Source organism: Castanea sativa, chromosome 5 (genome assembly GCF_040712315.1).
Source record: "Castanea sativa cultivar Marrone di Chiusa Pesio chromosome 5, ASM4071231v1".
In the NCBI taxonomy this organism is placed as follows: Eukaryota; Viridiplantae; Streptophyta; class Magnoliopsida; order Fagales; family Fagaceae; genus Castanea; species Castanea sativa.
In genome coordinates this window covers 42,059,890-42,131,978 of record NC_134017.1, presented here as the reverse complement: position 1 = coordinate 42,131,978, position 72,089 = coordinate 42,059,890, and the positions used below count along the sequence as shown (strand labels likewise).

The 72,089-nt window shown below is 35.4% G+C and overlaps 3 protein-coding genes across 6 annotated transcripts; 1 reads left to right on the top strand and 2 right to left on the bottom strand.

The window, feature by feature from the left end:
- Positions 1–3,586: 3,586 nt before the first annotated feature.
- LOC142635214 (uncharacterized) lies at positions 3,587–4,354 on the bottom strand. Its single transcript, XM_075809413.1, has one exon. It carries the CDS (start codon positions 4,352–4,354, stop codon positions 3,587–3,589), a length of 768 nt encoding a protein of 255 aa, XP_075665528.1.
- A 28,671-nt stretch (positions 4,355–33,025) lies between these two features.
- Positions 33,026–47,425, top strand: LOC142635984 (uncharacterized). Its single transcript, XM_075810032.1, has 14 exons — positions 33,026–33,460; positions 35,517–35,678; positions 36,014–36,079; positions 36,275–36,418; positions 36,608–36,721; positions 38,171–38,272; positions 38,429–38,614; positions 40,626–40,715; positions 40,780–40,914; positions 43,461–43,583; positions 44,754–44,839; positions 44,949–45,561; positions 45,719–45,796; positions 45,954–47,425. The coding sequence occupies exons 1-14, from the start codon at positions 33,203–33,205 to the stop codon at positions 46,995–46,997; spliced, it is 3,201 nt and encodes a 1,066-aa protein (XP_075666147.1). The 5' UTR covers positions 33,026–33,202; the 3' UTR covers positions 46,998–47,425.
- A 4,784-nt stretch (positions 47,426–52,209) lies between these two features.
- On the bottom strand, positions 52,210–56,953 carry LOC142633415 (NAC domain-containing protein 73-like). Of its 4 annotated transcripts, none has more exons than XM_075807660.1 (4): positions 56,796–56,953; positions 56,356–56,597; positions 55,913–56,102; positions 52,210–53,299 (listed from the first exon to the last, which is right to left on the bottom strand). In XM_075807660.1, exons 2-4 carry the CDS (start codon positions 56,512–56,514, stop codon positions 52,719–52,721), a joined length of 930 nt encoding a protein of 309 aa, XP_075663775.1. In that variant the 5' UTR covers positions 56,515–56,597; positions 56,796–56,953; the 3' UTR covers positions 52,210–52,718. The 4 variants fall into 4 exon arrangements, with proteins under 4 accessions (XP_075663775.1, XP_075663773.1, XP_075663772.1 ...); XM_075807658.1 differs by having other exon boundaries at positions 56,356–56,601; positions 56,796–56,935; XM_075807657.1 differs by having other exon boundaries at positions 56,356–56,601; positions 56,726–56,907.
- Between the last annotated feature and the right edge of the window lie 15,136 nt (positions 56,954–72,089).

Here is a 72,089-nt window from a genome sequence, read left to right as displayed (position 1 = left end):
TGCCCTTGGTTTTTGGGCTTTTATAACATCGTATTTACTTACATATGTTGTACTTGTGTGTGTTTCAAGACCCATCAACCTTTTTGACCCTTTAGCAACTTGTATCCGTCAAGGTTGGATCTTATCTTTTGGCTCAGCCAGTAATGCACATCCGTCTAGGCGGAATCTTATTACTTAGGCTTTTTCTTTTCTTTTTCGCCTTTGTCAGTAATGCACATCCGTCTACGCGGAATCTTATTACTTAGGCTTTTTCTTTTCTTTTTCACCTTCGTCAATAATGCACATCCGTCTACACGGAATCTTATTACTTAGGCTTTTTCTTTTCTTTTTTGCCTTCGTCAGTAATGCACATCCGTCTACGCGGAATCTTAGTACTTAGGCTTTTTCTTTTCTTTTTCGCCTTTGTCAGTAATGCACATCCGTCTAGCGGAATCTTATTACATAGGCTTTTTCTTAGAGGTTTTCGAGACAATATCTTGGCTTCGTTGGCAATGTACATCCGTCTAGGCAGAATCTTATTGCTTAGCCATATTGGGTTTCCGGGATTTACTACTAACAAGACCTGTATGAAGACATTAGTTGAATCTTTATTTCATTAATTTTCAGGAATGACTACATTTCTGTGTTACATCTGTTGATGGTATTTCTTCAAGTGCTTAATGTTCCAAGGTCACGGGAGCCTCTGCCCGTCTAGGGTTTCCAAATGATAGCTGCCTTGCCGGGAGTAGTGGATGACTCTGTAAGGTCCTTCCCATGTAGGATCGAGCTTTCCTTGGGCGAAATTTTTGGTTGTCATGGTGACCTTGCGCAGGATGAGGTCACCTATTTCAAGTCGTCTGAGCTTGACCCTCTTGTTGTAGTACTCGGCCATCTTCCACTGGTACTTCACCGTCTTGCTGGAGGCCTTGTCTCTTATTTCGTCCAAACAGTCCAGATTGATTCACAGTTGGTCGTCGTTGTCTTTCTCGTGGAATACTTCTCGCCTGACGCTGGCCACTCCCACCTCGACTGGGATTACCGCCTCAGTGCCATAAGTGAGCCTGAAAGGCGTCTCTCCCGTTGGGGTTCTTGCCATTGTTTGGTAGGCCCACAAGACATTGGGCAATTCTTCCAGCCAAGCACCCTTCGCTTCGTCCAATCGAGCTTTGATAATTCTGAGCAGTGTTTTGTTAGTCACCTCTGCCTGTCCGTTCTCTTGTGGGTGTCCTGGGGATAAGAATTGGTTCCTAATGCCTAGTCCCAAGCAAAAGTCTTTGAATCCCTAGCTGTCGAACTGACGTCCATTATCTGATATAATCGTTCTTGGAATCCCGAACCTGTAAATTATATTCTTCCATACGAAGCTACGAATCCGTTCCTCTATGATAGTTCCTATTGCCTCTACTTCGACCCACTTTGTGAAGCAATCAATAGCAACAAGCAAGAACCTTACCTGTCCTTTTCCTAGGGGCAATGGACCGACGATATCAATCCCCCATTGTGCAAACAGCCACGGGGAGGTTATCGTCATCAGTTTCTCTGCCGGCAACCTCTGGACATTCTCGAACCTCTAGCACTTATCACACCTCTTGACGAGCTCCGCTGAGTCTACCTGCATGGTTGGCCAAAAATATCCTGTTTGAATGACTTTGCTTACCAGAGATCTAGGCCCAGCATGGTATCCACAAACTCTTTCGTGGACTTCTTGAAGGATGTACTTGGCTTCTTCTTCGTTGACACACTTCAAGTAGGGCATGGAGAAGCCCCTTTTGTATAAGGTGTCATTCAAAATTGTAAATCTAGCTGCTCTCGTTTTGATCCTTTTGGCCTCTAGGGCATCGTGAGGAAGGTGCCCATCTTAGAGAAACAACATGATCGGTGCCATCTAGCTATTTACGCTCTGGATGGAAAATATTAGGACTTCTTCGATGCTGGGGCGTTTCTGAATCTCCATGAGTAATTCCCCATTCGTCGATTTTTCTTCTAACAAGGCCATCTTCGCGATCTCATCTGCCACCATATTCAGGTCTCTTGGGATCCGAACGAAGTCCAACTTATCGAACTCCTGGGCTAGATGTTTCGTCAGCTTGAGGTACTTCTGCATTCTCTCCTCTTTTGCCTCATACTCTTCCTAATCTGCCCTATCGCCAATTTCGAGTCGCTCTAGATGAGCAGGTTTTTAGCCCTAAGTGCTTTCTTGAGTCTCAATCCCGTCAGATCCCTTCATACTCGGCCTCGTTGTTGGTTGCCGGGAATTTCAGTTGAACTCCATATCTGAGTTTTTCTCCATCAGGGGTGTTTATGATGACCCCTACTCCCCCCTCTTTTGGGCTAATGAGCCATCAGTCTGGATTGTCCACTGTTCTGCCTCATCACCGCAGTTGTCATCTTTTGGAAGGGTGAACTCGACAATGAAATCTGCTAGAGCTTGCGCCTTGATGGCTGTTCTGGGATGGTACTTGATGTCGAACTGGCTGAGTTCAATTGCCCACTGGACCATTCTCCCTGCTGCCTCAAGTTTGTTCATGGATTTCCTGGTTAGTTGGTCTGTCATTACCAGGATAGGATGTGATTCAAAGTACGGCCGCAGCTTCAGTGAAACCACTATTAAAGCAAATGCAATCTTCTCAATCCTGGGATACTTGGCTTCTGCTCCCTGGAGGGCTTGACTGATGTAGTAAACTGGAAGCTACTACTTATCTTCCTCTCAAATCAGGGCTGCACTGATAGCCGTGGCCGATGCCGCCAGGTATAGATAAAGGTTTTCTCCTTCCTTCGAAGGACTCAAAAGGGGAGGATTGCTCAGGTAACGTTTGAGCTCTTGGAACGCTGCTTCGCATTCGTTAGTCCAGGCGAAAGCTTGCTTTAATGTCTTGAAAAAGGGTAAGCATTTGTCCGTTGCTTTAGAGACGAACCTATTGAGTGCAGCAATCCTCCCTGTGAGCTTTTGGACTTCTTTAATGGTCTTCGGCAATGCCATGTTGAGTATTGCTTGTACCTTCTTTGGATTTGCTTCTATCCCTCTCTGGGACACCATGAATCTCAAGAATTTTCCTAAGGCTACCCCGAAAACACACTTACTAGGATTTAGCTTCATCTGATATTTTTTGAGGGTATCAAACGTCTCTTCCAGATCGTCCAGGTGCGTCAATTCCTTTTTGTTCTTGACGAGCATATCGTCCACATACACCTCCATGTTTCTGCCAATCTGCTTGCTGAACATCTTGTTTACTAATCTTTGGTATGTTGCCCATGCGTTCTTTAGTCCAAAGGGCATCACTTTATAGCAGTAGAGCCCTTGGCTTATGATGAAAGTGGTTTTTTCCTGATCTTCCTCAGCCATCTTTATCTGGTTGTATCCTGAAAAAGCATCCATAAACGTCAGTAGCTTATGCCCGACCATAGAATCCACCGGCTGGTCTATCCTAGGCAGGAGGAAACTGTCCTTTGGGCAAGCCTTGTTTAAGTCCGTGAAATCCACAAACATTCTCCATTTCCCATTCGCTTTTTTCACCATCATGACGTTGGCCAGCCACTCGGGATAATAAACCTCTCAAATGAAGCCTGCTTGCAACAGCTTGTTAACTTCATCGGTGATCGCTTGGCTTCATTCGGGGGCAAAGACTAGTCGTCTTTGTTGGATGGGCTTTCTCCCGGGATCCATGTTCAACTTGTGCTGGATGACCTGGCGTGATATACCGGGAATATCCTCGTGACTCCATGCAAAGACATCCAGGTTTTCCTTGAGGAATTGAAAAAGCTTCGTTCTCATCTCGAGGCTTAAGGTTGTTCCTATCCTTGTCACCTTGGCAGTCTCTCCCTTGACGAGTTCCACTGCTTCCAAAGCTTCTACTTTGTCTTCTTTTTTCTCCTTAATTGTCCACGTGTGGTTTTCCTTCACAGCCAGCACAGCTTGGTAGCATTCCCTAGCCAAGACCTGATCCCCTTTCACCTCGCCGACACCGTCCTCAATTGGGAATTTCACATTTAGGCAGTAGGTGGACGTAGCCGCCTTCCACCTATTAAGCGTGGATCTCCCATTGATTACATTATATGAGGAGGGACAATCTACCACCAGGAAGTCTAACTGACGAGTCAGTTGCTTCGGGTAGGTCCCTATTATGACTTTTAGCATCACTATGCCCTTAAGGTATACCCTGTCCCCGCTGAAGCTGATGAGGGGGGAATCAAATGGGCACAATCTCCTAGGATCTAGTTTCAACTGTTGGAAGGCTGGTAAGTACATGATGTCTACAGAGCTACCGTTGTCTACAAGGATCCTCTTGGTGTTAAACCCTTCGATTGTGAGCGTTATAACTAGGGGGTCATTATGTGGCTGCCTTGCTCCCCGAGCATCCTTTTCATTAAAAAACATGTCCTGGTTTGTCCGTCTCTGCTTGAATGGGGGTTCTATATGGACGCTATTTACTTGTCTCTAGCATGCTTTCTTAAGGGACTTGTATGATCCTCCCGTAAATGGCCCTCCTACAGTCGTACTTATCTCCCCGATCACATCCTGTGGTGGTTGGGATGAACAGATCTTGTTCTTAGACGAGGATTCACGCTGGCTCTTGTTGCTGTCTCTGAACCTGCTGGACTCTCCCTTCTTCACATACGTCTGCAGCTTTCCTTTCTGTATCAACTCCTTTATCTTTCCTTTCTGTATCAATTACTCTATCTTTCCTTTCTGTATCGACTCCTCTATCTGTCCTTTCAGGTCTCGGCAATCCTCTGTGTAATGGCCATGATCCTTGTGGAATCGGTAGTATTTGTTCTTGTCACGCACATTAGGGGACAAATGTAAAGGTCTCGGCCACTGAAGGTAGTGTTGATCTTGAATCTGTGTCAAAATTTTGTCAACAGGCATAATTAGAGGGGTGAATTTTATCTAAGTCATTTCCTCGATGGCCTGGGCGCTCCTTCTTTTGTCCCTACGTTCGTCCTCCTTCCTTCCCTCCTTTCTCGGCCTTTCCTCGTCAACTATGGCTGTCAGTGCGTCCTCGGCATTCATGTACTTTTAGGCCTTCAGGAGCATCTCTGCCATCGTCCGAGGCGGATTCTTTGCCAGCAAGATGAAGAATTCTCTGGACCTAAGCCCTGCTTTAAATGTCATCAACTGTACTTTTTCGTTTGTGTCGTCCACTTCTAGGGTCTCTCGAGTGAAGCGTTTTAAGTATGACCATAAGGTCTCCTACTCCCCTTACTTAATAGTAAGTAGGTGATCCACTGGTCTCTTAGGACGTTGCCCTCCGACGAAATGGCGCAGAAAGGCATTACTTAACTACTCGAAGCTGTCAATGGATGAAGTGGGCAGTCTCGTGAACCACTCTCTTCCAGCTCCTTTCAACGTAGTAGGGAAGGAACGACACATTATTTCATCAGGGGGCTGTTGAAGGCCCAATGTCGTCTTGAAGGTATTAAGGTGATCTTGGGGATCCTTAAGCCCATCAAAAGGCTTAAGTTGAGGCAACTGAAACTTTGTTGGTACCGGTCATTCTAAGACTGCCATCGTAAAGGGAGAATCCGTTGCCCTGACCATTCTATCTAGGCTCCGATCCGTCTTCTCCTTGATGGCATTTCTTAATTCATCCATCTTCTTTCTCATTTCCTGGAGGAGATCATAATGTTGTTCCTCTGGAGTAATGGTCCTTCGCCGGTCACTTCTCCCGTGGCTGTCCCCTTCATCCTCTTGGACAGCTCTTGATCGATTCTCCTCTTGCTGAAGCCTTTGTCTCATCTCCTGATTCTGTCTGGTGAGTTCTTTGATAGTGGCTCAAGAGCTTGAACTTGCTGAGCCAAGGCCGCAGAATCCTGGTTGGATTTCATCTGGATATCGAAGTTGGTAGGAACTGCATTTTCAAACCGTCGTATGAGAAGTTGTTCCCACAGACGGCGCCAAACTGATGAAGCAAAAGTTCGTCAATCGTTATAAGTTCGTCCAGATAGGGCTAGTCACACTCCTACGTCACGATGGAAGCAAGAGCTCGTTCAATTGGTCACCAGTGTGGTGCCTGCCACAACGCCTCCGATGCCAAAGTTAGTGCGGAAGAGGACTTATAACAATAAAAACAAAATAACTTAGTATACCTTGTGACTCTGTCTGTCCCTCGCATTGGCGTTGTGAGGGCTTTATATATCCCTCTAGATTCTAGCCGTTGTGGATGGTGCTGTGGTGTTAATGTCTTTCTTGATAACATCTTCAACTGAGTAATGGGATTCAATACGTTTCCAACGGTTCATCCAGCTGGTTTCATAACCGTCCGGGACATTATTGGCAGCATTGAATAGCCTTAACATCCTCATCAATGATGTGGATAATCGGTCAGGTTCGTCTATAGAGACGATCTCGTCCGTGTTTTACTTTGTCAGTCCCATCAGCTAGCATCATACAATAGGATTTAAGGGCATTAATCCTAACACTCACTACCATAAAGCTAATAGGAGTAATCAATCACCTCCAGCTTGAGGTTCCCCGCAAACCAAATAAGCTCCTGATGCTTGGCCTCCACAAGACGTACTTCGCATTCGTCATGGAGTGAGGGCTAAACATGAACACTAAAGGGTCCATCGAAATCTGGGGCGCATCTTCATCACCCAACTGGCAGCACATCCTCTCTGCCAAATAGATCACCCTCAACCCATTGTCCTTAAAAGACTAGGAGAGCCTAGAAGTAATAATAGCACCTGCCTCCAAGTTTGGATCTACTACAGGATCAACACTGGCCTAGGGACTCCACATAATCTGTGACAACACGTGAGGTTAGAAATAGAATCCTAAGAAGCATGCAAACAATATATTCCTAACTTACATCATTAGGAGAGAGCCTGTCTAGGGGTTGTTTTTTTAGGAGTTGTCACCTAGTTTTTGCAATGGTCTAGGAACCATATATATAGCATCCTCTCAAGGAATGACTTTTTTATTTTACTACCAGAGATATGAGTTTAGAATTAAGGTATAGTGTTGGGAAAGTGTTAGGCACCCAAAACTACCTAACCCTAAGGTTGGCTTCCCATCATTGTGTCTTATGTCTTAACCCTATTAAAGGCACACTCAATACTTATATTTAACTCACACACACACACACACACACACACACACACTAATATACATCTAGCAATCAACATGGCATCACACATCCCTAACCATACATCTATCGTGCTTATCAACCAAATTCTACCATACATTTAATCATGCATTAAAATAACCTATCATTTATCTAGCATGGCATTTCACTTCATCCTAGCATTCATCTAATCATGGCATAACATATCATTTCAAAGAAAGCAGCACATGTATCATCAAATCAAAGCAAGGATATAGCAAGCATATCACGTCATCATCCAAGGCATCAAGATTACAATCATAACCTTAAACCTAAGCAAGATCATATCACAAATGCATGTACATTAAAAATTCATGACTCACCTTCACCTACCTTGTAGCAACTCAGAACCTATGGCATCATAAGATAAACCCTAATTCTAACATGTGAAAGTAAACAAACAATTAAACATGTGAAATAGGAGCTTTAAAATCATTATAAAGAAAAAAAAGGCTATACAGAAGCATACATGTGAAAGCAGAAGCAAAAACAAATAAATAAAAATTAGAGTTTCTGGGCAAGTTCATGCACACGCATGAACTTTTTTGCTTGCGAATAATCAAGCCTACATGTGTAGGCAAGATTATGCGTATGCAAGTTCCTGCCTAGAAACCCTAGAAACACAACGAATACTTAAAGCACTAAATCTAATATCCTAACATGCATTTTAAACATACAAAAATGTAAACCTAGACCACATAAACATATTAAAACATATTATGACAAGAAAGTAAAACAAACAGAAAGATTAAAGCATAAAAAGGAAAAGAAAATGGAAAGAAAAATTTAGACTAATGCCTCAAAGCAAAGCTCTTCAAGATTGATTTTTAACCGTTCCCCTCATTCAAATATATTCACAATTCATTAAAAGAGTGATTAGTAATCTTAAACTCAAAGATCAAGGCTAGAAAAGGCCCTAATCAAAAGAAAATTGACTTGATAATCTTTTGTAAGAAACTCCCTCTTTGATTTTCTATTTCTAGTGAATCTTAATGTTTTCCTATTGGATATCTGTGTGTTTTGAAATATACCATGTAAGACTACTTACAGTATGAAAAAGGGGTTTGGAACGACTCCATACGATGTGGGATTCATTCCAAACCTCAACATTAATGCAAAAAACTTGGATTGAATAGTTTCTAGAATCCACTATGCGTGCATAAGATTAGGCATGTGTTTGCATGTAGAAGGCTACATGCGCAGGCTGATTCTTACGTACGCATAGCGAAGGTTTCTTTGGCCTTATTTTTCCAAAAATAAATTTATTTGCTCACCAAAAATTATATTTTTCATTTTAACATTTCTTAAGTCAATTTATCATCTGATTTGGCCCTAAACCAACCTTGGTTCTTAAAATTCAGCATCATTGGGGAACAAGAGCCCAATTTGTAAGGTGTACAAAGTGCAGTGTCTACAGATGCCCCTCTTTTGATTCGTGAACTTTGCTAACAAAATCAAAAGACTAAGAGACAAAATATTTTGTTTCATTGTACGCTTCGGGCCTAACCCATGCACTCAACACACATCATGTAGGGTGCAATTTCGAAGAGCTATGTGGGATTTGTATATCCGAATTCCCACCTTTGTTGCTCGAGAAACAAGCAACGACAAGTTCGCTATCCTAGAACCTGTTTTGCCAATTTCAAACAAAAGGCGAGTGACTCATTATCCTAGAGTCACTAAAAGAAAAACAAAGGTGCTCTTACGAGCTTAAATAAATAAAAAAAAAAAAAAGGTGCTTTTACGAGCTTAAACTGATATATATCTGCGATGTCCATCTAGGGCTCTTGCCTTAAACTTCTCTGGGTGATACTTATCTTCTATCTCTATCTCTACCTACTCGAGTGAGGCTCTTACCTCAAGGTGACCTTGGTCTCTATCTTTATCTCTACCTCTTTGACCACGCCTGCATGTTCAATTCCAGTAGGATATGTGTGCGAAATTTGTATAATGTGCCTACATGTTCAACTCCTGAAGGATATGTGCACAATTTCTAACTTATATAGGATCTATGTCTGCATATTCAATTCTTGTAGGATATGTGCATAAGTTTTATATTCTAACTTTTTGACTTGTATTGGATTTTGTGCCTACAAGTTCAATTCTCGTAGGATATGTGCACGAATTCTGTGTTATATGGGATCAGTGCCTGTATATTCAATTCCCAGAGGATATGTGCATCACTTTGATTTGTTTAAGATCTGTGTCTGCATATTCAATTCCCATAAGATATGTGCACAAGTTCTGTATTCTGACTTGCTTGACTATTTTTAGGTGAAAGATCCACTGGGATGCTAGAGGACTCACTAAGGAGTATAATTCTATTGAAAAGTGTTTTGGTGATGATTCTGACCTACCACAAAGTCTTGGTGGTGTATGGCCCACTGAGGAGGGAGTAGCTTACTAGGGATTTTCTAATGGTGTGTTGTTCACTAGGGAACTTCCTTCCACTAGGGAATGATTATCTTCTTCTTTCTCATGAGCTACAGATGATTGATGTTGACTCCACCCTTGAGGGGGTTTTACCAAACTGCACTGGGGGAATTTTGCTTTGCAACTCTCGAGGGAGCTACTTTTATACCTTGGACTCACAAGGGAGTCCGTCTATGACACTGGATTTACTTGGGATTTAGCTGATGATCTTAACTCACGGAGGAGTATTCATGATGATTTCTGGTCCACTGAGGGATGTTTGATGCTTTTGAACCACTTGGGATATTTTTGATGCTTTTGACCCACTAGGGATGGTTTTTATGCTTTTGATCCACTGGGGATTCTTTTGATCCATTAGGTTTGATCCGCTGGGGATTTTTTTGCTCTTTGGATGTATTTTTGAATTTTTCTTTGTACTTCTAGCCCCTTGGAAACTCCGTGTGGATTTTTGAAAAAAAAAATCTCTTTTTTTCTCTTTTTTTTTTTGTGCTAAACTACACATAGTTTAGTGGGGAGGCCTAAACTACGCGTAGTTTAGCTACCAGGTGTGTTACCACCTCTTCATCCTTTTTTTTCTCCAATGGTTACCAACCATTTCTTTTTTTCATTCTCTTCATCTTCCCTCATCTCTTCACATTCTCTAGCTCTCTCTATAAAAACCTATTACTCTCTCATTACCTCACAATCTGACCCTCATCTTCTTCTTCAATCTCAACTTCTCTCTCAAACTCTCTCATCTCCTTTAATAGCACCCAAGTCTAGGAAGAGTTCTTACGTCCTCTCCACCGATGCTTTCCACCTTACCCACTGGAATGGAGCAATAAGGCTAACAGCGGCTCCTCCCTTAACCTACAAATCACAACAACCCCTTTCAAAAGGTGCAAGGGCCATATCAATAAGTTTTTTAAACTTTTTTCATTTTTCAAGTTTTCCTTTGATCTTCCATTTCAATTTGTTTTTAGACCTATAAATACTTGGGTTTTACTTTGGTATGGGTTTAAATGAAAGCCTGACACTCTAGGAGGGGTGGGAACATGTTTAGGTTGAGTTTTGGTTAAGAAAAGTTGGAAAATATCAAAGAACAACCTTCTGTGTTTGTTCTTGTATGCGTAGCCTTGATTCATGCGTACGCAGGTCTATTCATGCGTGCGTGTATCTGTTCTTCAGTTTATGTGCAAGCAGGTTCCACCCTGCGTACGAATGCAGAACTCCGCATATGCAAGGTCTTTCCAGCGCATGCATGCCTCCAGCTAGAAACCCTAATATGGGCATTTTAGCTCATTTTTCACTCGTTTTTCATCTGTTTGCAATTTTAACATCATCCTTCACCATTTTTTAATTCAAATGTATGTCTCATGTCACATTTCATCCTATTATGCATCCAGTATCATGCTCTTGTCTAGAAACTAGAATCCATTTCCATCATCTCTAGCCCCTTTTAGAGATCTTCTCAAATCCCTCATGTTCCTTTCAAAATTGAATGATTTCAATTCTTCCCCCTCACCTCTAGATCAAAGGTTCGCACAAAGGAAAGGTTCTTTCAAGGTGTGGAAAGAAAAATGTTCAAAGTGATTCAGTCACTTTTTCTCTCTGTCTCTCTTTTTCTTGCATTACTTGTGTGTTTTGCTTTCTTGCTATAAGTCAATCTAGTTAATGCTTTGTTTGTTTAATATGTTTTTGTTTGTTTATTTTCAGTTTTACTTTATTTGGTTTTTCATAAAAAAAAATTGAAAAATCAAAAAAATATAAAACAGTGTGTGTTTGTGTATTTTGGTACTTGTGTACCTTGGGTGGCCATTAAAACAAAGTTTTTAAACTTTGTATCTCTTGTAGCTTAGATAAGCACTTTAATGCACAACTAAGCAAGTGAGCTTTGTGGCTCGTGTTTGTAATGAGTACGATTAAGTAAATGACCATCTCACCACTAAAACCCGCCAATTATTTTAACATTTGTGTGCTTTGGCATCGCAAAATTGTGATGTTTTGGCTTACATAATTAGGTATTTTCTTCTCTCTCACTCTCTCTCTCTCTATATGTCCATGCATGATATGTTCAGAAAGAAAATATGCAAAGAAAAATAAAAGCAAAAAGAATCAAAATCCTTTTAAATATTATTGCAACCGTGTTTCTAGGAGATGTGGGAGTTATTGGATGTACCTCAAAGGTGATAATCCCCATCAAGCAATTATGATTATGTGAAAGTATATTTGATTTTCTCATATTCCAAATTGTCATAATATAAGACACTTGTACACTCTTGCTATGTTTTCACACACAACACACAAATTCTTTGCTACTTTTGATACATGTGCAAGTACAATGTGATTTGGCCATCACAAGGTATACATGTGTTAATATATGCTCACTAAACTGTCTTAATTTGTTTTTAAAATATAAAATTGGTTAGATTTGTTTTATGTGTGTATGTGTGTTTTTGGATCTTTGAATGCTTTGCACATATGTTGAGAGATGTTTTGAGAGTTTAATATGTTGATTAGATTTATGTTTGAGTAGCTTGCTTGTTGCTTTCATCTCTTTGTGTCTTTCCCTCCTTAAAAAACTCTTTTTCTTCAATATCGACAGCTTATTGACAGATCCTCGACAGATTCTCTTCTATCAAGCCTCTCTTTCTTCTTGTCTGGACAAATCTTAACACAATCTCGATCCATCGAGTTTTCTAGGTTTCTTCTCGATAAATGCTCAACAACTTCTTCTATCCATTGAGTAACTTTTGATCTAGCCGATAGATTCTCGACAGCTTCTTAATCCATTAAGGTGTTTTTGTCGTCGACATTCACTTCTATCGAGATTTAGTGCTCGACAGATCTCAACAAATATCTCGGTCCATCGAGCTGTGGTTTCTATTTAAGGTCTAAGAGCGAATTAGATTCATTTCTCACTTCTCTCTGTCGACAAGAAACCTCTTTCTCTCCTTCCAAACACCTCTTTCTCTCCTTCCAAACACCTTTTTCTCACTCAAATCTCTCTACCCATTGCATTTTTGGCCTATATCAAGATCAAATCACTTGGTAAGCTTCCTAAAACCCTCATTTCTCATGCATTCATGCATTTTAGACCTAGGTTTTGGGGTTTTTGAAATTTTTTGGGGGGTTTTGAGTTTTTTTTTGTGTGAAATTTTTGGTTTAGGTGTTTCTTATTTGATATTATATGCTCATGCATTGCATTCTCATTGCATTTTAACAATGTTTTATGCATTTAGATGTGTGTTTGATTTTTGGAATGTGTACTAATAGGTTTAGATTGGGTTTTACCCAAATGCAATTTTAAATTTTGCACGTCACATATTCATGCATGTTTCATGCATACATATGCATGTTTCATGCATACATATCCTTTATTTTCCCTATTTCTAGTTTGTGATGTCTCTCTCTCTCTCTCTCTCTCTCTCTCTCTCTCTCTCAGATAGACTACGCATGGCACCCAAAGCGCATAAATCCATTCCTAGCCAGAATCCTCTTCAAGATTTTGGTTCTTCTTCTTCTAATTCCATTCTGCCTCCTCACGTTTGGTTCCGAGATGAGAAGGCCTGAAAGGACTTCTTGGAGAACTTTCAAAAATATGGTGTTCATCCAAAGCGCCATGTTATTCTGTCGGACTTTTTCGACACTCCTCTCCCTATTGTCATTCAGATTCGGGGCTAGGAATCTCTACTTGAAAGTCCCTTGAGGCGTCCCATCGTGTTTATACAGGAGTTTTATTCCAATATGCACGATATCGATACCTCTGTACCTCAGTTTACCATGACATTTCAAGGTACAAGTATTGTGGTTACCCCGAATCTTAAATTCGAGGTACTACATGTTCCGAGGGTAGCGCATCCTGACTACCCTAGCTATAAGTGTCTCCAGACCGTGTCCAGAGACGAGCTTATCTCTCAATTTTGTGAGACTCCTTCCACATAGGGTGGTAAACTAAACACCCCATGCTTGAACTTTGCCAAAGGCCCTAGGTTCATGCATACGTATCCTTGCTTTTCTCTATTTCTAGTTTGTGATGTGTTTCTCTCTCTCTCTCTCTCTCTCTCTCTCTCTCAGATAGACTGCGCATGGCACCCACAGCTCATAAATCCACTCCTGGCCAAAATCCTCTTCAAGGTTTCGATTCTTCTTCTTCTGATTCCGTTCCCCCTCCTCACGTTTGGTTCCGTGATGAAAAGGCCCGAAAGGACTTCTTGGAGAACTTTCAAAAACATGGTGTTTATACGTAACACCATGTTATTCTGTCGAACTTTTTCGACACTCCTCTCCCTGTCGTCATTCGAATTTAGGGTTGGGAATCTTTACTTAAGAGTCCCTTGAGGTGTCCCATCGTGTTTATATAGGAGTTTTACTCCAATATACACAATATCGATACCTCTGTACCTCGATTTGCCACGACATTTCAAGGTACACGTATCGTAGTTACCCTGGATCTTATATCCGAGGTACTACATGTTCTGAGGGTAACGCATCCTAACTACCCTGGCTGTGAGCGTCTCCGAAATGTGTCCAAAAATGAGCTTATCTCTCACTTTTGTGAGACTCCTTCCACATGGGGTGGTAAGCTAAACATCCCATGCTCAAGCTTTGCCAAAGGCCGGAGGTTCCTGAACATGGTGAATTTACTCTTACTCCATTGTCTCACTATAACTCCATCACTGAGCCTCGTGCTTGTTTTCTTCTTACCTTGATGGAGGATTTCTTGATAGACTTTCCCTCTCACTTTATCACTTCTATCCTTGATGTTTATCAGGATACTGCCACCCGTGATAAGCTCATCTTTCCTTCAGCTATCACGCGGATCCTTCAACACTTCTTCATTGATATTCCTTCCTTTCCTTACTTTACCACTATAGGTGCCATCGACGCCAGTTCTGTTCGATGGAGCGAGGCTCAACTTCGACCTAAGTGGCCACATGTGGAGTCTACCAGTCCATGGCGTAGCTTCAGCTCATGGATGCTTACCTTGACACTCTTTCTGATGAGTTATGTCAGGTGAACACCTGTGTCGGTCGTATAGCATGACGATAGGCTCGCCTTGGTGGCTTCACTGCTTTTCCATCTCCTTCTCCGGAGACTTCGACAGATAAGGATGGTGAGGATAGTGATGATGAGGATGCTAGCTCTTCCAGTGATAATGAGATGACGACCTCTCAGTGACTTGCCCTTTGTCATACATGACAAAAAGGGAAAGTAGTTTTGGGATGAAAGTAGTCTTGTACTTAAGGGGAGAGTTAGTATAAGGCATTTTTGTTAGGGAGAGTGTCTATACAATTTTGAGGGATGTAGTGAGGTTCTTATGTATTTCTTTTCTTTCTTTACTTTTACCTCATGTATATTGGTCTTGTGACCATTTATCTATTGACATACATTGTACTTATCTTTCAATATATATATATGATGTATGTTTTTTTTTCACCTATCTTTTCATGTTTTGTTTCTTTTCTCTTTTTATACACATGTGTCTTTATGTACGCAATTTTTATTTCTATTTCACATATGATTCCTTGATGACTTTTGTTTAAGTATTTCACAAAGATAAGTTGTTAAAGTTTACCATACCATGAAATCTCTTCTTGCAAAGTTTTTCAAGAGTTTGTGTTAGGGTTAGATTTGTTTTGCAATACAACAAGTGATTATAAGTTTAGAAATTTAAGACTTCTCTCATGATTCATTTGTTTGTTATGGTTTTGTCAAGGATTGCCAAATGGGGAGATTGTTGGGGAAATATTTGGTGTAATTGGCTAATCTTTTGACAAAACGCACTTTACTTGTAATTGGTTAGATCTAGGATGCGTTTAGTACTTCAAGAAACAAATATTTAAGTTTAGTATTGAAGCCATGCAAGTCTAACCAAAAAACAAGTGAAGAACTGTTGTTCATTAAATCTCGACAGATGTCTTGACAGAATAATTTCTATCGAGGATTAATGTTGAAGCTCGACATAAGTTGTATCTCTCAAGAATTACAAAATCAAACTTTTCAGATCTGATTACATGCATATCCTTAAGTATTGGTGTAGGGTTTTCTTTCTCACAACCCTAGACATATATAAGGATTATTTTAAAAGCCATCACAGGGGATGCAAAGGTATTGAAAACAAAATACACGCATATTGTGACCGGAGACAGAAATTACTTTAGTTCATCATTCTCTTTGTAGAAGCTACTGCATCTTTGCGCTAAGGGTTTTTTGACCAAGGAGCTTCTTAATCATCATGTTGATAAACTGAAGAACTTTGCAGCTAACATCTTCTTCAAGTTGGTGTGTTAGTCACATACTGGGATTTGTGCATTGAACGGAGATATTGCCGCTACAATATAAGTCCAATTGAGTATTGAGGTAAGGTTTCAACTGTAGGTTGGTGTTAGGTACTGGAATTCCTTTTACTTGTAACCGCTTGTTTTGATAATAGTGGATTCTCGAGAATGGTAACCTCAAATTCACCCGATGGGATTTTGCCACAGTGGTTTTCCCCATTCGTAAACAAATTACTTGTGTTAAATTTATTTTCCACTACATTTAACTTAGTTGGTGATTTGTTTGTGCTACCACGCTTATTGCATGTTAAATTGACTTAATTGATTAACTTGGATTATTATTTAATTAATTTGTCAAAGGGGTCAATACATTTTTGGCCTATCATTGACCTTTGAGTTCTAAAGCTTACTAACCTACTAGTTTTGTTGTTAATTATATTGACTAAGGGGAAAGGTCAAATCAAGCTCTAAAGAGTTCTTATGTTGAGGTAAATGTTCTAATTTTGGCTTTTCACTTTTCTTTGTTTTAATTTTTTGTTCATATGTTTTATTTGCTTCAGTATGTTTGTTTAGTTTAGGTTTACTTTGTGTTCATTTTAGAAGCATGATAGGTTATTAGTTTTCTTATTTTCTTTTGTTTTCTTTGCTAAGTTGCTAGGTTTAGGGTTCTATGCATGTATGTGTGTGCATGCTTGTACGCATACTCGTAGTATGCGTATGCATACAACAGGGATGCGCATGCATACCCTATGTATGTGCGCGCATGCATACCCTATGTATGTGCACGCATACTCATGCTCAAAACCCTAAATAACTTTTCCCCATTTTCTTTTGCCTTCCATTACATGTTTAGCCTTTATTTTAGTGTGTTTTTCATATTCTTGAGTCTCTATTTATCTGCTTTAACATGTTTTGCTTTGTCTTAGTGATTAGATCTTGATTAGGGTTCCTTGTTAGTTAAATAACATGAACATGCATTTGAACATGAACATACATTGATGCATAGGTGTTGTAATGCAGTGAAGTACGTGAGGCAAGTCATGCACAGATAATATGAACATGCATTTAAGTGTTTGAACATGAGTTGTTTAATATCTTTGATTGAATGCCTTAAATCTTGATTTTAATACTTAGATGATGTTTGTATGATATGGTTTGAATTGTTTACTGCCTTTGGTGATATGTATGATATGCCAAGATAGATAAATGCTAGGCTTGGGGATGATAAGCCATGATTGTTTGCTTTAGATGCATGTTAAAGTGTGTGAGATAGAATAACATGTTAAAAGACCCTTTAATGAGATTAAGATTTAGAACACAATGAATGGAGGCCGACCCACGAGTCGGGTGGAGTTGGATGCTTAACATCTTCCCATCCCCATATCTAAACTTCAGACACGTGCTTTGGTAAAGATAAGTCCTTCTACAAGGGCGTTATATTCATGGTTCCTAAACCTAATATAAGTGGCGACTCCATTCACACCCTCCACTATGGTCCACCCTAGGCCAATGCGTACTTTCAACGAGATCCCGAAACTCATCGCGGGGTGCTTGAGCCCACACTTCCCCAAACATAATTGAACTTTCAAGTCCAAAATCTTTGGTTCAAGACTTTTGGTTTACCTTAATTAATAAACCCTTAAAATTGGTTTAGTTAATTAGGTAATTCAAAAAAAAAAAAAAAGACAATAGGTGACTAATCACACCTGAAACAAAACCAATGGCTAGTGGCTGTTCCTAAAATAAAAATAAGAAAAGGACTCACACACGCAGACACACCTCACCTTAGAAACACATGCACATAAAGAGTCATGTCGCTAAGGATCCAATGTGTGATAAACTAAAAGAAAATAGGAAAATGGGCCCTAAACAAGCCTTTTTTCCCTTATGTTTGGGGCATCCACAACTAGGTTACAAGATGGAAGGTTTTAGGCACCCATCTTGCCCAGTGAAACTGGTATTCTAGACTTTGGCGGCCAATGATTATATCACATCATTCAATTAGTTTATATCACCTAGAAACATATGATTTCAAATTTTGAAATAAGCATTCAAAAGCATGATGAAACCTTATTCTAAGCATGCAAAGATAGATAAGAAGAATTGAAATTAAAAGATACGGTGAATATGTGTGTGACGTGTGATAAATCCTAATCTAAGAGCATATTTATTTGAATTGAAAAACCCTGAAACATGTAAAGGCTAGAAACATCCTAGATCTAACATGCTAACAATCAAGAACATAAGAAAAACTTGAAAAATAAAACATGCTTAAATCTAAAATAATTTGCCATAATAAAGAGAAAAGGTTTAGAAACCTAATTTGCATGCACCAGCACTTCTGAGAACTCCAAGCAAGAAAACTTCTCTAGAAGGGGATTTGTTAATAGGAAGTTGACAGCTTGAAACCAAGAGAACCAAGCTACCCTTTCTAGCGAGTTGAAATTTCAGGTTTTTTTTTTTTTTTGAAATTTTGGTTTTGGATTTAAAATCTAATGTGTTTTGAACTGATATTGGAGATGGGTATTTATATAGGATGTTAGGGGGTCAAGGATGAGTTTTCGGGCAATAGGGTCAAGGATGATGACAGGCCAAGAATGTATTGACCTTTTGTGATTAATTGATTGATTAATTACCCAAGTTTATTAATTAATTAAATTAACATGCAATGTATGTGGCAACTCAAACAAATCACCAACTAAAGTATAATCCAGAGAAAAATAAAATTGACACAGTGATTTGTTTACGAATGGGGAAAACTTTCGAGGCAAAAACCCCACCGAGTGATTTTAAGATCACCATTCTTAAGGATCCACTATTATCAAAACAAGCGGTTACAAGTAAAGGAATCTCAGTATTTTATACCAACCTACAATTAAACCCTTACCCCAATACCCAATTGGACTTATTCTATAGTGACAATCTCTCATTGTATTGCATGGCTCCTAGTACGTAACTAACCAATAGATGCGCGAATCCCAATACACAACTTGATCACCAACTTGAGAAGGATGTTAGCTGCAAAGTTCTTTAGTTCATCACAGATGAAGATCACGAAGTTGCTTGGTCATAAAACCCTACGATGTACAAACACAACAACTTCTTCAAGATGAATTAGGGCAAACTAGGTTTCCGGTCACACTTTACTTCACATTTGTGCAATTGTGCTCTTGTGCAACTTGTGACGGCCCTTACAATAATCCTTAAATATATTTGGGGTTATGAGAAAAGAAAGCCCAAACATACATTCACGGATTTGATGAAAATCAAAACTAAAAATCTGTTTTTCATAAACCTCAACAAGTACCCTATCTATCGAGTAGCTGTCGAGCTTTAATAAACAACACTTCTTCACTTGATTCTTGGATAGACTTGCATGGCTTTAACACTTGAACTTGAAACCTTGTTTCTTGAAACATTAAACACATCTTAGATCTACTCAAATATAAGTAAAGTGCGTTGTGTCAAAGGATTAGCCAATTACATAAAATGTTGACATATGTTCCTAACATGAATTACATATGTCCTAATAATCTCCCCTTTTGGCAATCCGTGACAAAACCACGACAAACAAATGAACATATGAGAGAAGTCATAAATCACTTAACTCATACTCACTTGTTAAATACAATAAAATCTATCCTATCACAAACTCTTGAAAAACTTTGCAAGAAAATAGTTCATGGCAAGGAAGACTTTGACAACTTGTATTTCTAAAACACTTTAAACAAAACTCATCAAGGCATCTTAGTATAAAACAGAAATAAAAGATTGCATACAAGATATAAGAAGCACGTGCATAAAGAGAGAAAAGAAACAACACATGAAGAGATTGGTGTAAGAACTATAATAACAATCTCAAATGTATATATATCATTAACAAATACAAGGTTTGCTATCATAAAGTGGTCACAAGACCTAAGGTACGTGAACAATGTATCTAAAAGAGTAAGAAAAGAAAAAGATACAAAAGTCCTCACTACATCCCTCAAAAATATAAACACTCCCCCTAACAAAAATCTCCTATACTAACGCTCCCCCTATGAGTATGACTACTTTTATATCCAAAACTACTCTCCCTTTTTGTCACGAGTGATAAAGGGTAAGTACATCAAATATACATCTCATCATCACTAGGCGAGCTAACACCATCGTCCTTATCAGCATCATCACTACCGGAGCCATCATCATGGAACAGAATATGGGAGGGGGTAGAATCAAAAAAGGAGGAAGCCCTGGAACAAAAAGGGTTTCGGGACAGAGTAAATTTTCGTTTAGGTGCCATAGAGCAACTAATCGAGAGAGAGAGAGACGCAGAAAAGATCCAACACAATCAATATCAATATAAAGATAAATGAAGGTACGTATGCATGAACATATGACATGCAAACTTAAAATACATTATGGGCTCAGCCTAATCCAAACCTACCAGCACACAACATTACAACAAAGTAAACACACATCTAAAATGTATGAAATATTATTATAATGAAAATGTGATGCAATGCATGATGATTTAAAACCACTTAAACAAGACCCATCCCAAAAATTTCACAAAAACTTTAATTTTGAAAAAAACCCAAAATTTTTCAAAAATCCCAAAAGTTAGGTCAAAATACATGAAATGCATGGTAGAATGAGTGAAAAAGATCGTAATAAATGAAAGAAGATGATTTTTAGGCTGAAAAACACTTGGGAAAGAAGTTTGGAGTGAGAGAGAGAGAGAGAGAGAGAGAGAGAGAGAGGTTTTGGGAGGTGAAGAGTCAACAGGAGTCGAGAGAGATTAAGAGAAAATGAGAAAGATTTCGCGCAAATCCTATTTATAGAACCTTATAATTCTCGACAAATCGAGAGGTGTCAAACTTTAAAGGCTTGAAGAGATACAGCTATCGAGCAACTATCTAGAGGTGTCCACGGCAAAAGGGGCTCAATGGATCGAGGAACTATCGAGGAGATAAAAACTTTCTCAATGGATCAAGGAGTTATTAAGGAGCTGTTGAGAAGCTATTGAGATTACGATAAAAATAAGTTGGAGAGCTCGATAGATAGCCTAGCTGTCGAAAGGTGTCAAGGAGTTGTCAAGATTGCTTAAAAACATTCAAAGAAGAAAAAAAACACAAACATGAATGCAATCAAATATGCAACTCAACCAAAGATCCAACCAACATTTTAAGCTCTCAAAATCATCTCTCAACAAAAAAATGTCATGCATTCCAAAACACACACACACACACACTAAACAAGTCTAACCAATTTTATATCTCAAAAATAAGTTAAGACAGTTTAGTGAGCATACATTAACACATGCAAACCTTATGATGGCCAAATCACATTGTACCTGCACATATATCAAAAGTAGCAAAGAATATTGCATGTAATGTGTGAAAAACATTGCAAAATTGCATGAGTGTCTACATGTTATGACGATTTAAGATATGAGTAAATCAATTTAACTCACACACGATTATAACTATTTGATGGAGACTATCACATTCGAGGAATATCCTATAACTCCCACATCTCCTAAAATACACGCTTGCAATCATATTTTAAAGAATTTTGTTTCTTTTGCTTTAATTTTTCTTTGCATATTTGTCTTTTGTTAAGCATATCATGCATGAGTATATAAGAGAAAGAAAAGAAATACATAATTAAGTTAAGCCTTTTGACATTGCACTTTTACTATACCGAAGCATATCGATGTCACTTCATGATTAGCGGGCAATAATGGTGAGATGGTTATTTATGTATTTCTCTTAGGATTTTTTAGTCATTCCTGTTAAAAATAGTGATACGAATGTTAAATGCAACAGATTACTTAATCTTACTCATCACAAACAAGAGCCACAAAGCTCACTTGCTTAGTTGTGCATAGAGATGTTCATCTAAGGTACGAAAGATACAAAGTTTAGAAATTTTGTTTCATTGGTCATTTAGGGTACACAAGTACCAATGTATACAAACACCCAATGTTTTTTGTATTTTTTTTTTTTTAAATTTTGAAAACAAAATAAAATAAAAACTAAACAACCAAACAAAAACAAACAAACAACATGAAGGCATGAAGGAAATATACAGATGCATGAAAGTATGAAAGAAAAATGCAGATACATGAAAGCATGATTCCAAAAGCATATAAGAAATTAAGCAAAGAGAGTCCTACTTTAGAAAGAAAGAATTAAAGTAGAGGACAAACAGAAAAGAAAATTAAGTCTTAGACTCCTTTTTCACGCACATAGCACGAGTCTTTGGTCGTGAAAATGAAAAGACACGTGTTTTAGTATGCCTACTAAAGGACATAGAAGAATTAAGATTCTCATAAAATTGAGTTAAAAAACTCAAGGCTTTTAATAACTCTCCAAACAAAGGTATAGGTCCTTGAGAGGAAATCTGTGACTGTTTGGACACTTGCTTTTAAGGATATAGCTTAAAGTAATTAGGTTGACTGTGTCCAAAAACACCACAATGGTGACAATCATGAGTAGTTATAGAATTACTAGACTTCCAAGAAGGAGGTCTAACCTTAGAGGTTGACAGAGATCTCAACTTAGGACAATATGGCCTAATATGACCAACAATATGACAATGATGACAAATGGGGACAAATTCAGATTTTTCTTTCATCTTAAGGGGAGTTTTAGACATAGGTTTAGAAACTTCAGTGTTAATATCAGAATTTTTACCTTTGTCTATCCTAGCAATATTAGCCTTCAACTCTTCATTATTCCTTTTAAATTGGGGAATATAAAAATCTTTTTCTTTTGAGTTAGGCTTAACAATAAATTTGACACTAGTCAAATTTTCAACTTTAGTTTTAAATTCAACTATTTGCTCTTCCAAACTCTTAATTTTGTCCACCTAAGATGAAATTTGATTTTTAATATTCTCATTCAAATTATTGGCTTCATCCAATTTTGCAATCAAATCATCTTTTTCAAGTTTGACCTTTTTAAATTTAGCTTTTAATTTTGTAGGACATTCAAGAGATTTCATAAAAAAATTATAAATCTTGCAATAGGCGTTTTGAATATCATCATCATCATTTAATACAAGATCATGCAAATCAAAACAATTAAGAGTTTCCATGACAACAGGGGTCAATGGATTACACAACAAAGATTAACCCTAATCAAAGTGTTCTCGCTCTGATACCACTTGATAGGCTAAGAATGTATTAACCCCTTATAATTAATTAATTGATTAATTGCCCAAATTTATTAATTAATCAAATTAACATGCAATGTACGTGGCAGCACAAACAAATCACCAACTAAAGTGTAACACAGCGGAAAAATAAAGTTGACACGGTGATTTATTTACGAATAGGGAAAACTTTCGAGGCAAAAACCCCACTGAGTGATTTTAAGGTCACCACTCTCGAGAATCAACTATTATCAAAACAAGCAGTTACAAGTAAAGGAATCTTGGTACCTTATATCAACCTACAGTTGAACCTTTACCCCAATACCCTATTGAACTTGTTCTGTAGTAACAATCTCTTCTTATATTGCACGGCTCCTAATATGTGACTAACCAATAGATGCGCGGATCCCAGTACGCGACTTGATCACCAACTTGAGAAGGATGTTGGCTGCAAAATTCTTCAGTTCATCACAGATGAAGATCACAAAGTTGCTTAGTCATAAAACACTATGGTGTACAAACACAGCAGCTTCTTCAAGATGAACTAGGGCAAACTAGGTTTTTGGTCACACTTTACTTCATACTTGTGCAATTGTGCTCTTGTGCAACCTATGACGGCCCTTAAAATAATCCTTATATATGTTTATAGTTGTGAGAAAAGAAAGCCCAAACATACATTCATGGATTTCATGAAAATCAGAATTGAAAATCTATTTTTCATAAATTTCGACAGATACCCTATCTATTGAGCAACTGTCAAGCCTCGGACTAAAACAACTTTTTAAACCTTGATAGATACTAGTTATCGAGCTTTAATGAACAACACTTCTTCACTTCATTCTTGGATAGGCTTGCATGGTTTTAACACTTGAACTTGAAACGTTATTTCTTGAAGTATTAAACACATCCTAGATTTACCCAAATACAAGTAAAATGCGTTTTGTCAAAGGATTAGCCAATTACATAAAATGTTGACATATGTTTCTAACATGAATCACATATATCCTAACAAATGAGTTTTTGGGCAATGTGGGATTGAAAGAAATTTAGTTTTTCTTAAGAAAAATGTGAAATGCAAGATTAAATTGAGTGGGGAGCAAAACAGGCTAAAAAATGGAAGAATTTGGGAGTTTCTAGTCCAAGTGTCGCACTTGGTTTAGATGCTTCTCAAATATTTATCTTTTCAGTTCATGTTCTTCTATTTCAGTTGTGATCTAATTCCAATATGAATTTTGACTTCTTTTTCAAAATTCCTTTGTTCTTAAGTTCAACAAATCAATTCCAAATATGATTAATTAATTACTTATTTAACTAACCAATTTTGCTTGGAATTAATTAATACTTTGTCTTCATATTGAATTAGATATATGCAAACTTATCATAAACTTTATCCTCAACGAATAACATTATGACTCCTCATTTAATTTAAATTGGACTAAAAAAAGACCAATAATAATTAAGTGTTCATAATCACATATAGTTGGGACATAATTCATGTGAGTTCACTTTACTATTAAAATTTGTTTCTATGATATCTTTCAATCCAGTTTTACGATTAAGGCTCATGAACTGTTGTTTTGATTATTATAATTTCAAGATTTTTATTATGCAATCAAAATAGAACTCAAACGGTCGAAATTATAGCTTTTCCTTGTGATATGATATGTAATGGGATGTATGGTGCAATGCAAATGATGTTAAATGAAAGTTGCAAAACGAGGTGTCTACAATGTTAACTAAATCTCTCCAAAAAAAAGGGAGTGAGGGATTTTTTTTTTTTTTTTTCCTTTTGAAAAATGGTGTTCAAGAGTGCCAATCATTGTGAGTCACGTGTCTATTTTTTTAAAAGTAAAATGGTTTAGAGCATTAGCATTTGCAGTTGCTATTTTAGCAACTAATAACAAAAAAAAAAAAAAGGTCCACATTCGGGGGTGGGGATGTAAATTTTTTTACATCCTATAAGTAGTTGGTTCTCATAAAAAAAAACCAATTTTTCACACAGGATTAAAAAAAAAAAAATTATTTATTCCTAAATATCTACTACTTCTCTCTCTTCATAATTGCCTTTCATCACTCAAACTTATTCTCTTCCTCTTATGACTTTCAGACTTTCTTCCTCTCTTTTCTTTCTTTTTTTTCCTTCTTCCTTTCATAGTAACTGCTTCTCTCACTCAAGATTTCTTTTCTTTATTTCCTTCTTCCTCTCACGGTGATTGCCTCTCTCACTCAAGATTTTAGTTGGTTCAGATTGGTTTGGGTGGGTGGGCGGGCTTTAGATGAGGGTTGCCAGTGGCCGTGGGGTCATAGGTGGCCTGGTGGCCATGGGGTTGTGGAGCCGTGGGACTGTGGTGAGTTTTAATGGGCGTGGGGTTATGGGATGTGGGTTGAGTGGGTTTGGGTTTTGGTGGGTCATTAGGTGGTGGAATCCAGTCTGTTTGGTGTAGATTGTAGCGGTGGTTGCTGTGTTTTTTGTGGTTGGTGGTTGTGGGTTATGGGTAGACATGGCAAAATGTGTCAGAATTTTCTAACTCAACCCGATTGACCCGTGACGCGATTGACTCGTTTAAAAATGACCCGTTTTAACCCGCAACCCGATCTACCTGACCCGACCCCGCCCATTTTGCCATGTCTACTAACATTGAGTAGATTGAGATTGAGGAGTAATTCTTATAAAATATTTACTAATTCTTCTTTACTTAATATATTATGTATTCCATTATAGTTTGTCATTCTTTACTTGCCACCTTCATTTTCTCTTCCTAATTTAAACAGATCGAAGATTATATTAAGATTAGTTTCTAGAAAGCTGGAACAAGAGTTACACCAAATTTGGGTTGTTGAGAAATTTAGACCCCGGTTGAAAGAATTAATAAGTTTCAAACCCAAGTTGTTAATTAGATTTATTATACATAAAACTTGTTAAAATAAACAAACCTTAATATCATGTCACAAATAATGCAGCGGATAAATAAATAAGATAAGATATGATGACCCAAGAAAATTAATAAAACTAACCAATTTCATAGTAAAAAACTTGAGGGGAAACCTTCCCAAAAAGCAATTTACTATAGTAAAGAGAAGTTTTAGATCTAATACAAAACATTTGTTCCTAGACTCTACAATCCCTGTAAATGAACTCATAGCAGAAACCTTTTACCGCTTCAAAACCTCTGAACTCTTCAATATATGAACACCCTCTTTAATGCATGAATCCCAGTACGCGATTCACTCACCAACTTGAGGAAAAAGAATGTTGGCTGCAAAGTTCTTCACTTTATCAACAATAAAAATCAAGAAGTACTTGGTTACAAAACCCTAAGGCAGAAAGATGTAGTAGCTTCTTTTTTGAGAGAATAAGGCCTTGGCTACCTTTTGCATTTGTTCTCCTTGTATTCTCTTATGTGACGGCCTCTAAAATAAGTCTTATATATGTCTAGGGTTGTAAGAAAAAAAATCTTACACAAATACAAAAGCCTGGCCCAAAAATCAAATCTGGAAATTCTGATTTCCGTAACCTCGATAGATACCTTGATAGATAGCAGGTGTCGAGCCTCATTAAATCTCAATAGATAGCTATTTCTTGAGCAGCTGTCGAGCAGTTGTCCGCAGGTGTCCACAAGGGTCCAGCTATTTGTCTGCAGATGTCCAGCTATCTGTCCAGCTTTAGTGAACACTTTTTCTTCACTTGTTTCTTGGTCCAATCTTCATGGCTTTAATACTAGACTTGAACAACATATTCTTTGAAGTATAAAACACATCCTAAATCTACTCAAATACAAGTAAAGTGCGTTTTGTCAAAGGATTAGCCAATTATATAAAATATGTCCTTAACAATCTCCCCCTTTGGCAATCCGTGACAAAACCACAATGAACAAATGAACATATGAGAGAAGTCATAAATTACTCAACTCATACTCACTTATTGAATACAATAAAATCTATCCTAACATAAACTCTTGAAAAATTTTGTAAGATGAGAGTTCATGACAAGTAGATTTTGACAATCTGTATTTCTGAAACACTTTAAATAAAACACATCAAAGTATCTTTGTGTGAAACAGAAATAATAGATTGCGTACAAAAATAAGAAGCATGTGTATAAAGAAAGAAAAGAAACAACACATGTAGAGGTAGGTGAAGAAAACATACATCATCAGATATATATCAAAGATAAGCACAATGTATGTAAACATGGTCACAAGACCTAAGGTACAAGAACAAAAAATTAAAAGTAGCTCCTACAACAATAAGGAGGTAAACACTCCCTCTAACTTATAGAATCTTAAAGAAAGAAATCACAATTTCTCTAATTTCTCCCCTTTTTTGTCATGATTGACAAAGGATTCAAAAAGTTAGAAAGCTTCATTCTAGAAATATAAAGATGATAAAAAATGATCAAGGGGCACAAAGAATCCATAAAAAAGCATGAATGTAATGAAACACAATGCTATGAATGACAAGATAAAAGAAACATGCAAAACATGTGAAAAACAATGCATGCAGAGGATCTCGATGGATCGAGAGGTGTCGATAAGCTATCAAGCATACCTCGATGGATCAAATAGCAATCAAGAAGCAATCGAAGGGACAAGATCTTTCTCGATCGATCCACCTAGCTATTGAGAGGTGTCGAGATTGTGATAAGATGCAATAGAAGAGCTCAATAGATAAGCTAGGTATCGAGAGGTATCGAGAAGGTGTCGAGATTGCTTAAAAACAATTTTTCAAGAAGGAAAAAACACACACACACACACACATATATATATATATATATAAATGCAATCAAGTATGCAACTCAACCAAAGGTCCAAACAACATTTTAACTTCTTAAAATCATCTCTTACTCAACAAAGAGTTAAGAATATAGTCCCAACAACATACACACACACTAAACAAGTCTAACCAATTTTATATTTTAAAAACAAGTTAAGATAGTTTAGTGAGCATACATCAACACATGTTAACCTTGTGATGGCCAAATTATATTGTACCTATACATGTATCAAGAGTAGTAAAGAATATTGCATGTTGTGTGTGAAAAACATTGCAAGATTACATAAGTGTCTCAATGTTATGATGATTTGAGATATGAGAAAATCACGTTAACTCACACACAATCATAACTATTTGATGGGGACTATCACCTTTGAGGTACATTCTATAACTCCCACATCTTTTAGAAAACACGCTTGCAATCATGTTTTAAAGCATTTTGTTCTTTTTGCTTTTATTTTCTTTGCATGTTTTCTTTTATTAAGCAAATCATGCATGGGTATACAAAAGAGAGAAAAGAAATACCTAATTATGTTAAGTCTTTTGACATTGTACTTTTGCTATGCCGAAACATACAGATGTCATTGACATTGCACTTTTGCTATACTGAAGCATACAGATGTCATATCATGATTGACGGGTAACAGTGGTGAGATGGTTATTTATGCATTTCTCTTAGGATTTTCTAGTCCTTCCCGTCAAAAAGAGTGATACGAGTGTTAAGTACAAGAGATCACTTAACCTTACTCATCACAAGCAAAGAGTCACAAAACTCACTTACTTAGTTGTGCATAAGAATGCTCATCTAAGCTACAAGAGATACAAAGTTTAGAAAATTCTGTTTCAAATGCCATTTTAAGGTTCACAAGAGCTGATGTACACATACACACATTGTTTTTGTATTTTTCAATTTTTCTCAATTTTGTTTATTTTGAAAATAAAATAAAATAAAAACTAAACAACCAAACAATCATGAAGGCATGAAAGAAAGATGCAAATGCATAAAAGTATGATAGAAAAATGCAAATGCATAAAAGCATGATAGAAAACTGCAAATGCATGAAAACAAACAAAGAGAGTCATACTTTAGATAGAAAGAATTAAAGCAGAGGATAAATAAAAAAGATAATTAAGTCTTAGGCTCCTTTTTCACCCACATAGCACGAGTCTTTGGCCGTGAAGATGAAAAGACACGTATCCTAGTATGTCTACTAAAGGACTTGGAAGAATTAAAATTCTCTTGAAATTGAGTTAAAAAGCTCAAAACTTTTAATAACTCACTAAACGAAGGTGTAGGTCCTTGAGAGAAAACCTGTGACCGTTTGAACACTTGCTTTTGAAAATACAACTTAAAACAATTAGGACGAATGTGTCTAGAAACACCACAATGGTGACAAACATGAGGTCTAACAAAGGATTTAGAATTAGCCAAAACAGTTTTGGATTTCATCCCTTTATTACCTTTCTCGGATTGAGGCACAATGACAGTCCTTGATCCAGAAGCCATGGAAGAGGAAGGGCCGGAGGAAACAACATATCCTAAGCCAGTCTTATCAGAACTAGGCTTTTGAGCACTTAAGACCCCATCAAGTTTTGCACTAGACATCTTCTCTATTTGAGTTCTAGCTTGACTAAGCTCAACCTCGAGATTCTTGACCTTCTCTTCTAATGAAGTGTTCTCCACAATGAGAGTCTCAACTAACTTTGTAGTATCATCCAGTTTGACTAACAGATCAGCCTTTTCAGTTTTTACCTCATTAAACTCTTTTCTACAAAGATGAGAAATCTTTTAAGATTTTATGAATTCAACGCATAGCTTATCATAGGCTTCCTAAAGGGTCATATTCTTGGATACTTCATCATCAGAAGAATCTTCACTATCACTAGCACTCTCCACAATCATCTTATCGGTTGAGGCAGCAAAGGCCATAACATGACTATATTCATCCACATACTTATCAGAAGAGTCATTCTCAGTGTCACTCCAAGTAGCAACCAACCCTTTATCTTCTGACTTCTTGCCCTTTTCCCTCATAAGGTAGTTTGGACACTCTATCCTCATATGACCAAAACCCTTGCACTCATGGCATTGGATGAGGGGCTTCTCATTCTTACCTTTCCTAGAGGATTTAGATTTCCTAGGAGGTTTGCCCTTATCATTTTTCCTAAATTGAAGAAGTTTGATAATCTCATCAGTTATGAAAGTTAGATCCTCATCCTCATCCTTATCATTATCTTCATCTTCACTTTCATCTTCATCTTCAGAGTCCTCAATCTTTTCCTTTATACCCTTAAGAGCTAAGCTTTTACTCCTCCACCTTTTCCCATTGAGCCTAATCCCATCTCATAGGTTTGGAGGTTCCCTACAAGCTCAGTCAAAGGAATTTGATCAATGTCCTTTGCTTCTTCAATGATAGTGATCTTGGCATGGAGTCTTTCGAGTAAGGACCTAAGGATTTTCCTAAAAATTTTAGATTCTGCTATAGACTCTCCAAGGTTGAAAGCAGAATTCATAATATTCTTGAGTTTAACATAAAACTCATCAAATGTCTCATCCTCCTCCATTCTTATTTCTTCAAAGCTACTAGTGAATCTTTGAAGTTTCACAGTTTTTACAGCCATGGTACCTTTATAGGTAGTCTCAAGAATAGTCCATGCTTCCTTGGCAACTTCCGTGAATGATATTTTCTTGAATTCCTCATTGGTCACCCCACAAAACAAAGCATTCAATACCCTACTGTTGAAATTTTCCGCTATGATTGTTGCATAATCCCAATCCATCAGTGACTCCTTTGGCTTAATGCAGCCAACTTCAACAACTTGTCATACCTATTCACCTAGAGCCTGCAAAAAAATTTTATACGAACTTTCCAGTATACATAATTAGTGTCATCAAATAAAGGAGGAATCAAAAGAGATTGTCTATGATCCATGACAACAGGGGTCAAAGATTACATTTAGAAAATTAATCCAATCAGAGTGTACCCACTCTGATATCACTTGTTAGGAAATTTAGACCCCGGTTAAAAGAATTAACAAGTTTTAAACCCAAGTTGTTAATTAGATTTGTTATGCATAACACTTGTTAAAACAAACAAACTTCAATATCATGTCACAAATAATGTAGCGAAAAAATAAATAAGACAAGATATGATGACCTAGGAAAACCAATGAAACCAACCAGTTTCACAGTAAAAAACCTAGAAGGGAAACCTTCCCGAAAAGAAATTTACTATAGTAAAGAGAAGTTTCAGATCTAGTACAAAACCTTTGTCCCTAGACTTTACAATCCCAGTAGATGAACTCATAGCAGAAACCTTCTACCACTTCAGAACCTCTGAACTCTTTAATATATGAACGCCACTCTTTGATGCACGGATCCCAACTAACTCCTTTGCACGAATTCCAGTACATGACTCACTCACCAACTTGAGGAAGAAGAATATTGGCTGCAAAATTCTTCACTTCATCAACAATAAAGATCAAGAAGTACTTGGTTACAAAACCCTAAGGTAAAAAATGCAGTAGCTTCTTTTTTGAAAAAATAAGGTTTCGGTCACCTTTTGCATATGTTCTCCTTATATTCTCTTATGTGATGGCCTTTAAAATAAGTCTTATATATGTCTAGGGTTGTGAAAAAAGAAACCCTACACAAATACAAAAGCTTGGTCCAAAAATCAAATCTGAAAATTCTGATTTTTCGTAACCTTGATAGATACCTCGATAGATAGCAGGTGTCGAGCCTCATTAAATCTCGATAGATAGCTATCTGTCGAGTAGGTGTCGAGCAGCTGTCCACAGGTATCGAGTAGCTATTCGTAGGTATCCACAGGTGTCCAGCTATCTGTCCGCAGGTGTCCAGCTATCTGTCCAGCTTTAGTGAACACTTTTCTTCACTTGTTTCTTGGTCTAATCTTCGTGACTTTAATACTAGACTTGAACAACATATGCTTTGAAGTATAAAACACATCCTAGATCTACCCAAATACAAGTAAAATGCGTTTTGTCAAAGGATTAGCCAATTACATAAAATATGTTCTTAACATGGGTATCAAGTGTTTAGTAGTAATTGATAAGTGGTAACAGTATCACTAGTGAGAATCTAATCACAATTAAGGAACTCATAAACAATTGATATATTGCATCTATTTTAAAAAAAAAAAAAACTTGTTTGAAAAATATGAGTTACCTAACACAACTCATGACTCGATTGACCTGCAAACCCGATTGATCCAACCTAACCTGCCTTTTTTGCCATGTCTAGTTATGGGTCTAATTTGATTTTTGTTCCATTTTTTTATTTGGGTTTGTGGGTATGGAATTGGCTGTGGTGGTGGTGGTGGTGGTGTTGTTGGAGTTTAGGTGGTGGTGGTGGTGGTTGCTGTGCTATGGGTGAGGGTGGTGGCTACTATGCTATGCTAGCTTAGTTTTTTTTTGCTATGATACTGATTTTTGGACTGATTGAGATTGTCATTGTGGTGGTAGTGGAGGTTGGTTTTGGTTGTGGTGGAAGGTGGGTATGGTGGTTGGCTGTATTTGTGGTTGGGGTGTGGTGTTTGTAGTGGTGGGTGAAGAAAAAGAGATCGGAGGAAAGCGAGAGAGGATTACTTTTTTTATTTTATTTTATTAAGCAGTTTATATTATTTTATTAGGTTGTATGTAAAAATAAAAATTGAGATGCAGAGAGAGATGTAAAATAGGTTGATAAAATAAATAAAGAGGTGTTTGAGGATAAAATAGACACTTTTTTGCATCCCCGAATGCTAGTGCTTTTAGTCCAAGTCAGATATCATGTCAACACCCTGTTATGCTACATTGAACATAAACTAACATACATAAATTATAGGAGGAATAGTAGAACATTTTGCAAAGTTTATGAACGAAAAATGAACTTTTGAAAGTTTATATACAAAAAACGAATTTTTGTGAAAGTTTATAGACAAAATTTTACCACATTTTTAAAAAATAGCATTAAAGATTAAGAACTAAAATAAATCGCAATTAAAAACAAGTGCCAAAGAAGTTTTGAGATTGAAAAAACACTAGAAAACAATATATTTTCTCATAACAATTTCTGAAGAATGCCAAAAAAAAAAAAAAAAATCTGAAAACAATATTCAAAGTTCAAACAGAAATGACTTCATGCTATTAGTCTAGCTTTATATCCACGCTGTTGTTCTGACTTAACACTAAAAAGAACAATAGCATCCAAATACCGAAAAAGCCCCAACCGCCCTAACAAATCAGGTACATAAGCGTAACTTCACCGTCCCTTCGCAGCTTGCAGGTTCACTTTAAAGTTTAAAGTATAAAGCCCAAAAAGGCCAAAAATCACCTACTCCTTTCCCTCCCCAATTTTTAAACCCTCCCTTTCCTCTCAGCCTCTCAGTGCCCCGAAAAGAAAAAGAAAAAGAAAGCGAAGAAACAGTGAGATATATAGAACAGAAAGAAATCAAATCAAAGCAAAGAAACAGATCAGAGAGACTATAACAAACCAAATCAAAGGCAACGATGTTGAAGTATTTCAGAGGAAGAGACAATTCTTCTTCCGATTCTTCTCCTCAATCTTCCTCTTCTCCTTCTCTCTCTCCTTCTGCGTCGCCGGTCACCGGTCCGGCGAGGCCGATCCGACTCGTTTACTCCGATGAGAAAGGAAAGTTCCGGATGGATCCGGAGGCCGTCGCCGCGCTCCAACTCGTCAAGGGTCCCGTCGGCGTCGTCTCCGTCTGTGGTCGCGCTCGCCAGGGCAAGAGCTATATTCTCAACCAGGTGCGTTTTTTTTTTTCTGGTTTCGTTTTGCTACGTGAAATTGATTTTTTGTTGTTGAAAATTTTTGTGGAATTTAGGGTTTGTGGAATTAGGTTTTAGCAAATGAATTGTGCTTTTGTTTCCATTGTTTTTGTGAAGTGAGAATTGAGGTGGCTTTTTCTAGGGTTTGCGAGTTTGAGCGATTTCTGGAGAGTTTTAGTGCTTGTGTTAGGTATTATAATTGCTTGAAAAGTAAAGTTCATTAGCATTTTAGAGAGTATTGCTTCTCTAGGGATGTGAAGCTTTGGGTTTCAAAGTAAGGGATTACAGCGTGCTAATTTGATAGTGCATTTGTGATTTCCAGCAATTCTGGAGTTGTTAGTAAAACTACATGGTCATGGTTGTCAATGTAAAGTAAGTTTTGATGGCAATTTTGAGAGTCTCATTGCCTTGGAGAAGTGAAAAATCTAGTGGCATACTGCTATATTTCGTAACTCGTTGCATCCTTACGCATTGAGGGGCCAAGGCTTTGGAATTTGTTGTACAGTTGTACGCTTTGACCCAAAACTTGCACCGCGTGTAAGACCTTGCTACAGGACTTGAATCATAAGAAAGTAAACATGGAAAGGGAATAGCAGGCAGCATATGCAGTGGGTAACTGGTGGATGAGGTTGTTTTTCAAATTTTCTTGGTGTCTACATTTGTGAATGCTGAGAGAATATGTCTTAGGTCTTCTGCTGAGGGTGACAACACAAGGAATGACCCAAACTATTAAAAGGCTGTTGCAAGATAAACAATGTGTAGAGAAAAAAAGTCAGTCCATTGGTTATAGTTAAGATGGAAAACAGGGCCATTAAATTGATGGGTTTTTATGCCTTCAATGTATATAGTCTTGAATCGATCCGGTCATTTCAGGTTGGCCCTTGGGTCACATGTTTGACCATTAGCTGTATTTATTTAGGGTCATAAGAATCAGATGCCGTTGTCTCACATCTTTTTCTGGATATCCCTTAATCCTTGTGTCATTTTCAATAGCTGGTGTCACCCCTTTTCCCTTGGAGTGGTTTGAGCTTTTATTTTATTAGAATATGCTTTTGTTTCTTTAATAAGAATTAAATAAGAGAATTTCCATATTAGTGGTATGATCTTATGGAGGATTTTAACCTCGTCGTCTAATTTTTAAGGCCAACGAGCTTTAGCTTAAATGTTTCCTACTACCCTTGTAAGAATAGGGTGGATCAAAGACCACTAAATGTGTGCATAACTCACAAATAAAAAAGTATTCTAATTTTTAATTGCCTCATGTGAATTGTTTCAGTCAGGCTTAATATTGAACTCTTTGCAGTAGATTCTTCTTGCTATGTTTGTTGTGGGGAATTTAAATACGGCACGAAGAATAGATAAAGAATAAGTATTTCTGCTTAACTCTTCTTCCTGCCAGCTTTTTCTTCTCCTTTTTAAAGATGATCCACTCCATAAATGATTTATCTGCTTCTTTCCTTCCATACGTGCAACATTTCAGAAAAGAGACAATTCCATATGTTTCTGACTCTGATTTTGCATTGTTTTGATTCTTAAATCCCGTGGAAAACTGAATATTATAATCAGAGCACTAAGTATTTCATAGGCCAGTAATAGAATACATAACAGATACCAGTGGTTAACCCATGATTTTGTTGTCTCAATTCATTTGATCCACATGCGTAAAATGTTTAGAATAATTGTTATTGGTTACTTCTCTGCTTCTGTCTCTTTTCCCAATCTTTCTTTCCATTTTGAAGCATTAACTCTCAAATTATTCTTGGTAATAAAACAACCCATATTTTGAACATTTTGTGAAGAGATTTTATCCCACTTATACGTTATAGAAGGTATTAAAAAAAAAAAAAACTTTCAGTAGCCCTATATGGAACTCAGATCACTATTTGAATGTGAAGTATTATGATCCAGTACTCATATTTGTTGATTGTTATTACTGTATATGTTTGCGTATCACTATTACCAAGGTTCTAATGTTACAAATCACTATTTGACCAAGGCATTTGTCTCAACCTTTTTTTTTTAATTTTTTTTATAGCTTCTTGGGAGGAGTAGTGGATTTCAAGTAGCTTCAACTCATCGGCCCTGCACAAAGGGGCTTTGGTTGTGGAGTGCACCGTTGAAGAGAACTGCTCTTGATGGAACTGAGTATAATCTTTTATTATTGGATAGTGAAGGAATAGATGCTTATGATCAAACGGTCAGCTTTCATTCTTTATACTGAAGATGATTTTGCTTATTGTTCATATTTTTTCTGGTTCAGAGAGTAATGAGCATTATTTATTTGGTGTTAATGCTATTGAAATTTGTTGGATATTTCAACTAATTTAAATTTATTTGAATATTGTGAAGAATTTCAATTTATACTCTGCACTTTTAATATAAAAAAATACCCTGCAGTTCTATGTTACTCCCTAATTACTGCTTACTAAATTACTTCTAAAGTTACTTTCAACTCTGTAATACTTAATTTCTCACCTAGTATCCTTCTGTTAGATTATGTCATCTTACAGCATCATCTTTTTTGTTTAACAGGGAACATACAGCACCCAGATATTCTCCTTGGCTGTCCTCTTATCTAGCATGTTTATTTACAACCAGGTTGGGGCAACTTATGCTAATGCCTTGATTGCCAACAGTTTCTGTAGATATAATTGAAAATAATTTATTTTTTAAATGAATTAATTTATGATTTGGTACACTTTTTGACATAAGGTTAGAGTATACTGTTCATAGAGTACTTTTTCTCTCTGGATTTATTGCTGCATCTGCCTATTTATGTTCCTTATTAATTAGATGGGCGGCATAGATGAGGCTGCACTTGATCGTCTCTCTCTTGTCACTCAAATGACAAAACATATCCGTGTTAGAGCTTCTGGAGGAAGGACTACAGCTTCTGAAATTGGGCAATTCTCCCCAATCTTTGTTTGGCTTCTAAGGGTATGTTGTTATGAATTGTATTATTTTCATCTTCCATATATGTAATGTATGTACATGCAAAATGACTTTTGATTTCACGAAGTTGCTTTTTTGGGGGGGGGTGGGGGGAGATAAACATTGAAGGATTATATTTTTGTTTATTTTTAAAATATATATTTTATGTGGTAATGCTTAACGTCTTACATGCAGGACTTCTATTTGGACTTAGTAGAGGATGATAGAAGAATAACACCCCGTGACTACCTGGAACTTGCTTTAAGGCCAGTTCAAGGTAGTGGAAAAGATATGGCTGCCAAAAATGAGGTATTATCTGGGTCTTGTTGTAGTTATAAGATTGCTGTGGGAGTATTTTCTTTGTTTGACTGGATTGACTGCTCTGAGTGGTCTTTCCTATCTCTTCCCTTTTGTATATTTTTTAGATGTGTGCACTTTTGCTTAATTTTCTGACTTCCTGTAGTACACTGCCAGTGTACTGGGGAGCAGAATGTACTCTTACTTTCCTTTTAATGTAGTTTTTCTTTACCTATCAAACAAAGATTGCTGAGGGAATATATGAGAGCAATTATGCTTTGGTTTTTGCTAATTCTTGGTAAGGTTAGCTGTCTTGAGGGATGCTCACGCTCTTCTACATAACCTAGACACTCTTGCAAAGAGGCTAGGTGTATGTTGGAAATGTGTTAAAACACCAATGCTCTATTTGTTTCAGAAAAATGTATTGATGTGACCATTATTTAAATCAATCTTTTGAACCACTTTTAGTCATTGTTTAATTAAGGAGGTGACGACAAGTATGATTTTGGATATGATAAAATGACGCGGAATATATGTGGTCCATCTTAATTAGTTTTTTGAGACACATAGCTGACCCCAAAAGTTTTGGGAGTAAGGCTTTGTTGTTTTTGTATCAATAAACATTTAAACAAGTAAATTAAATTTAATTGATTATAAACAATCTTTCAAGAAGAAGAACAAACTGTTGCATGAACATAATTTTTAATTTTTGAAAGGTAATTATAATATTGTTTTATGTAGTATTTTTTTTCTCTTTGATCAAAAGTATTGTTTCCTTATTTTCCTTCTTCTTCCCCCCCCCCCCCCCCTTATCTTTGCTTTCTTTTGATACATTTTGAACCCTAAAATATTTAGATGATATAGGAAAGATCAAAGAACTAATAGTCGATTAGTTGCACTGGATATTATAAGGATGTGGGGGGGGGGGGTCCCCTTAATTCACTGGCTCTGCCCTTGTTTTGGATTGTCCAACATGCAAATAGATGCATTGAGATTTAAAATTTGTTTAACTTTGGAAATGAAGTACTTCTAAAGCACATAGTTGTAAATTTGTAATGACCCTAATGGGTAACAGTCGGCTGGGAAAAATGCCTCGTGAAGTTGTGATTACTAGTTCAAATATCCCCTCTTGCATCCCTTGAAGGAAAAGCTTATAAAAAAGAGGACATAAACTGTTTAAGGGGCAGAAAAACGAGAGGAAAGGAAGTGAGCAATGACAATGGTTTGAACCAGAGTGCCTATCCTTGCCATTCTTTCTTTCTAGATTATTGTAATGAGATTGTCCATTTTTTTCCTGAAGCTTATTTCTTGGTTCTTTTTTTTTTGGGTTCCCATTTATGGTTTTAGTATACCTGTCATAGTCTCTTCAAATGTATGGTGGGGGTTGAGAACTGGATTTTGAAACTTTTTTTTCTTTCTTTCTTTTGTGGTGCTGATTTTTTTAACAATATTGATCAATAGATTCGGGATTCTATCAGAGCTCTTTTCCCCGATAGAGAATGCTTCCCCCTTGTGCGGCCTTTGAACAACGAAAATGACCTCCAGAGACTTGATCAAATTTCAGTTAGTACTTTATGGTTCTTTGTGCATCCTATTATTTTTCCACGTCTTTTCTTTTTCCTTCTTATTTTTTATTTTTGGGTATAGCCATATGCCAACTTTGTTATTTTCTCTTTCTAAAATATTATTTATTTCTTAACTATTTGGTTTTAAATGCAGTTGGACAGACTAAGGCCTGAATTTAGATCTGGACTGGATGCATTGACAAAGTTTGTTTTTGAAAGAACAAGGCCAAAGCAAGTTGGGGCAACTGTAATGACAGGTCCCATATTGGTTGGTATTACAGAATCTTATATTGCGGCTCTTAATAATGGTGCAGTTCCTACAATTTCCTCGTCATGGCAGGTTAGTATTATTTCGTAAAATTTCTTGTAAATTATGATGGTTTAGTTCAAAGGAAAGTGTTAGGTATGTATTCCAAATCGTTTATTTGCATGCATGATAAGGAAATCTACATTCATCACAGCAGTTAAATTGATGAAACTCACACTACAGAGGGAATTTTTAATGAATATTAAGTAGTAACAGTTGTTATATTAGAGATATATTAAATTTGATTGACCTATGTATAATAATATGTTATATTGGGAATGTACCTATGAAATTAGATGGATTTTTATATTTAAAGAATCAGAAAGCATTAAAAAACCTTATGTGGAGCCTTTTGCTGGTTTCTTTATTTTCTCATGTGGAAGTGAATAATTTTTCATACAGGAACAGACAACGAGCTTTGGCTCACATGACAGCTCCTCCCTCTTTAAGAATGAATGGAAAGTGTGGGCCTAGGTTTAAACCCATTGAGTGCTTGCATGACGTACCAATAAAAAAAAATGGATACAGGCATATAGAGTAGATACGTAACGGTAGAACATGTTGCTCGTATTGGTGATTTCAAATGATCATTAAGATGATTATTTATGGTAATTATTTTTTGGCATGGCTGGACTCCAATGTTACGCTTTGGGGGGGGGGGGGGGGGGGGGGGGAGGGGGTAGGGGGACATGTAACTATTGCAAGAAAGTCAACTCAAAATAATGTTTGCTTCCAATTTAAATTATGCATTCTCTGCCTTGTTAAGGAATTATATCCAGCCCCAACAATTTATCCTTACTAGAAATCAATTAGGCTATCTGTGACAGTAAGTCTGTATATAGGAATTGCTCATTTCCAATTACACATGCATCCAATGGAATCCATGACCTAGAATATGGTGGAGGTGAGCTTATTGGCATCATCTTATTTTGCTTTTTGCTGAAAGTGTGCTAAAGGATGCTTGTACTTTAAAAAAGTGAGGTTTTAAAAGGCTGTACATAAAAGTTAAATGAAAAAGCTGGAGGGAAACGGATCGTAATGTCCATTTGGTATAACTTATTGTTGTAGCTTTTTGAAAATGAGCTGTTTGACAAAGCTGTACCTAGAAAAAAAAAGGGTTTTTAAAAAGTTGGTGCTGTTTTAGAAAGCCCATCTAATGGGCATGTAACCAGTTTGATTTCCATCAATAAGTGTTGTGAATTGGAGGCCACATAAGGCCTCTTGAACTTTGGTAGCGTAAATGAGGCCAGATGTTATCAAATATTTAACAATGAAAACAAAACAGTTGCTGAGGTAGAACGTTTGGTCATGTACTTTTGGGTTCATTCATTGAATAAATACTCCAATTTTGCTTGCACTAAGGTTTTTAACCCAAAGCCATGCATTCACATTAAATCAAACCAAAAGTTATGCTCTCTTCCCTTCCCTGGCCTTTACACAGATGTGACACTATATATTCTTTTCTTATCAAAATGCTGTAGCACTTAGTTTCCCTCATTTAAAACTGATATAAGATACACATTTTACTTGTTTTCACAAAGCTATATGCCATGTTCTTTTCTTTTTTCTTTTTTATTATAAGTTTAAATTGCAATGTTAACTAAAGAAGGAAAAAATAATAACCATTATGCATAGCGTATACAAAATCTTAGGGTTTAATAGGAATCTCAACCCTGGAAGAACTCTTGAAAGAAAAATATCCAAAATGTTTCAATGCTATAATTGTCTTGCTTTTATATAGTTTACATTAGAGTATTAATTAAATTATTAAATCCACTAACAGCTTAAGATTTTGGGACAGTTGGTAATTTATCATGGTATTAAAGGAGGTGGTCTTGAGTTTGAACCCTGTATTCTCTTTACTTCTGATTTAAATTGTTAAAAATACCACGTGTTGGGCTCCACTTATTAAGGCAGAGTATGCGCCCACATGTAAGAGGGATTGTAAGAATCTTTAAAAAAATTATTTAATTCTTCATTTCCTAACAACTTAAGCTTTTGGGACAATCGGTAATTTATTAGTTTCCATTTTACTGTTTTGCAGAGTGTTGAAGAAGCTGAGTGTAGGAGAGCGTTTGATTCTGCTACTGATGTTTATAAGTCTTCTTTTGACCGTTCAAAGCCACCAGAGGAAGTAAGTGATGGTTTATGACCTAATTTTTTATTATTTCTATCATTTTCTAATTCTAGTGCCTTAGGTTACATTAAGGGAAACACATGAAGAAGCAGTTCAAAAATCCTTGGCTACATTTAATGCTGGTGCTGTTGGAGTTGGTTCTACGAGGAAGAAATATGAGGATTTACTCCAGAAATTTTTTAGAAAAGAATTTGAGGTAACTGTTTCTTAAAAATACAATTAGAGAACACTTCATTTTACGAGTGCTATTGGACCTCACTACAGCAGTTTTACAAGTTTCTGGAATTTAAAGCGCATCTAAATGCACAAACTATGCCTGTGGTTGTGCTCACACATGCATTTTTATCTCTCATGTATATTTTTATTGTCTCTCATTTGATTATTTTTTGGGGAGCTTGTAAGCTGTAGTACATGTTGAGAAGTTACTGGGTGAAAACCACTTGCAATGAATTCTAGCTTAAATTGGCACCTCTTCCCCTTGTAAATTCTAGGGGGAGGGGGAGGTTATGGGTTCAAAATCCATTGGGTGCATATGTAACTTAAAAAAAAGGGGAATCACTCATAAAGGACTTAACCAATGATTTCAAATGCAAAGTGTTGGGCCATATCACGGGCACCCAAAAGTTTTTGGTGCAAGGCTTGAATTATAAGCTTACATCCTGTAGATCATTGTTGGAAATATTTGGAAAGAATGGGACAAAGTTTTCCTCTAACCATTTTGGAGGAAAGATGCTCCAACCTTTTATGTGGCGACTAAATTGAGTATCCATGTGTTTTTTTGGTCAAATGATCTATTAAGATTTCATGTTCCTTTTTTAATTGGCTTAATGAGCGTGCATGATCATTTCAATCACCATGTAATAGATTATTTTAATCACCATGTAATGGGTGGGAGGAAATTCCTCTAACCTAGTTTAGAGGAAAACTTTGTTAAAAAAAATTATTGCAGTATCTAACAAGTATTATGTATATTAACTGGCACACGGACTGTATCTTCTAACCTGTATAATTATTGGGAAGTTTACTTATTGAGCTTTTGCCTATCACTTCCAAAAAGGTCAGGTACATGCAGAGCAATGTAATGCTCAAATGCCCTATTATAAGTGTTGATCATTGACTTTGTCATTGGTAATGAAGGCTGGGGGGCGCCGTTGGTTGGAAGTATAGTTATTTACTCTGTTCTTAATCTAGCTAGTTTATGACATAGACTTCTTTTGTATGTCAAACAATTTTAATGCATTCTATGCATTTATTGCGGATCTTATGGCGTGCTCTCTTGTTCTTTCAACTAATGGATAAGATAGTTGGGATTAGAGAGAAGAGGGGAGAAAAAAGAGAGAAAGAGATGGGTATAGTAGTGTGATTCAAATGGTTAGATTGTTGGTTAAATGTTTAAATTCACCATATCTTAACAACTTATGCTTTTTGGTCCTGAGTTCGAATCTTGTCTCCACTTTACATATTTAAAAAAAGTTAAAAATCGTACAAGTTGGGCTCCACTTATTAGCTAGGTTGCACCGACACGCCATTTTTGGCGACGTATCGGTGTTCGACACGTGTCGGACACGGATACCAGCACGACTCTCTGGTGTTTGAGCGGTGTCTTTTTTTTTTTTCCTCGCTTCTCCGACACGGTGGACATGCCAGCAGTGAAAAAGAAAAACAGAAAGCACAGATTTTGACAATCGCCGGTGGTCTGAGAAGTCATTACTGTGAAAGTTGAAACCCATAGACAGTCGCCGGTGCTAGATTGGGCCGATCGGCGAGCTCCATAGACAGTCGCCGTCGACGCCGTGCTCTCTGTCCTTTCTGATCTCTCTCTCTCTCTCTCTCTCTCGGCTTGGACAAGTCCGATCTAACCTCTTCTCTTCTCTCTCTCTGTTTTTTTTTTTCTTTTCAGATATGCTATATCTGTGTACTGTAGTCTTATAACACGATATAAGTTATGACGCCTTTTTTTTTTTAATCCCACTCTCACTGCACACACACATATTTTTATTTTTTTTAATCCCAAAAGTTTAAAAGCTTGTTTTTCTATTATCTTTTTAGTTTGATCTTGAATGTAGTCTATTTAAACTTTTGGTTTGTACTCTAAACATTTTATGTGTATTATTGTACTACTTTGGGTGTTAGTTTACTTATTTGTAGTTCTAACATAATTTAAATTCTAGGCATAAAATATTTTATATCTAAAAATATTAAAAAATATGCCTAAATATAAAATTTAATTAATTCTTTAATTGCCGTGTCCATGCCGTGTCGTATTATTATTTTTCAAAAATTACCGTATCGCCGTGTCCATGTCCGTGCATCATAGCTTATTAGGGGAAAAAGGAGGAAGAGAGAGGGGGGTGGGGGGGGGTGGGCTTTAATTGAAGTGGGAAGTCAATTTAAAATGAGGTTGTATTGTACTTATTGCAACTAATATAGCTTACCTAGAAGGCCCATACATGAGGACTGTTAGAATAATGGTTAATGATTAACAATTTAAGCTTTTGGGACAAGGGCTAGTTTATCATTGGCAAACCAAAATTTTAACCTTTTTCTTAATATATTGCATTTTCATTCTTAAATTTTCTTATTCGTAGGTTTAAATAGATCATTTTATGGTTAAAATAAAAGAGCGACCAACCCCAACTTGTTTTTTTTTTTTGGAAGTATAAATTGGTGTTAATGTGCATATGAAGCTACAAACAGTGTTTGCATCTGTTTTTATTAATGTAAATTGGTCCATTGATGCAGGATTATAAGAGGAATGCATATATGGAGGCAGACTTGCGATGTTCAAGTGCTATACAAACTATGGAAAAGAGGCTGAGAGCAGCTTGCCATGCTTCTGATGCAAATATAGATAATGTTGTGAAGGTAAGCACCCATTTTCTAGTTCTTAAACATGTAAAGTGTCTTGAAGAAAAAATTATTTTTTGGCATCATGTTTTATAACAAACAAGGTCATTTAGATGTTTTTTTGTTTTGAAATCATGTGAAAATTAGATTATGTCAAGTTATTCTCTTTTGCCTTAGTATTAAATAGTTATTTGGATTTTTTGATGTCATTAGGTTTTATCATGTTGAAGGTTTTATTTTATGAGGGATACTCAGCTTAATTAGTTTGACAAGCATCAAGCCATGCTGTCCTTAAATGAGGTTTTCCCGGGTTATCTGGGACACAATAAATTGGAAATATTTGACTTTGAAGTCTGAAGAATTGTGCTACTGCAACTGTTGCTTTTCAAGAATATATTTGACTTGTCCTGTCTATCAAATGTGTGACAGCATTGAGTGAGGATAAGGCAAAGTGTGTATGTGGGCTGATTATTGGATTTATTGGAGCTAGAATCGTACTTTGAAATACAAATCCTACATATTAGATGATTTTATAGAAACTGTGCCTTCAAATTTTTATTTTTTCATGGATGACTGATTTAACAGTCTGACCAGCCAAAGTTTTTCTTTAATCAGTCCTTTCTCTTGTTTATGAGCATATTTAAGTGGAATTCTTGGTTTCTATAGCATGATTGTCTCAGAAAGAACATCGAAACCTTTTTCATGATATGGGAGTGTGGATCTAGCGGCCTAGCTATGCTGGATGAACTATGGCCAGCCTGATTATGAGTTGTCTTGAGCTGCTTGGTTTGTCTTGGAGGAATTTGTGCTTCATAATTTCTATATTGCCATATTTGTATGTCAGGCTTATATTAGCATTATTGGTTCCTTATCTATAAAGACAAACCACACAAATCTTTCAATTTATGGTAAGGGCTGTTACCATCTCTAGTTGTCTCTGTATAAAGCATTTATCTGTTACATGTTTGAACTTTGATCTATACTATTTGATGTTAATATATTTTTGCTATAATACAATAACTTTTAAAGTTGGTAAAAAGGGTCTCAAGAGCTAATAACATTTATCATCTACATTCTACATGATATACAAAACATGCCATCTTTATTACCAAAATACACGGTTTATGGCATTAAAGTTCTTACTGGAAATACCTTCCCCATTGAATTTAGTTGTAAAATGTAATGCAGGTTCTTGATGCTCTTCTATCCGAATATGAAGCATCATCTCATGGTCCAGGAAAATGGCAGAAATTGGCTGTGTTTTTGCATGAAAGGTTTGTCTCAGCACTCTCCCTCCTATTCTTTTAGGGTTGTTTGGGTTTTGTTTTCATTTTGGGGTGTTTGCATGATTTTGTATATACCTGATCCTATTGAACTCTCCAGTTTGGAAGGTCAAGTACTTGACCTCACTAAGAGGTTAATAGATCAAGTCAGATCAGAGAAGAACTCCCTCATGCTTAAGTGCCGATCCATTGAAGATAGGATGGCGTTGCTTAACAAGCAGCTGGAAGCAAGTGAGAAGTACAAGTCTGAATATCTGAAGCGTTATGAAGATGCTATCAATGACAAGAAGAAGCTTGCGGATGAATATATGAGTCGCATAAGTAATCTGCAGGGGAATTGCAGTTCGCTGGAGGAGAGGAGTTCAAGCTTATTGAAAGCCTTGGATTCTTCCAAGCAAGATACTTTAGACTGGAAAAGAAAATATGAACAGTTCTTGTCAAAGCAGAAAGCTGAGGAAGATCAAGCTAGTTCAGAAATTGCAGTTCTCAAGTCCCGAAGCAGTGCTGCTGAAGCAATGCTTGCAGCTGCTCGGGAACAAGCGCAGTCTGCTCAAGAGGAAGCTGGGGAGTGGAAAAGGAAGTATGATATTGCTGTGAGAGAAGCAAAATCTGCTCTAGAAAAGGCAGCAATTGTGCAAGAACGGTCAAATAAGCAAACACAACAGAGGGAGGATGCTCTGAGGGAAGAATTCTCTGGTAATTTGGCTGAAAAGGTAAGGTTCTCTCCCTATCTCTCACACACGCACATCCCCCACCCCCACATGCATGTGTGTGCAGAGAAGCACACATGGTATATAAATTTGTACATGGATCCATCAATTTTGTGCTAGAGAATAAAAAAGATTTTTTCCCTTATCAATAATTACTTAGGAAGAGGAAATAAAGGACAAGGAAGCAAGGCTGGCATATGCTGAGCAGCGTTTGACAACTCTAAAGTCAGAGTTGAAGGTGAGCATCTTGGATCTTTACATTAGGGAAGGGAACTTTTGTATAATCCCTCTCTTGCTCAATGCACACATGCACATTCATTTGTTGCAATGGATGATTATGCTTGTGGTGTATGTGTGATATTGATGGTGGTACTTGACTGACAATTCCTTTGCAGGTTGCAGAGTCGAAAGTGGAAAGTTATGATGCAGAATTATCATCACTCAAGCTTCAAATCAAAGAGTTGAATGAGAAGTTAGATGATGTAAATGATAGGGCCAAATCTTTTGAGAGAGAAGCAAAGATACTGGAGCAGGAGAAGATCCATTTGGAGCAGAAGTATGTATCTGAGTTCAAACGGTTTGATGAGGTACAGGAAAGGTGTAAAATCGCTGAAAGAGAAGCTAAGAGAGCAACTGAAGTAGCTGATAAAGCTCGGGCTGAAGCAGGTACTGCCCAAAAGGAAAAGAGTGAGATGCAGAGGTTGGCAATGGAACGATTGGCGCAGATTGAGAGGGCTGAGAGGCAAATTGAAAATTTGGAGAGGCATAAGAATGATTTGGCAGATGAAGTTGAGAGAATACGTGTATCAGAGATGGATGCTGTTTCAAAAGTTGCACTATTGGAGGCAAGAGTAGAGGAAAGGGAGAAAGAAATAGATTCATTATTAACATCGAACAATGATGAAAGGTCTACTACAGTGCAAGCCCTTCAGAGTCTTCTGGACTCCGAACGTGCAGCACATGCAGAGGCTAACAACAGGGCAGAAGCCCTCTCTCTTCATCTACAATCCGCACAAGCGAAAATTGACAAGCTCCAGCAAGAGTTGACCAAAGTTCGTATTAATGAAACAGCACTGGATAGTAAGCTTAAGACTGTTTCCCATGGGAAACGTCCAAGGGTAGATGACTTTGAAATGGGTTTGGAATCCGTTCAAGACATGGATACTAGTGACAAAATCGTAAAAGGAAACAAGAGGTCTAGGAGCACAAATAGCCCCCTCAAGTACATGCACTCTGAAGATGGGGGTTCGGTGTTCAAGGGTGATGAGGATAACCATAGCCAGCAAACCAATCAGGAGGATTATACAAAGTTCACTGTCCAGAAACTTAAGCAGGAATTAACAAAGCATAACTTTGGTGCTGAACTGCTGCAATTGAGGAATCCTAACAAGAGAGACATTCTTGCGCTCTATGAGAAATGTATTCTCCAGAAGTCATGAAAAACTATTGAGAAGTCATTGTAAAGATACCGTGCGTGTAATCTAGAGGGAGTTGATTTGATAGATTAGTATAGAGCCTAGAGGAGTTAAGTTATCAAGGGGTGACTATAAAGGTTGCTTTTTTTTACACTATCGGTCACCGACATGTGCAGATTTAGGCTAGATATGTTAGTCTTTTTCGTCGTAATTTATTTTCTTTATTTCTTAGTTGTGCCTTTTCTTGTGTGGGCATGTTTTATAGAGTTTGCTTGTGGTGACCTTGCCATTAACTCTTTTTTTCCAGTCTGATATTTGTGGTTGGCGTGCGAAACAGAAGGTTTGCGTACTTGTATCATTCGTTGGTCTAGTGTAGGGCCAACATCATTTCACTAAATTTCCATTAATGAGGAAATAGGATAATGTAATGTTGAGTGTGACTCTTTTTGTTCTGATTTCCATTTTTTTTTTCTTAGTGCTTCTCTTATGTGTCTATTTGCGAAATTTACTAGATTTACCGTTGTCTCTGATTTGTGTTGGTCTTGAATCTTTAATTACAATCCCTTTCCATTGGCTTGCACAAACATTTTTTCTCCAGTCTAGTGGTAGTTGGTCTTTTCGCCCTAAATTTCTCTCAATCCCTAAATTTCTTTTGGGTAAATATTAGTACACTGTTTATTGCACATAAACGTACACACTTTTTGTACATTTGTGTGCAGTAAGCGGCAAAAAATGAACATCACCTATTTTTTTTATTCCACTTTGAACAGTTAAAGGTGGCCAAGAATAGACGGGTTAACCTACTAAATTGTTGGTCAAGACGTAGTAATCAAATTGATATTTACATTGTCTTTATCATTAAGTTACATGAGTGGGTTACCTTTCTCCAAAAAAAAAAAAAAAAGTTAGATGATTGGTTACGGTCAGATATTTTGTAGAAATATCATGGCAGGTGAAGTATTCCTTAGTTGTTAAAATACTTATTTCTCTTGTTAATCGTACAAGCAAAGTAGAGGATACGGTTGTGGATTTAAGACTTATAAATACGTGCTTAGTTTACTAAAAAAAATGCTTCTCAAAAAAGTTTACTAATGAAAAATACTTCTTTTAAAGTGGGTTGAGTCATGAGTGTTCACACCTTTCAATTACTCCTAGGGGGTTTAAACGGTAAAGTATTTATGCTGGAGTGGAGTTAGAAACCTACCCTAAAAATTTTATCTCTTCTCCACCTTTGCATTTTATTTGAATGAGAGAATGGAAAAGGAAGAGGATATATAGAAAATATGTGTATTTTTAATCATATTTGTTTGGTAGAGAGAATGGAAAAGTTGAAGAATAAAGAGTAAATTACTATTTTACTATTTTTATTAATAGTAGAATAAAAAGGTAAGGATACTTTTATAATGTTATTCTTAATAGCATTTTTTCTAAATTTTCCCTCCAATTTGAAGAGAAAAAAGATGGTGAGCCCAAGAGAAAAACTCTAGGATAGGGCCCATGAAGGCCCACCCCCCCCTCACATAATCTTGGCCGACCCTTAAACAAAAGAATTGGCCTAAAGAACAACACAATATAGCCCATATAATCGCACAAGATATCTCAAACAATGACAATATTTGTCCAAACACAATAAAAAATTTAACAAAATCAAAAGCCTAGTTTTAAGCCTTGGAAAAAAAAAAAAACTAATATTATTTGTCTTGATCTTATTTTGTAATTTTCAAAAAAAAAAAAAAAACCCTCAACCAATGATTAGAAGAGGGGGAGAGGGAGAGGGAGAGGGAGAGGGAGCCAGTCTGTAAAAAGAGAGAGAGAGAGAAAAAAAAAAAAAAAAAACTCACACCATTTAGCAACAGCACCTTGCCGTGACAACACAATGCCATCATTAATGCCCAACCATACCTCGTTGTTGCCATCACACCTCACTCTAAGCCCTAATTTGCATCAACATTTTGGCATTCACCAAGTTGAGCTCATAAATTCTTCGCTCGTTCCGTTCGCAACTAGATCTGTAACAAAAAATCTTCCTTCACTGGTACTCTCTCTCTCTCTCTCTCTCTCTCTCTCATAAACAGTGATGCAAATTAGGGCTTAGGGTAAGGCATGGTTCTTCAATCATTTTTTATATTAGACTGGTTAGCGATTTAAGAAAAAATAATAATGGTAAAGTTAATGCCATCGTTTGATTGGGTAATGGATAGTATGAGTAGTGAGTTATTTATTTAACGTGCTAAAGTGAACTATATCAGTGGGAGAAGGGCAATGCTGCATGGCTTGGTCTTAGGTGAATGTGGTGTGTGGTTGAATAATTAATATAGTGGGTTGAGTTTTTTTATTTTAGTTTATAATATTTTTATCAAAGACAAAGATAACGAGTTAAGAAACAAGTATAGAGACAATTACAATTGCATAATAAATTAAAAATGTTTCATCGGCTTAACATAATAAAATTGTCACTCTTACTTACATTGCTGATTCATAGTGCTATAACTAAATGAATGTTTATTTTATATTTTCATAATTTATTATTATTTTTTATGTTTATACTTTGACCATTCTAACATGATACAAAGTCCAAATTTTTGTAGTGATTATTTATTCATGATATTCATTTATATATGCATATACAAATGATATTCTTGTATTTGTTGTTAGTGTCATTAGGTTCTAACTTTTGTAGTTAGATTTATTTATTTATTCATAGATAAATAAGATTCTTTTATTTGTTGTGAACTCAAGTTTAGAAACAAACTTGAAAAGATGTCATAATTAATATTAAGGTAAAGTGGCTTTCCACTTAAATCTTTTTTTTTTTTCTTGTGTGGGGGTATATTTGGTTTATGGTTAGATTATGTTTTTAGTTTAAGATTTTTCAGTTAAGTTTTTTTTTTTTTTTTTAATATTATTTACAATATTTTCTTAATTCACATCATTCTAGATTTGTGTTCTAAGAGTTTCTAGACTAAAGTGCATCATTGTACATAATGATGAAATTAAAAGCTTTCATATTGTTAAGATCCTAACGTTCTATATAAATTAAGTGTAAGTTTAACTATGTGGTTATAAGTTCTTGGACATCCTCTCTTTGCAAACTGGATTTCAAAAGGTGAGTTCTACTCATGGGTTCCTAGCATTAGGTATCAAAGCCAACTAGCATGTCGAGTAATCGGATGTAACTTATTGATTATGAGATCAAATGAGTTGCGGCTTTGTGGTTAGATCTCGGAGAGAGGCTAGATTAATATAACTCATAGGTGAGTGGAGCTGCCAAAAAAGAGAAAAGGCTATTATCGGGTTAGTGACGCTAGAGTAAGTTGCGGAGTGTGGTGGTATGTTATAATCCTAATGTTCCACATGAATTGAGTGTAAGCTTAACCATGTATTTATAAATTCTTAAGAACCCTCCCGTTTGAAGCTAGTTTTCAAGAGTGAGTTTACTTATGAGTTCCTAACACAAAAATAAAAATGGTTAATAAAAATATAGCAATTTAACTATAAAATACTTAAAAACTAACATGACAATTCATGTAATTGGTGCCACATAAATAATACAATAAATAAATTTATTAATTATATCACTTTTGTTTTGTTAAAAAATTCATACATAAGTTTGAATGATCTAGGTAGCAAAATTTCTAACGTCCCTAATAACACTCAATATAAAAAAATTTGTAAAAATCATTATTGTTGTAATTTGAGGCTAATGAAGCACATTTACATAAACAAGAAATAGAAACATATACACAAAACAATAATATTAAATGTGGCTTGGTCAACTCCATACATACATTCGCTAGCAACACCAATCACATGTTTCTTGAACATTTCTTTCAAAAAATTAATCTATTTGATCGATGAGTCATAAGACAAGACAATTCAAGGTTTAGGTGGTTTATTATTCAGGAAATAACTAAATTGAATTTATGGATTTACCTCAATCTGGTTATGTACCACTAAATGATTTTAGATTCAAAACCCATTAGAAAAAAGGGGTATTGCATGAGAAATCAAATCATATATAAATGATAGATGTCTTGAATATCCACTTTCAACAATATACACTGCAACTACTCTTAATCAAACCTCGCAAATCAAAATCTCACTCTCATAAACCACACTTACTAATTCACACACATAAACATGAACAAAATATCTCACAAGCGCAAACTAATTCATAAATCTTATACACACAAAGTCACAATCTTAACCTGTAATACACCCAATAGTTTCCTCTCTCTCTCTCTCTCTCTCTCTCTCTCTCTCTCTCTCATGTAAGTATTTGTCAACCCCAAAAAACACTACTAGCACCAATCCTCACAAGGACTACTTTAGGTAGAGCCCCCAACCAAGGACTAAAACCGGCAAACCCTTTGCAATAATATCTATTTATAATGCTTCAATTATCTTCCTTGATGGACAATGACTACCCAATTACTTTTTTAACTAGGAAAAATTCTTTCTTTATTTATTTTTTCTCACCAAGGAACCAAAAAAAAAAGTAAAAAATTTAGAATTTGAGTCATTTTCTAAAAAATCTCCGCATTGATTGAAATTTCAAGAAATAATAATCCTTCTTTATTGTGATCAACTATTGTTTCTATCACAAAAAGCCAAATTTGTGTGCTCATCAAACCAATTTCATACATACTTTATACTTCACCTTCATACCAAGATCCATCTTGACTCTTGAGCTCTGACACTAATTTATTGTAAAAATAAATAAAAAGATGAAAAATAATAAAATAGTCAGTACCAAAATACAAAAAGTTTAATGTAATCCAGCCAACTTCATACCTACCTGAGAGTAACGCCAACCAAAATCTATTATCAACGATATGAATTATAAATATTATCAATAAAAACTTGTCATAAACCTCACATACATATAAACTCAAAATCTCAAATTCCCAATGCACTCAATAACTCCCCCCCCCCCCCCCCCCCAAACACGAAAAACTCACAAGGACAGGTATCTTTCAAGCTAAAAAAACACACTATCACACTACTACTCACAAAAGAATACTAATTCGGACAAAGGCCTCACCTGAGACGAAAGTCATGAAACCCTTTGCAACCATGTATATTTATAAATATCCAATTCTTTTTTATATTTTTTCATATTAATAACCAATTATAATCCTTGATGGATGGGGAATAACCAATATTTTTGTTAAGTATTTTCCTTTAGTACTAAGGAAACACAAATTTAAATTAAATATTTTCACTTTCTTTCACATCAAGAAAACACAAATTTAAATTAATAATTTAAGACAATATAAATATTTATAGAAAATCAGCAAGGAAAATGTCAATCATTTAAAAATAAAAAATGAAACACTTGTATAATCCCATTCCCTTGGGTAGAATAAGAGCGGGTGTAGATTCAGTCAAAAGTTTCTGAAAGGAGGAAAGTATAGATGAATATAATGATGAAACTAAAACCTATCACACTAACATATATGGATGTCTGTTGGAATCATCTCTGTACAGTTCTAAAAGATAACGTCACTCCCAACATATTCTTTGTCTGCACAAAAACTTCAAGATAAAGTGTTAAGTATGGCCAAATCTTCTGTACCTGATTCGGAAGCCATATATCTTATTCCCCTTTCCTCTTTCTTCTCTCATTAAAATCTCAATCTAATAACTTAAATTACTTGACTATTACACAACAGCAAGAACATGACAACCAAACCAAAAAGGGGTAGTTGTCATATTGTAGCCCTACCAAAAGTTCTTCCATCACTATTTTCTCTCAAACTTTCCTTTGCTTGCATCTGCAGCTAATCGAACAAACGAAGACCCATCACCTTGGACAACCAAATTTGGAATTAGTTGTGGTGGGCTTTCCCTATTATGGCCCCCCTGGTCATAGTTAATAAAAGGAGTATTGTAATACTCCAAAAGAGCTGTAGGGTTTTTAGGTATAGGAATCTCATTAGGACTATTATCATGCACGCTTTGGTTATTCAATGAATCCTTAATACTTGAACCGCATTGTCTAGGTTGTGTCTGGTAGAAAACCTTTGAAACCACTAATTCTCCATCTTTCTCTTCTTCATTGTTTCCAAGATGGTATTGGTGCATCACCCAATTTGTTTTTTCAGGCTTTCTTTGCCTGCCATAGTTGGTGTAGAGAACCAAGATCTTTTTGTACCCCTTCACTGCCCCACCAACAAAGACTGGCCTTGTCTTGCCTGTTTTGTGCCATCTCGTCTCGCTCCCATCTTCATCAGTGTGGACCTTCCTTCGTTTCCTAGTCCCAGTCGTGTATGCCTTTGAAGGTCGATGGAAGAAGTGACGGATTTGACCATCTTTGCTTACTCCTGCATGACCAAAATATGCATACAAAACGGGTTGTACAATTGTGATTAAAGTGACATTGATTAATTGATAAGATCATAAGAGAGTACTTGGGCATTCAGCATTTAGAATTACTTGTAATTACAAAAAGGAAGATGCCATACATCGTAAAGATAGACAAGTTACTATTTAAGTTGATCAAATCCAGAATTAAAATTAAAAAGAAAACTTGTGGCATCAATTTAAAGTAACTAAATTTTATGCTATACCATCAATCTACTATAGGGTCAAGCTTTGATCCAGTGCATTGGACATAAGGTGTATCCCTTACCATGAACCTCCTCTTCTTTTTCTTTTTTCTTTTCTTAAGTTTGGAATTGACTATAAATAAAATATATGAAACTAAGCATATTCTAAAGGTGTCTCTTTACTAGAAAAAGGTTGATAATATTTAAGTCTACAAACTTACAAATCAAAGGGTTGTAATTCTATTTCTCTAACAAGAGTATTTTTTTTCCCCAATAGTGACTTGTACCAGAGCATGAGAAAAAAAACATTTTATTGAATTTTAACAAATTTGTTAAGAATTCATTGCTGGCCTAAAACAATTTGGGACTAAAGGTATGTTTGGTTAGGGTGAAAACAGGGATGATGAAAAATAGGAAGAAGAAAATAGGGTGAAAAATGACATTTTTCACCGTTTGGTTCAGGAGAGAAAACAAGAGAGACAGAAAATGGGGAGGAAAATAATCCCTTCGGGTCCACACTTTTTTATCCTCCCAATTTGGGAGGAAAATAGGGAGGAAAAGATGTTGATGATGTAATTTACACAAATACCCTCACTTTATTACACTCACCTACCCTTCTCACTTTCCCACTATTATATAATAAAGACATAATAGTCAATTTATATAAACTACATTTTCCATCCTCCCTTTTTTCTCTTCAACTAAACAAAAAAGTTTTTCACCCTCTCACTTTTCCACCCCTCCAACCAAACACATATGAGAGAAATCCAAATCCTTTCTATCCTCTCACTTTTCCACTCCTCCAACTAAACAGACCTTAAGGCTTGGTTAGGGAGGACAATGAGGCAAAGCAGGGTTGGGTCAAAGCCCTCGCCCCCACTTTGATGTATTTGGTAAAACTTGCAAGTGCATGGTGGGAGCGGGGTAGGCCAAGTGCAAGGCTGGTTGAAGTTATTTTTCCATTCCTAATGAAGTGGCTTTGACATTAATGTGAAAGAAATGAAATAAAAGAGAGATCCAATCATGAGAGAGAGAGAGAGAGAGAGAGAGAGAGAGAGCAAATACTTTGGGGATGTTAATAAAATGTAAAATAAAAATAAAAATATATGTATTAATAATTTAAATACATGTTAAATAAAAAAGCATACACGTGTGTGCACATGCGCATTTCTACTTCAAAGAGGTAATTTGTTCAAAATCATGTGAATGAATGCTTTTATCTCTTGCTTACTCTATAAAGCATTAGGCTTTCTTCTTTTGCATCTTCTTCTTCTTTGTCTTGCAGTTACAATGTAGATTTGTGCCCTAAGATACTAAAATAGTGCCTTTCCATGGAAGATTTCTTTGGTGCAATTACAAGGTAGCTCTTTTTAATTTTAATTTTTATGTCATTCATGAAGCTATTCTGTTTTTTTTGGGGGGGGGGGGGGGGGGAGATAAGACATGAAGCTATTCTAAAAAATGCACAATAATGTATTTAGTTTCTTTTCAATTATGACAACTAGTAGATTGGGAAGAAATTAATGATTGAGGTTACATTGGAGTGGAGAGACATCGTTAAAAAGAATTAGAATTTCTTCATTTCAAATATCTATGTTTCAAGATTCGGACTAAATATTATAAATTTAAAAACATATTTAATTTCAAGTCATTTAAATTCTTAAAAAGATAATAACATAGGCACAGTTAGATGTAAAAAATAAAATTTGAACTATGAACTAACTCTTTACATTTAAATAGAGAAGATTCTTACCTCTCGAAAACCATTATATAAGTGGTGCTATTTAAGATTTTATGATATAAGTGGGCATCTTAAAGAGAGTAGAAGTGCCAACCAAAAAAAAAAAAAAAGAGAAAAAGATAAGAGAGAGAGAGAGAGTAGAAGTGCAACATGATGTTTTACTTAAGCTTTTACTTAAAACATACTGAAATGAGTTGGTTAAGAGAGGTCAGCAAACCCTTGTGCATGATTTTAGTTTTTACGTTTCTTTCAAAATGACATCTATGAATGGAGACGTACCCTCCAACAGATAACGTTTTCATATTCGCATATATTCCAAATATAGAGATAGAATCCGTAAATATAATTTGTAGGGCAGTACTGAAAATTGATTTGAATTGTGTGTGCCTAGTAATTTGTTCCACGGCACCCAAATTTAAAATCTTTTCCTACAAATTTTGCCCATCTCGTAAAAGAAAATGTTGTCAATCATTCTCAAGTAGGTGTCTTTCCTCCTTAACTCATTTCACTATTAGCCTCATTGTCATTACTAGAATTAACAATAAATAGTGTAACCTCGTGCCTTGTAAATATTTATTGTCCCAAAATCATAGAATTTAAGAGATGAAAGAAACATATATATGCTAATTAATTAGGGTAAGAGTCACCTGGTAGTTTTTCTGGATGAGTATAGCAAATTCCATTCTCTCCCTCAAGTGTTGGGATGAATTCATCAATAAGAGGATGAAGCTTCCGCGTATCAGACAGAATCTTTGCCTCTAAATGTTCAAGAATTTCATGGTCTGTCGGATCAAACTTCACCCCTGCTGGTAGCCCCGGCAAATCATGAATTCCGGCCTATATAAGTCACATAAATTTATCAAAAAAAAGAAAAGAAAAGAAAAAGAAACGTAGACAACAACAATACTAATTAAATAATCAAATACTAATACAATTTTAAAAATCTAAGGAACAACAAGAGGACAACCAGATATATATATATATATATATATATATATATATATATATATATATATATTTATATATATATATATATATATATGCTGACCACAAAAAAAAAAAAAAAGTACAAAATTATAAAAATATGAACCTGATCTTGAAACTCTATGTCCTGGCCACATGATGGGCATGTTATGGTGTTCCTAATATCATCGGTTTTGGATGGGTCGAGAACATTTGTATTTTCTTTAGAAGTGGCCGTGATTATCTGTAGAGCCCTATCATCGTCTGAATCATTGCACCATGTCATCTCTTTGTTTTTGCTCTCATGCCCATCCCAAAACTCGATTTTCCCTCTGGTTTCTTCCACTTCTTCAAAGTATAGAGATCACTCTAGCTACCAACACACCGACATAGAGAAATTAAAGAAACTTAGAAAAAAAAAAAACCCAAAAAAGAAACAAAATAATTTAAAAAAAAGAAAAGGAAAAAAAGAAGTAGTAGTAAAACAAGGTTGTCACTTTTTAAATCACGTTTTCCTTAACCCCCTTCTTCTTTATACTAGGAAAGGAATTTAGTTCTTCTACGCACTTTTTTTTTTCTTCTTCTTAGCTCATGAGCTGATTCCAGTACTGCGTCAGAGAGAGAGAGAAAGAGAAACAAAGAGACAGGAGAGAGAGAAAACTGAGAGAACAAAGGCTATAAAAGACGGGAAAGAAAGAGAGTTCTAGAAATAGTAAAGGTTGCTTGGACGGCAAGATTTGGTTATGCTTGTTTATATGGTATATACGCTCGTACGCAATAGAATAAATTCATCTTGCGCTTTGTTCGTTTTTTTTTTTTTTTTTACTTTTATATCTTTATTATTATTATTTTTTTCCTATGTGTCTAAAAGAAGGGTTGGGTTATTTATAAGAGCTTTATTAGGAAAGTTAAAACTAATGTGAAAAAAAGGGTACAAGCTAGAGTGGAGATGGGGCAAGGTGATTCTTCTGTGGACATTTCACCTCTTTAGAGAGAGAGAGAGAGAGAGAGAGAAAGCGATCAGATCAGCTGCAGTGTCAACCTAGAGTACTCTCAACGCTTTAGTAAAATTTAGACATATACGTACAAGCCAACAAATATGAAAATAACAAGGCATATTACACCAACCTGTATATTCTTACTAATCCCTTTCTTCACGTAGACTTCTCATGCCAAGCAAGGAATCACATCTCTCTCTCTCTCACCCTCTCTCTGTGTATCTGTGTGTGTGTTTCTGGTGGGAGTCTACGGTAAAACTTTCTCAGCTGTTACAGTGCAACATACTACAGGAATTTTTTTCATATATGCTAGGCAAAGAGACCTCATCACATGACGTCACTGTCCACATGTTATCTCATGCTCCGGCAAGAATAAAAAACTTTTAGAGTGAGGGAAAAAAGATGCTTCACATTCTTTGTTGCGCATGAAAATTAATTTAAATTAAGTTTTTCACTTTCAAGTCACGATTTCAGTCGATTTATTTATTTATTTATTTATTTTTATGTGTAATTCTGTGTGAAACAAAGCATATGTAGTAAACACAGTTCTTAAAATAATGTTAGGATATTATTATAAGCTTTTTTATATAAAACTTACAAATTGATGAATCGCTTGATTACAAAAAAAAAATTTTAATATTTATTTATAAAGTGCTTGAAATCTACCAATTATATTCATTATCATATTATTTTTTAAGGTTTATATAGTAAATGTTATAATACTTTTAAAATTTTCCAAATTTTTATCGAACATTTTTCGATACAAAAATTTTATTACAATATTTTTCACTATTTTTAAAGCCACTGGAGGTGATATGTTACAATTAATATAGTGATATTAACGTTGATCTATCATGTAAAAGTGATATTTTATTAATTAAAATTAATATGTCATCTCAACATGTTGTAGAACTTGTTGTATCTTTAGCATTATTATTTCCAATAAGTCTAGAAACATTTTTTTTTCTTCACAAATTTTTGCAACAAATGATAAATTATTAATGATAAGATAACACAATAAAGTGGTACCAATGATATCAATAATGTGATCATATACCACCTCATACCTTTAGTGCGATGGTTACTCCACAAGCAGTATAAGTACATGTGGGATGTAGGGATAAGAACTGAGATTCAAGTCTCCAGGAAGAAACTTTACACACACACACACACACACACACATACACACACATTTAGATTAAATTAGAGTAGAATTTTTCTCTTGTATAAAAAAGTAATGTGATTATATGATAAAGAATAACAATTTTTTTTTTTTTTTTGTAGAAACAAGTAAGTCCATATTATTAAGGCAAATCAGAAAGAAATACATCCTCCAAATCACAAGGTAGTTCTTCTACTCATACATCAAAATCTGCAGATAAAACTGCTCTCCTAGCTAAGGCATGAGTCAACTTATTTCCTTCTCTTCTAACATGCTGAAACTAGTAAAAATGCAAAGAAACTCCCTAACTCCACGCATACTCAAATAACAGTCCCATACAAAGTATTACATCGCTCCTTTGCTTTCAAAGCCTGAACCACCTTCAAACAATCACCTTCCACCAGCACCTTGAAAATGCTTAATTCTTTAGCAATCACGACAGCTCTAAGGGCAACCAACGCTTCATCTGTTTCAACTGAATGAGGAAGCTCAATTTTCTGACTTAAGGCAGCTATGACATTACCATTGCAGTCCCTTATCACCACCCCCAGACCTACATAACACATAGAATCAAAAATTGTTGCATCATAATTTACTTTAGAAAAATCAACTTGAGGTGGAACCCAAACGAGCTAGAGTACTTCTATCTCGTGGCCTGGCCTCTTGTTTATTGGCATCCAAAAATTCTACCACCAAAGCCTTTGCTCGATTGTTGATTTCATGGAGAGGCCAAACTGATTGCCTCACTCGCAAACAATTTTGCCTCTACAACAAACTACCCACAATTGTAGAGAAGAAGGCCACATGATATGCAAACCCTTTGCACAACACTTCCTCCAAAAGATCAAAGAAACTCCTAAAACCTTTTCTGTAGTATGGGGCAAAACTGATTGGCATGCTCACATAGCCACAGACTATGCATAGCTGTCTCTTGAAAATCCCCACACAGCGCACAAGTATCCTCAACAGGCAGGTTCCGAGCTCTCAAATTCAGTTTTGTGGGCAATCAACACACAGTAAGCACTTCAGACACTGTAATTGCCATCCGGAGTCAAAGGCCAGATCAGAGTGTCTTCAACCCACCCTTCACTGACTGGAATGAGCTTTATAAAATCTGCTTCCCATGGCAATAAATTCCTTTCCAACAGCCTCGGATCCCATATTCTTATGCCTGGATAAAATAGGTCCTTGACATGAGTTACCGTAGAATTTAGTCTAGGTAAAATAATCTTACTGTGATCATGAGCAGGTAACCATCTATGACCCCAAACATCAATGGTACTCCCATCTCCAACTCTCCATAAAGCCCCTTTGTTAATAACATCTCGCATTTGTAAAATGCTCCTCCATGCATATGAGCTCCTAAGATGTACATTAGCGTCAAGTATATTCCCATTTGAAAAATACTTTGCACTAAAGACCTTGTACACTAGCGTATCCTTTTGATGAAGCAACCACCATACCTGTTTAGCAAGCAAAGCATTATTAAACTTCTAAGTATCTCTAAATCCCATACCTCCGATAGATTTTGAGAAACATAGCGTGCTCTATTTAACCCAGTGGATTTTCTTAGCATCTCCTTGGCCCCACCAAAACTTCCAAATCATGGCTTCAATATCTTTACATAGACCAATCGGCAACTTGAAAACACTTATAGAGTACATGGGAATAGATTGAACCACTGCTTTGATCATAACCTTATTCCCAGCTTGTGACAATAGCTTCTCCGTCCACCCTTGCATTTTGGCCCAAATTCTCTCCTTAAGTTGAGTAAAACAAGCTTTCCTTCCTCGTCCAACAAAAGAGGGGAGCCCCAAATATTTCTCATAATATTGTATTGCTGGAACTTGTAAAGATAATTTAATTGCCTCCTGCATCTGCTCATCAATATTTCTACTAAAAAATAAGGCTGTCTTATTTTTATTGATCATTTAAAATGAACAAAATTTAGCTACAAAATTAGTTGTAACTTTAAGGTACAAACTCACTCAATAAAATAAATATTACTGCATGCTTTGAAAATCTAATCGTTGAATTGCAAGTTCTTTACGCTCTTAATACACATGTCAAATTTTGTGTCAATAGATATTATTTACTATATAATCTGTGGGGTCTTGGGCTTCGGCTGAGAGCATGGAGCTTTGGCCGAGATCGTGAGTAGTCCGAGTCCGAAGAGGAATATCTCCTCGGATAAACTAAACGCAGATCAGATATAGATCCTAATGATCAAAGTGACCTTCCAAGAAATTCTAATGATAAGGACGAGTATCATGAACATACAAGAGGGATAATGACTCAAAAATATCTAAGGGAAAGTTGCTACACCGCATTAAATGCTATGCAGCTAACTTTCTGACCGCATTTATGTGGAAAAGATTCCTGAATAGTGCTACCTCGGCAACCATAACTCACAGAAGGCCAAAAAGGGTGTCTGATGGGACAAGCACTCAAGTGGTGGCTCAAAGGATCAACAAGTGTAGGATTAAGATCATCCAAAAGGAACTATATAATGGAAGAGGCCCTTCATGAAAAGGGGATGAAAAAAGGAGAAGAAAAAGCACTGTAGCAATCTCAACAACTCCTGTAACCATTGTCATTCAATATATATTAAAACAGAGCTCCTCGGACTGTGCCGAAGACAAACTTTCTTGCACAAACCGGGTTTAATTCTTGTTGGCTCATCATCCAAAATCATATTAACTGTTATCCATGCACTAAAACCTAGCTCTTTGACTCACTTTCTATAAATTTATTGTGCAGGGTTCACTGGCCCAAGATCCCTTATATTTTGGGCTTGGTCTGAAAATCGTGTCCCTACAATTGGCGCCGTCTGCAGGAAGAGCTTGTGTGATAGTGAGTGCAACGGTTAAATATGGTAGGATAAGGCCCCCATCAGCAAGAGTCCTTGGGGAAAGCCATTATGGTGTCCAGTTTACCATGTGAGCAAGTCGCTACATGAGACACACACAGTTGTTGTCCTAACTTAGCTTCCGCTCAGGTCTATACTACGAAGTGCTAATTATAAGGGGAGGATTGCTGAATGGGGCATAGTTCTAGGGGCTTCTGACATCAAGTACATGCCTCATACCCCTGTCAAGGGCCAGGTCCTTGCGAATCCGGTGGCCGAGTTCGCTGAACCTCCATTAGAGGAAGTGGTAGCAACACATGAGCAATTCAAAAGGGCTCTGCGGTGGGGCTAGTTCTTGAAGGTATATATTGGTATCTTATAATCTATTGAAGTGGTTAAACAGAACCTTAGCTATGCCGGGTCCTCAGACCTCCTGCTTTGGGAAAATTAACACATCTTTGGAAGTGGTTAAACAAAACCTTAGCTATGTCGGGTCCTCGGACCTCCTGCTTTGGGAAAATTAACACACACTGGCATCTTTAGAAGTGATTAAACAAAACCTTAGCTATGCCGAGTCCTCTGACCTCCTGCTTTGGGGAAATTAACGCACACTGGAATCTTTGAAAGTGGTTAAACAGAACATTAGCTATGCCGGGTCTTGAGACCTCCTGCTTTGGGAAAATTAACACATCTTTGAAAGTTGTTAAACAAAACCTTAGCTATGTCGGGTCCTCAGACCTCCTGTTTTGGGAAAATTAACATACACTAGCATCTTTAGTAGTTGTTAAACAGAACCTTAGCTATGTCGGGTCCTCGGACCTCCTGCTTTGGAGAAATTAACACACACTAGCATCTTTAGAAGTGGTTAAACATAACCTTAGCTATGTTAGGTCCTCGGACCTCCTACTTTGGAGAAATTAATACATACTAGCATCTTTAGAAGTGGTTAAACAGAACCTTAGCTATGCCGGGTCTTCAGACCTCCTACTTTGGGAAAATTAACACATCTTTGGAAGTGGTTAAACAAAACCTTAGCTATGTCAGGTCCTCAGACCTCCTGCTTTAGGGAAATTAACACACACTGGCATCTTTAGAAGTGGTTAAATAGAACTTTAACTATGCGGGTCCTCGGACCTTCTGCTTTGGGGAAGTTAACACTCCATAACAACTCTCAAAGTATCATGCCTCGATCCTCGGACCAGATGATGTGGGAAAGTTAACACTCCATGACATCTCTCTTCAAGTGTTTAAACTATAACTCAATCATGCATCGGTCCTTGGACGAGATGATGTGGGAAAGTTAACAATCCATGACATCTCTCTTCAAGTTTTTAAACTATAACTCAATCATGCATCGGTCCTCGGGCGAGATGATGTGGGAAATTTAACACTCCATGACATCTCTCTTCAAGTGTTTAAACTATAACTCAATCATGCCTCGGTCTTCAGACCAGATGATGTGGGAAAGTTAACACTCCATGACATCTCTCTTCAAGTGTTTAAACTATAACTCAATCATGCATCGGTCCTTGGACGAGATGATGTGGGAAAGTTAACACTCCATGACATCTTTCTTCAATTGTTTAAACTATAACTCAATCATGCCTCGGTCTTCAGACCAGATGATGTGGGAAAGTTAACACTCCATAACATCTGTCTTTAAGTGTTTAAACTATAACACAATTATGCCTCGGTCCTCGGACCAGATAATGTGGGAAAGTTTACACTCCATGACAATTTTCAAAGTGTTCAAACGGAACCTTAGCTATGCATGACTCTTCGGACCACATACTTTGGGGAATTAACATTCCATGATATTTATTTTTTTCTCACTAAGTGTCAAGACAGACCCAAGATTATAACCAAATCATTAGATTGGTAGCTCTAAAAGGAGCAATTTATAGTAGAAATATGGGGCGCGTGAAACGGCATTCCCCCAGGTGTAAATCAAAGGATCAAAGCATAATTAACTCTTAAGACTTCAAAACCCAACTTTTTTCCTCGGATGAGAAGAAAAAATCGGAGTTTTAAGGGGCTATTGTGGGGTCTTGGGCTTAAGCCGAGAGCATGGGTCTTTGGCCGAGATTGTGAGTAGTCCGAGTCCGAGGAGGAATATCTCCTCGAATAAGCTAAACGCAGATCAGATATAGATCCTAATGATCAACCTTCCAAGAAGTTCTAATGAGAGGAACGGGCATCATGAACATACAAGAAGGATAAGGACTCAAAAATATCTAAGAGAAAGCTGCTACACTGCATTGAATGCCCTGCAGCTAACTTTTTGACCGCATTTATGTGGAAAAGACCCCTGAATAGTACTACCTCGGCAACCACAACTCACAGAAGGCTAGAAAGGGTGTCTGATGGAACAAGCACTCAAATGGTGGCTCAAAGGATCAACAGGTGTAGGATTAAGATCATCCAAAAGGAACTATATAATGGAAGAGACCCTTTATGAAAAGGGGATAAAAAAAGGAGAAGAGAAAACACTGTAGCAATCTCAACAACTCCTGTAACTATTGTCATCCAATATATATTAGAACAGAGCTCTTCGGACTGTGCCGAGGACAAATTTTCTTGTACAAACCGGGTTTAATTCTTGTTGGCTCATTATCCAAAACCATATTAACTGTTATCTATGCACTAAAGCCTAGCTTTTTGACTCACTCTCTACAAATTTATTGTACTGGGTTCACTGGGCCAAGATCTCTTATATTTTGGGCTTAGTCTGAAAATCGTGTCCCTACATAATCTATAAACTAATATTTTATGCATAATTTTAAATTACAAAAGCTTGCAATTTAAAAAGTTATTGATGCCATAGCTATTGGTCTTTAATTTTCTTGAAATTTTGCAAATATGAAGGATATAAGAAGAAGATGTAATCCAATGGTAGATTTGTCAAATTTTACTTTCAATAAAAAAATATTGAGTGAGTTTGTAGTATAAAATTATAACAAATTTCGTAGTTAAACTCTATCAATTTAAAACTGTGAAAAGTATTATGGATAATGTTATATATGTAACGTTTACTCATATTTTTTATTGCTTTGATAATTTTTGGTGAATACAATATGATACTAATTAGTTGTAAATTAGAATTTATACATTTAAATATATAATTTTATATAAAGAAATGTGTCTAAATCTTTGGTTAGATATTCTTTTTTGTTATTATTATTATTTTTTTTTTTGAGAAGCGTTTGGTTAGAGTTAGATATTCTACTTCCTATTTACGAGACATTTGAAAATTTTATAGACCGATTCTATGATTGATCTTAAGACCTCTGAATTCACACAACAATCCTACGGAATTCACGCAACATAATTAATGCATTGATAAATTGATCGCTCCAAACATTTTTGAAATGTCTTTAATAAGACCCACCGAATGGTCCACGTTGATAATAAATATTAATATTAATATTTTAAAACATGTTGACGTGATATTTATATATATATTCCGGCTAATGGTATTTTACTATTTTCACATTCTATTAGCTTGAGCAGCACGACTACTTCTAGATTATCCAAATATATTTTTCATTCACAGTGCGCCACATCATCACTTGCTTTTTTAAATCTCAGTCAAATCAATGCAAACACAAGGACCCTATATGGGACCAATTAAAGAATGTGGATGCTAGTTGGAAAAAAAAAATATATCTTGAACTTTTTAAAAAAAATTTATATTATATTAGTAATATTTGTAAAATTTACATTATAAACAAAACTAAATATATATGTATAACTTGTTTAATTTATAATGTAAGATTTATATTGATAATACAATATAAATTTATAATTACACAAATATCTTATGAGTTATGTTGTTGTAATTAATTTTTACTTGTTTTTATCCGGTACTACCTTTAACATTATTTTTTCATTTATCGATACCAATAATCACTCCTCTATCATCACATCAACTATTTGTAAAAGTTGTTATAAAATAAAAATTTTCATATTATATATATATATATATATATATGGACCAGTGACGGCTCTAAGAATTTTATTTAGGGTAGTCACTAAGAAATTTAAATTACCACAATATTTTTCTTGGTACCATTTTTTAAGAAAAAAATGAAATTGGAAACTATTTTTATTGAATAAGTTGAATGAGCTACAAATTTTATCTTTTTGTTTTTTAATAGGTTTTTTGTTGAATAATATTTTCTCTTCTTGTTGTTTGGTCTTGTATTGTTTTTGTTTAGTTTTTGTTTGTTGTTATTTGGGCTAATATTTATTGTTGTTATTTAAGCTTAAAAAAAATGATTAAGAATTATGTTTGGGGGCAAAATTAATTTTGGAGTAATGCCACATCCACAATATTTTTATAATAAATCTTATGCAAAAAGCTGTTATTAGTGGGTAAAAAAATAATATTAGTATTTGGCTCAAATTAGAATTAATAACAACTTACCACATTAGATTTGTTGTAAAATTATTGTGAAAATGTTGTCAATATAATAACACTATTATTTTTGTTGAATACCAATTTTTGTAAGTCTCAAGTCAGGGTATTCAAAAATTTTATTAGGATAGTCACAATAGGTTAATTTAGCATATAATATTTTTTTAGAAAGTGTGTATATATATATATATATAACACACACACACATTTTTTTTGCAAGTCACGGTGGTCTTGTGACCACCTTAGCTTGTATGTAGAGCCGCCATTGATATGAACAAATTTTAGCTATAAAATTGATTGTAGCTTAAAGTTACAACCTTACTCAAGTCAGGGTATTCAAAAATTTTATTAGGATAGTCACAATAGGTTAATTTAGCATATAATATATTTTTTAGAAAGTGTATATATATATATATATATATATATACATATATATATACACACACACACACATTTTTTTTGCAAGTCATGGTGGTCTTGTGACCACCCTAGCTTGTCTGTAGAGCCGCCAGTGATATGAACAAATTTTAGCTATAAAATTGATTGTAGCTTAAAATTACAACCTTACTCAATATCTTTTTATTAGAGGTGAATTTTGCCAAATCCACCATTGGATTACATCTTCTTTTTATATCCTTCATGCTTGCCAAATTTCTAGAAAATTTAAAATCAATAGCTAATGTCATCAATAAATTTTTTTAAATTGTAATTTTTTGTAGTTTAAAATTATGTATAAAATTATAGATCATGTAGAAAATAATATCCTATTGATACAAAATTTGACATGTGTATTAAGAGCATAAAGAAAATACAATTCAATGGTTAGATTTTCAAAATATGTAGCAATATTTATTTTATTGAGTAAGGTTGTAACCTTAGACTACAAACAATTTTGTAACTAAACTTTATCATATATATATATATATTTATTTATTAATTTTGAGCAGTCCTTAAATTAAATTTTTTTTTTTTTTTTGAGAATACCCCTTAAATTAAGTTGATATAGCAGGTTATCAGAGGAAAAAAAAAGTGATATCAGTAAGTTTTATTTTTTTTTTAAATTCAAATTTTAGAACAAGTCGTATTGACCGAATTGACCGAGAATGATATGACAATTCATCAAAAAAAGAAAAAGAAAAAAAATATATATATATACACACACATATAAGGGGTCAAAACACTGCTCTTATATATATATATATATATATATATATATATATATATATATATATATAAAAGGGGTCAGAACACTGCTCTTGAACAGAAAGGGAAAAGGAGATTGAAATTGATATGCTCAATTAGTGAAATTGTGTGTTTTTGTTATTGATTTATTTATTTGTCACTCTAAGCTGGCATTGTATAGATTCAAGGGTAGATACAAATCTGTGACACGTCATGTTCCAATGATTGGTACAAGGTTGGCAATTGCAAGTAAAAGAAAAGAAGATGAATGTAGAGTGGAACATTTCCTGATTTCCATGCATATTTCTTGTAGTAGCCGACATGTTGAGCTTCTTAAACAAGTCACGCAACATTAAAACTTACGCATTAAGCTTCAGGATTTAAGACTTCAACGCATGGTCTATGGTCTAGGGACTTTATTAATGTATGTGCGGTTTCCCATAAACAAAATCTGGCCGTACGTTTCTCCAGCCTTCAACACGTCTAAGTTTTGGGTCCATACAATTGAATCCAGAACTATCATTCACGTATGTACATGCGTGTGAAAATTGAAAATTTTTTTTGGATATTTATTAGATAGTTACAATGACAAAGGAGTGGAGATTATTCTAGAATTTTGTAAAACAGTATTACACTTATGTACATGTGTGAAAATTGAAAATTATTCTCTTAAAAATTTCCTTAGAATAGTAGGTGTGAATTTTGATACTATTGGTTTATAATTCTAAATAGGTCTCTTGGCAAAAACAAAAAGCATTTTAGACTCAGGGCTAAATCCGATGCATTGCTAATGGGTGACGAATGATATGTATTTATAAGTGTTTAAGCTATCTTCCAAGTTTAGTGTTTTTCTTTTTAAGTGAACTAAGAATTAACAGCTCTAAATCTCATATATATATATATATATTAAAAAATTGTTTTATTTTATTTTTTGACCTTTATTTTAAAATTCATTTAGATGTTGATGTGAATTTTTTAAAAAAATTTATTTTATTAACTGCATAATCTTTAAACGTGACAACTATACAATCCATTAGTTATGTAATTTGTTTTTCATCATTGAAATGATGGTAGTAACCAAAAATTAACAATAAGTTTAAAAACACAAGGACAAAATGGAGAGTTCTAAAACATTAGGACCAAAATGAAGATAACCCAAAATATGGGGACTAAAAAGGTGTTTGTGTCTTTTGGGGAGAGTTGGGTTGGGGGGGGGGGGGGTGGATTTGGAGGTGTTGTAGTATTTATCTTGATATCCTTTTTTTTATGAAAAATGAAATTAGAGATTATTTTTATAGAATTGCTTAAATGAGTTACAAATGTGAATAATTATGGATTTTTATTTTTTATTTTTTAATGGGATTTTTTTTGAATGTTTAGTTCATTTGTTATTGTTTGGATTATTTTTATTGATATTTAGGCTAATTTGAGAGTTGTGCTAGGAACACAAGAAATTATTACAACAATAACTGAAGTGTCAGTCTCTCATAGGTCAAAATGAAATAATAAAATATTAGACTAGGACCCACCACAATTAAAAATAAGAGTGTTGTGAAAATGTTGTGAGGTTTTGTTGTATCCATAGATTTTTTTTCTAATTTTTATTTTTGTTATTTGGGCTTTTATTCTTTTTTTTTTTCTTGTTTAAGGAATTAAGGATTATGTAAGATTTTTTTTTTTTGACCCAAGATTCTTGGGATTTTCAAGTCAGGGTGTTCTAAAATTTTTTTAAGGTGTAAACAAAATACGTTAATTTAAAAATAATTATGTATATAATTTTTTTTTTGGTAATCTGAACAACCCTGACATACATGTAAAATCGCTGCTGCGCCTAAGTGTATTATAAGTTTGTCTAGTTATAAGGCATGTGAAGAACATAATTTAGCACAATGAATTATCAATAATCTTATAACTCAATTAATTGACACATTTTGGTGTTTATAAAAGAGATATCCAGGGTTCAAACTTCAAATCCCTCCTTCCTCCAACTATATATCCAGTATTAAAAAAATATGGCACAATAAATTCACAAGGCATAGAAAAGTCCTTAGCAAAGAAATTAACCGAGTTAATTACTAGACTAGATGAAGTCTGAAGAGAAATTAGTGGTAAAGTTCGCCATTTTTCAAAAGACAAGATTACGTGTGAATTTGGATTGCATAGTGCGTTTCCCACGTCCGCATTCTACATTTCCCACGGCAACTGTTCACATTTTAAAATGAAGACCCACGGCAGTGTTTTAAAATTGGGACCCACGGCTACTGTTCAGCCAACAAACGAAGACCCACGGCTATTGTTCACATTTTAAAATTATTTTGCTACGGTATTTTCAGCAATAAGTTTTCAATTTTTAGCAAATAAGCAGTATCCAAACACACCCTACATTTAAATCATTGTAGGCCTATTCGGGATTGTTAGCATTTGTCAAACTACTAAGTAAAATGTTTTGAAGTTGTTACAACACCTATATTAGGTTTTTAGATGTAAGAAATAATTTTAATAGAATATTATAAAAGTGTTGTTGTTATATTTTGCAAATATTTATTTTCATGATAATTAGGTTCAAGTTATACATTGTGTAACTTTTGTCCATATTACACTCCATTATTTTTTTTAAAATTAGTATTATGTTTATGCGATGCATGACTTAATTAAAAATTATAAGTGAATAAATCAAAACTATATTAATAATGAGTGAATCACATTACAAAAACACATTAATTTAATAACATATAACAAATACATCTATTAAGCCACTCCATAAAAGTAAGGTTTGTAGTCAGTAAATTTATTATATTAAAAAGTAAATTAAATTGTATAATCAAAGTAATTAAAATAAATATTAATGCATTTAAATTACTTGAAAATTTTGTTAGCAGAATTTAGTTGAAATAAAAATTTAAATTTTTTGAAAATTTGTAGTAGATTTTTATGTAGAGTAAATATTGATAATAAGATTTAATTTACAGTCAACTATCTTAATAATTAATTAGAGTGTATTAATTGAAACCTTTGGTAATAAATTTTTTGTTAAGATATAATTTTAAATTTCTTGGAATTTAGCTCAAAGTTTTATGTAGAGAAAAATATCGGAAATAGAGTTTGGTCTATGATAAACTATCTTAATTGGTTTCTCAAAAAAAAGAAAAGAAAAGAAGAAAAACCTATTTTAATTGCTAATGCGTGTAGACACTTGTTGCAAAACAAAGACAACCACATGATATATCACATCTTCTAGTGTCCAACTTTTTTTGTATATTACATACACTTGTCGCAAAACAAAGATAACCACATGATATAATCACATCTTCTACTATCCAACTTTTATTGTATATTATATAGTTTTATTTTATTTCTTGATAAGTCCACAATTCGATTCATTTTTGCTCTCTTTCAGTAAAAAAATTCAATTTTATCCTCAAACCTACAATCATATAGAATATCAAAATAATCAGTGATCAATAACTATTGCATTTATAAACTATTTAAATTCAACTTTCTTTAACTTTAAAATTTTATACAACATATGAAGTTATTGAACAAATAATAAATAACATCTAATTAATACCAATTTGGCATGCATGTGTGAAAATAGTTTTCAAAATATTATTTAATAAAAAGTTATTAAGTGATAAAACATTAACAAATAACTATATCAAGTTTAACTTAATCTTTGACCATATTCTCATCACATTGAATCCAAATAATTCAGCTAGTGACAAATGTATATTTAATAAAACACCATCACCACCATCTATAATAATAATAATAATAATAATAATAATAATAGTAAGAAAGTTTTCCATATTGTTATAAACTATGGGTATTGGGTCTCTTTTTCTAGAAAAGTCATAGTTTTCTAGAAACATACATACATACATACATACATACATACATATATATATATATATATATATATATATATATATATATTGGATTAATCTATAAAAAAAAATAGTTGGATAAAAGTTCCACAAACCTAACTTTTCTAAATGAATTATTTTAAGATCATAATTTTTGTGTTACAACTTTTACTACAATTTTGATGTGGTTAATTGTGAGTGGCTATTTATCACTTTCATATGAACCCACTACTTTAACTCCACCACTCACAATTAATCATATCAAAATTGTGACACAAAAGTTATATCTACCAAATTTCTCTTCCCAAACTTGTATGAAAAAGCTATTAGCAAACCCCTAAAGCTTATTTCAAAGTCGGCTAAACAAAGTCAACAACTGCTAAATTAAAACTCTATACTCTATAATTGTCTTAAAGTCCTTTAGGAGCATTCCTTACGTATTACCAAATACGCTCTGCATCTAAATCAAAGGCTCTTGCTCCGAGGGTTACTTTTTGGGAGCAAAAAAACTTTGACGCTTAGCATTCAAATGATTTCAATTTTTTATGTAAGTTTGTTGTAATCTTACCCTATAGTCTTATTCAATATCTTTTTATTGAAAGTGAATTTTAACAAATACACTATTGAATTATATATTCTTCTTGTATCCTTCATACTTACAAAATTTATAGCAAATTAAAGATCAATAACTATGTTATCAATAAATTGTTTAAATTGCAAATTTTTATAATTTAAAATTATACATAAAATTTAAAATTATAGATTATATAATAAATTATCCGATTGACATAAAATTTGACATGTATATTACAAGTGTAAAGAACATGCGTAATTCAATTGTTAGATTTTCAAAATATGTAATAATATTTATTTTATTTAGAAATTTAGTATAATTAATATTATGAAAATTGCAAGAAGAAATCATTTTAATACCTCCAAATGTCCCGGTCGAACTATGTCCTATATGTTTAATAACTCAAACTAATATCAATAGCACCACTACAATTCATCGTTCTTGTGTGTAAGCTTGAGTTATATATTAGTAATATATAACTGACGACCCATGAGAGAAATTTAAGCTAACATGTATGGATTAGGGTGTATTCGGTGCGGTTTAGTGTAGTTTAGGTTATATTTAGCATCTCACCGTGCAGTGTGGTTTGCCTAAAACCCTCACTATAGCTTACCTTAATAAATCGGTCATTGTGCGATGCTGTGTAGTTTGGTCGGTTTTTATATATATTAAATATATATTAAACAATATACAATTCATGTTAAAAATAAATTAAAATTTATATATTAGGTGCAGTGTAGTGCAAGTATTAAAACAAAGGGGAGCAGTGCAGCACCGCACTTGCACTTCCATTGTGGTCAGCAATGCAGTGCCTCAT

Excerpts from the sequence above, each read along its gene's own strand:
- LOC142635984 (XM_075810032.1), top strand. The coding sequence starts at position 33,203 with ATGTTGAAGTATTTCAGAGGAAGAGACAATTCTTCTTCCGATTCTTCT. Across the intron at positions 36,080-36,274 it reads GCATGTTTATTTACAACCAG|ATGGGCGGCATAGATGAGGC; the intron begins GTTGGGGCAACT and ends CTTATTAATTAG. Across the intron at positions 36,722-38,170 it reads ATATGGCTGCCAAAAATGAG|ATTCGGGATTCTATCAGAGC; the intron begins GTATTATCTGGG and ends ATTGATCAATAG.
- LOC142633415 (XM_075807660.1), bottom strand. The coding sequence starts at position 56,514 with ATGACATGGTGCAATGATTCAGACGATGATAGGGCTCTACAGATAATC. Across the intron at positions 56,103-56,355 it reads ACATAGAGTTTCAAGATCAG|GCCGGAATTCATGATTTGCC; the intron begins GTTCATATTTTT and ends TGACTTATATAG. Across the intron at positions 53,300-55,912 it reads TCATCCAGAAAAACTACCAG|GAGTAAGCAAAGATGGTCAA; the intron begins GTGACTCTTACC and ends TTGGTCATGCAG.
- LOC142635214 (XM_075809413.1), bottom strand. The coding sequence starts at position 4,354 with ATGTTTTTTAATGAAAAGGATGCTCGGGGAGCAAGGCAGCCACATAAT.